The 70,746-nt window shown below is 48.1% G+C and overlaps 2 protein-coding genes, 7 non-coding genes and 7 pseudogenes across 9 annotated transcripts; all 16 read right to left on the reverse strand.

Moving 5' to 3' along the window:
- Positions 1 to 33,755: 33,755 nt before the first annotated feature.
- On the reverse strand, positions 33,756 to 33,826 carry TRNAG-GCC (transfer RNA glycine (anticodon GCC)). The gene has a single exon. It is a non-coding gene; the product is annotated as a tRNA-Gly (tRNA).
- A 1,087-nt stretch (positions 33,827 to 34,913) lies between these two features.
- Positions 34,914 to 35,135, reverse strand: LOC123146681 (small nucleolar RNA U3). Its single transcript, XR_006472886.1, has one exon. It is a non-coding gene; the product is annotated as a small nucleolar RNA U3 (small nucleolar RNA).
- A 1,506-nt stretch (positions 35,136 to 36,641) lies between these two features.
- TRNAG-GCC (transfer RNA glycine (anticodon GCC)) lies at positions 36,642 to 36,712 on the reverse strand. The gene has a single exon. It is a non-coding gene; the product is annotated as a tRNA-Gly (tRNA).
- Positions 36,713 to 38,130: 1,418 nt separating this feature from the next.
- Positions 38,131 to 38,350, reverse strand: LOC123146682 (small nucleolar RNA U3). The gene has a single exon (XR_006472887.1). It is a non-coding gene; the product is annotated as a small nucleolar RNA U3 (small nucleolar RNA).
- A 2,322-nt stretch (positions 38,351 to 40,672) lies between these two features.
- Positions 40,673 to 40,865, reverse strand: LOC123146694 (uncharacterized; annotated as a pseudogene).
- A 578-nt stretch (positions 40,866 to 41,443) lies between these two features.
- LOC123146697 (uncharacterized) lies at positions 41,444 to 41,636 on the reverse strand (annotated as a pseudogene).
- A 578-nt stretch (positions 41,637 to 42,214) lies between these two features.
- On the reverse strand, positions 42,215 to 42,407 carry LOC123146698 (uncharacterized; annotated as a pseudogene).
- A 579-nt stretch (positions 42,408 to 42,986) lies between these two features.
- Positions 42,987 to 43,179, reverse strand: LOC123146699 (uncharacterized; annotated as a pseudogene).
- Positions 43,180 to 43,757: 578 nt separating this feature from the next.
- LOC123146700 (uncharacterized) lies at positions 43,758 to 43,950 on the reverse strand (annotated as a pseudogene).
- Positions 43,951 to 44,529: 579 nt separating this feature from the next.
- LOC123146702 (uncharacterized) lies at positions 44,530 to 44,722 on the reverse strand (annotated as a pseudogene).
- A 579-nt stretch (positions 44,723 to 45,301) lies between these two features.
- LOC123146701 (uncharacterized) lies at positions 45,302 to 45,494 on the reverse strand (annotated as a pseudogene).
- A 579-nt stretch (positions 45,495 to 46,073) lies between these two features.
- On the reverse strand, positions 46,074 to 46,297 carry LOC123146687 (small nucleolar RNA U3). The gene has a single exon (XR_006472892.1). It is a non-coding gene; the product is annotated as a small nucleolar RNA U3 (small nucleolar RNA).
- A 2,348-nt stretch (positions 46,298 to 48,645) lies between these two features.
- Positions 48,646 to 50,246, reverse strand: LOC123140865 (putative serpin-Z12). The gene has a single exon (XM_044560133.1). It carries the CDS (start codon positions 50,064 to 50,066, stop codon positions 48,798 to 48,800), a length of 1,269 nt encoding a protein of 422 aa, XP_044416068.1. The 5' UTR covers positions 50,067 to 50,246; the 3' UTR covers positions 48,646 to 48,797.
- A 4,419-nt stretch (positions 50,247 to 54,665) lies between these two features.
- LOC123146686 (small nucleolar RNA U3) lies at positions 54,666 to 54,875 on the reverse strand. The gene has a single exon (XR_006472891.1). It is a non-coding gene; the product is annotated as a small nucleolar RNA U3 (small nucleolar RNA).
- Positions 54,876 to 57,411: 2,536 nt separating this feature from the next.
- LOC123146680 (small nucleolar RNA U3) lies at positions 57,412 to 57,634 on the reverse strand. The gene has a single exon (XR_006472885.1). It is a non-coding gene; the product is annotated as a small nucleolar RNA U3 (small nucleolar RNA).
- Positions 57,635 to 58,787: 1,153 nt separating this feature from the next.
- Positions 58,788 to 60,278, reverse strand: LOC123143191 (putative serpin-Z12). Its single transcript, XM_044562033.1, has one exon. The coding sequence runs from the start codon at positions 60,114 to 60,116 to the stop codon at positions 58,839 to 58,841; it is 1,278 nt and encodes a 425-aa protein (XP_044417968.1). The 5' UTR covers positions 60,117 to 60,278; the 3' UTR covers positions 58,788 to 58,838.
- Positions 60,279 to 70,746: the final 10,468 nt, after the last annotated feature.

Genomic DNA, 70,746 nt, shown 5'->3' on the forward strand with positions numbered 1-70,746 from the left:
CACTCGTCATTCATAGATAAATAAAAGGCAGTCCCCGAGTACTGTTCGGGGGGCCTGTTGGTTTGTACTTAATACAAAAAGGGAGCGTGATACATACTGCTTTTCAGCTGTAAAATCATCTTAGGAGGTTTGCGTTCCATGGTCGCTCCGACTCCTTGCCGGAGTCGTCTCTCTTGCGTGCTCTTGGTTTTTGCGCGTCGATCAAGTAGTAGGAGTCGTTGCCGAGTGCTTTGCTGACGACGAAGGGGCCTTCCCAAGGGGCCGAGAGCTTGTGCCGGTCGGCTGTTCGCTGGATCAGCCGGAGCACAAGGTCGCCCTCTTGGAAGGATCTTGGCTTGACCTTGCGGTTGTAGTAGCGGCGCAGCCCTTGCTGGTAGATGGCGGACCGACTGAGGGCTAACAGTCGGCCTTCTTCCAGTAGGTCGACGCCATCTTCTCTTGCTTCTTTGGCTTCCTCCTCCATGTACATGGTGACCCGAGGCGAGTCGAACTCGATGTCTGTTGGGATGACAGCCTCGGCACCGTACACAAGGAAGAATGGAGTGAAGCCGGTTGATTTGTTGGGTGTAGTGCGCAGACTCCAGAGGACAGCCGGCAGCTCCTCGAGCCAGCAACCGGCCGATCGCTCCAGTGGTACGACGAGTCGAGGCTTGATGCGGGATAGGATGAGTCCATTTGCTCGCTCGACCTGGCCGTTTGACTGCGGGTGGGCAACGGACGCTAAGTCCAGTCGGATGCCCTGCGTCGCGCAGAAACGTGCCAGTGCTCCTTTGGCGAAGTTCGTGCCGTTGTCGGTGATGATGCTGTGCGGCACGCCGTACCGAGTAGTGATGTCGGTGATGAATGTCACGGCAGTCGGCCCGTTCAGCTTCTTAATTGGCTTGGCTTCAATCCACTTTGTGAACTTGTCCACAGCGACGAGTAGATGTGTCAAGCCGCCGCGGGCTGTCTTGAAAGGGCCCACCATGTCCAGTCCCCAGACGGCAAAAGGCCAGGTGAGGGGAATGGTCTTGATGGCAGAAGCCGGCAGGTGTTGTTTGGAACTGAAGACTTGACATCCTCTGCAGCTCTTGACTATTTCTTTAGCATCCTCCAAGGCAGTCGGCCAGAAGAAACCATGGCGGAAAGCCTTGGCCACGAGGGATCTTGAGGCGGCGTGATGGCCGCATTCGCCTTGGTGGATGTCTTTGAGGATTGCCACTCCTTTTTCTGGCTCGACGCAACGCTGGAAGACTCCAGTGACGCTGCACTTCACAAGCTCCCTGTTGATTATTGTGTATGCTGCAGCTCGTCGTTGCACTAGTCTTGCTGCGATCTCATCAGTCGGCAGCTCTCTGCTGACTAGGAACTTGAGGATGGGCTGGGCCCATGAGGGAGCTGTGACTTCTTCTGCTGTTAATGTGGCCACCATGACTCGGGTGGGTGGGTTGGGTGTTGTGTTAGAGTCGGCCACCGCTTCTTGTGTCGTTGCAGTCCCCGGGCCGACTGCTGCAGTCCCCGAGCCGGGTTCTGAAGTCCCCGGGTCGGGTGCGACTACAGCAGTCCCCGGGCCAGTCGTCGAAGTCCCCGTGCCGCCTGCGGGATATCTTGAGCCGGATCCGGCTGTTTCTGGCGTAGGCGGCACGAAGATGGAATCCGACTCTGGAGACGGCTTGATGGACGGCTTGAGGAGGCGCTGGAGGGAGACGCCAGTCGGTATGGCTTGTCGGGTGGAGCCGATTCATGCTAGGGCATCTGCTTGGTCGTTGTCGGCCCTTGGCACGTGAAGGAACTCGCACCCTTCGAAGTATCCGCTTATCTGTTGGATGAGGAAACGATAGCTCGCCATGTTCGCGTCCTTGGCGTCCCAATCGCCAGATGATTGCTGGACTACCAAGTCTGAGTCGCCGTAGCACAGGATCCGGCGTATGCCAAGTTCTTTGGCTAGCCGAAGCCCGTGTACGAGCGCCTCGTACTCGGCCACGTTGTTGGAGGCGGCGAAGTGGATCTGCAGCGTGTACTTGAGCTTGTCGCCTTTGGAAGAGGTGAGGACGATGCCGGCTCCCAAGCCGGTGCGCATCTTGGACCCGTCAAAGTGCATCCGCCAATGGGTAGAGTCGGGAGCCGGCGGTAAGTACTGGGTCTCAGCCCAGTCGACGAGGAAGTCGGCCAATGCTTGCGACTTGATGGCGATGCGGGGTTGATAGAAAATCATGTAGGGCGCCAAGGCAATGGCCCATTTGGCCACCCGGCCGGATGCATCCCGGCTGCCTATGATCTCGGCGAGCGGGGCAGTGCACACGACCGTGATGGGGTGCTCTTGGAAGTAGGGCTTCAATTTCTTGGCAGCGAAGTACACCCCATAGCACATCTTCTTGTAGTGCGGGTAGTTTTGCTTTGAGCTGGACAGTACTTCGCTGAGATAGTAGACCGGCCTCTGGACTAGCTGGGCTCGCCCTTCCTCCGTGCGCTGGACCACAACAACAGTGCTGACGACTCGGCTTGTCGCGGCGATGTAGAGGAGCATGGGCTCCTTCTCAGTCGACGCAGCCAGGACAGGCGGAGTGGTCAACATTTTCTTCAACTCACGGAAGGCTTGGTCGGCTTGATCATTCCACTCAAAGTGAGTGGACTTCTTCATGAGTCGGTACAGAGGGAGGGCCTTCTCTCCTAGTCGGCTGATAAAACGGTTCAGGGAGGCTAAGCAGCCGGTGAACTTCTGCACATCTCGCAGCTTGGTGGGAATCTCCATCCTCTCAATGGCTTTGATCTTGACAGGGTTGCACTCAATGCCGCGTTCGGAGACCAGGAAGCCTAGCAGCTGGCCGGCTGGCACTCCGAACACGCACTTCTCGGGGTTGAGCTTGATCTGGAATCGGCGCAAGTTGGCGAATGTTTCCTTCAAGTCTTCCAGCAAGGTACCGCGCTTCTCTGTCTTCACCACAATATCATCTATGTAGACGTGGGCATTTCTGCCGAGCTGTTTCAAGAGACATTTCTGCATGCAACGCTGAAAGGTGGCACCGGCATTTCTCAAGCCGAATGTCATCGTCAGGTAGCAGAAAGCTCCAAAGGGTGTGATGAAGGCAGTCTTCAGGCGGTCAGCCGGGTCCAACTTGATCTGATGATACCCTGAGTATGCATCCAAAGAACTTAACAGCTCGCATCCGGCTGTAGAGTCTATCACTTGGTCAATCCGTGGCAAGGCAAATGGATCCTTTGGGCAGGCCTTGTTCAAACTCGTGTAGTCTATACACATACGCCACTTGTTATTCTTCTTCAAAACCAAAACTGGATTGGCAAGCCATTCTGGAAAGAACACTTCCATGATGAAGCCGGCGGCAAGGAGCCGGGCTATTTCTTCTCCCACAATTCTTCGCTTCTCTTCTGATAGTCGGCGGAGGGGTTGCTTGACCGGCTTCGCATCAGCTCGGACGTGTAGTTTGTGCTCGGCGAAATCCTTCGGGACACCCGGCATGTCCTTTGGGGACCATGCAAAGATGTCTCGATTCTCACGGAGGAAGTCGACGAGCTCGCCTTCCTATTTACTGTCCAGGTTCGCCCCAATCACGGCGAACCTCTCCGGGTGCTCCGGGTCTAGAGGTATCTTCTTTGTCTCTTTCGCAGGCTGGAAGGAGCCCTGCGCATCACAATCCTTGGGGTTGGGGGACAAGGCCGGCTGCTTGCCGGCCATGGCCACAACCCGCTCCAACATCTTCTTCTCTTCTGCCACCACGAGGGACTCGGCCAGCCGGCTGCTGGCCATGGCACACTCGATGGACTTCTTATAGTCGCCGGCTACCGTGATGATCCCCTTCGAGCTCGGCATCTTCATCTTCAGGTAGGCGTAGTGGGGCACAGCCATGAACTTGGCCAAAGCAGGTCGGCCAAGCAGTGCGTGATAGGGGCTCTCTAAATCCACTACCTCGAACCATATTGCTTCCCGGCGAAAATGATCTTTGTCTCCGAAGAGAACATCCATTTTGATCTTGCCGATTGGAGAGCAAGATAGGCCGGGTACGATACCATGGAAGACGGTGCGGCTCGGCATGAGCTGCTTCGCTTTGATGTTCAGCTTGTCCATGGTATCACGGTACAGTATGTTGATACTGCTTCCGCCGTCTATCAGGACGCGGGAAAATCTGGCAGCTCGCCTCTCCGTCGCAAGGGTGACGTCCAAGACCATAGCGTAGGAGCCAGGCGAAGGCATCACCTCTGGGTGGTCGGCCTGGCTCCAGCTGATGGGCTTTTCCGACCAATGCATGAATTCGGCAGGGCTAGAGGCGACCGCGTTCACTTCTTGGTGCTGCCGGCGTCGGCTGCGCTTGTCGTCAGCTTGACTTGTGAAGACGACGTAGGCGTCGTGCGCTTCGGGGAACTCGTCTTGGACGGCGCCGACTGCCGGCCGAGCCGCCGGCTGCTGAGGGGCTGGAGGCGGCGGGCCGGGAGGAGGAGGAGGCGGCTGCATTCCCTCGCCCTTGGTGATGCGGGTGAGCCAGTGGCACTTCCGGGTTGTGTGGTTGGACGGCTTCGCACCACTATGAAACTTGCAGGGGGCATCAAGAGCCTGCTCGTAGGAGAAGGCCGGCTGCCAAGGCGGCCGGCCACCCTTCTTCTTGGGAGCGGGCCGCTCTTCGGGCTGTTCGTCTTCAACCGTGGCCACCTGCCGGCTAGAGGAAGTCGGCATAGGGCCCTTGCGCTTGCGGTCGTTCTGGTAGGGGCGTCGGTTTGCGTCGCCAGCCGGCGTCTTGGGAGACGGAGCGATCAATTTCCCCGAGGCATCCACTCGGAGCTCGGTCTTCATCGACGAGTCGGCGGTGGCGTACTTGTCGGCGATGATCAGCAACTCATCGAGGGTAGCCGGCTAGTCGCAGAGGAGTCGGTGCTTGAGGAGGGTGCCCTCTCGGCACCCGGCGGTGAAGTACTCGATGGCTTGGACCTCATGGACCCCTTCGCAAGAGTTGAGGAGCTCGGCCCATCGCGTGAGGTAGTCGCGAGTCGACTCGTTGGGCCCTTGGACACAGAGGGAGAGCTGGCGAGGCTTGGGAGGCCGCTTGTAGGTGCTGGTGAAGTTGCAGACGAAGACTTCGGTGAAGTCTAGCCAGCTGTTGATGCTATAGGGCTTGAGGCTGTTGAGCCATGTGCGTGCCGTGCCTTGCAGCATGAGGGGGACGTACTTCACGGCGACGCGCCGGTTGCCGTTGGCTATGCTGACGGCCGTGGAGTAGTCGATGAGCCAATCTTCCGGCTTCACCGAGCCGTTGTACTTGGGCGTGTCTCTGGGGAGCGAGAACCCTTTGGGAAAGGGCTCGTCGCGGATGCGGGGGCCAAAGCATGGCAGACCGACATCGTCTTCTTCTTCTAACGCCAAGGACCGAGCTAGGCGGTCAATCCTGTGGCGGGCGTCGTTCTCGCCGACTCCTTCTCGGCGACCGAGTCGGTCACCAAGAGTCGGATGCGTGACCGGCGGCGGAGTAAGGCGTCTTTCTCTTCGAGGCGGGGGAGGAGGCAGATTCCCTTGGTGCTCTACCGCTCGAGGGCGGCCATCCGCGTCACGCTCGATGGTGATGCGAGTCCGGCTACGGCTGGCAGCCGGCTCCTTGTCTTTCTTCTGGCGCGCGCCGCTCGCAGTCGGCGTGCGGGACGTCGCGGCGTGTTCCCGGTGCGGAGGATGGCTATCAGCGCGGGCGCCGGCTTCGTGCCGTTCTGCAGCCGCATCGATCAGCTGCTGGATCCGTCTTGTCATGTAGGGGAGCTCATCGGCTCCCAGCCCATTGAGCTCCTCTGCAGCCGCCTGAGCGGCCCGCAGATTCTCGAGCGGGGTGGCGTAGACGGGGCGATCTGTGCCCAGCATGCTGGCAACGGCTGCGCCGCGCTTCTGGACGAAGCCGGCTCGGCTCGGGCCGCTAGGTGGCGGCGTGCCGAAGGCGGCGCGGTCGACTTCGCGCTGGTGGGCCTCGGTGAGGCGTCTCATCGAGGCTATCTTCTTGCCCTCCGCGATGAGGGCAAGGCGGCGTGCCTCCAGGGTCTCGGCGTCGGCATCGGCCGGGATGGGGACGGAGAGGTCGTGCATCGCCGCTTGCTGAGCATCGCGGGCGTTCTCGCCCAAGTTGGAGACGTGGCTGATGACTAGCACTTCGGTGACAGCGCTGCTGCCGCTGTCAGCTCGAGGGAGGGGGTCGTCAAAGACCACCACATCGGAGGGGTAGGCGTCGAGCGACGCGGTGTCGGAGTCGATGAGCATCGGGTCGGTGGAGCCGACAGACTCCATGTCCGCAGCGGGCTCGCTGGAGACGTGAAGTTGGTCGAGGAGGCTGACGAGGCGGCTCTCGGGGTAGTCGGTGCCTGCGTCGGACGCAGGCTCGTCGGAGATGCGAGTCTTGCCGAGCAGATCGGCGAGGCAGCTCGCTGCGCAGGCGTCGTCGACGCCTTGCAGCGCGTCGAGGCAAACGCCATCGGGCGCAGCAGGCTGGCTGCGCTCGCGGGGGAGGAAGAGGGTTCCCGTCCAGAACAGGTCTCCGGACGACGGTGCACCTGGCCCCACGGTGGGCGCCAAATGTCGGGTGGTTGGTGCGACATATGCCAAGGGATGGCTTATCATTGTGGGAGCCAATAAAACGTCGCCGGTGCCTGGAAACGGGATGAGGCGTAGACATGCACGCCGGCGAATCTTACCCAGGTTCGGGGCTCTCCGAGGAGATAACACCCCTAGTCCTGCTCTGCGGGGTCTCCGCATGATCACTAGATCGATAAAAGGTAGCTACAATCGCTCCTAGAGCTGTTGAGATCAAGGGAGAAGAAGAACAAGGCTAGCTCTTGCTTCTCTCTATCTATGGTGTGTGTGCTATGCTCAGATGGCAACTCTATGCTCAGAAGCCAACTATGCTTGGGTCCGAACCCTTTGCATGGGTGCTCCGGGGGGTTTATATAGTCCTACCCCCCGGGGATACAATGGTAATCCGACTGGGATCTGGTCCCAGCCGTCAGTGTCTCCGCTCGCCGGCTTCTCCGCCGGCTGCTGGGTCCCGCCGGCTGCCGGCTACTTGGTCGACAGGCCGGCCCCACCGCCTAGGGTCTTGTCGGCGGCTGCTCACTGTAGCCTCGCCTGTGATGGCGAGGGCTTTGTCGAGGTAAGTGTGGCTACAGTGGACCGCCTCGGGGGCTATCACTGTAGCCTTACCTTGTCTTGTCTCCTTAATGGGGCTCCTGCTTCGAGGAAGGGATCAGCCGGCTTCTGGAGGCCGGCCATGCTCTCGGCCGACTGGGAAAGGCCGGGCCGCCTTCACGCCTCTCTCTGGCTGAAGGGGCCCGCAGTCCTTGGGCCGTACAGGAGGGGGTCGTGGATGATGTCGAGGTCAGCATGGCTACAGTGCCGAGCCGCACGGGAGACGTCCGTCCCGTACGGCCTCCTGTAGCCACGCCCGCCTCGGGCTTCGGGGGTAGTGGGCCGCACTGTGGCCACACCCCATCGCGTCGCCATTATGTAGGAGTGGTTGCGGTCTTGGCCGGCTTCTCGGAGTCGGCCACCCCGTAGTCGTCTTGGGGAGGAGTCGGTGAGGCTGGGTCGCCTCCCGGGAGTCGGCTTTAGTGGTAGCCGGCCGGGGAAGGCGGCCCAAATGCTTGGAGTGCCTGAAGGCCCAAAGGCCTGATAAATTTTCTGGAGAGCCATGGGTAGTCGATTAGGCTACCCGTGGCCATTTACTCCGACACCTCTTAACCCGTCTGATTCAAATTATCAGGGTACTTCTCACTCATCCTCTCGCGAGTCTTCGGCCACACAGCTTCCACCTCTCAAAACAGTTCCTGGGTGAGTTATGCGCATGTCTTTATTCTTGATATGTTATCTTTTCATACTATACTGATCCTTATGTCTTATCTTTTCACAGTGCCAAGCCAAGACCCAGCAAGAAAGCTCGGTTGAACAAACCGGCTGATGAAAATGTAGCTGCTGAACCGGAAACAACTCCAGATCTGGAAGAAACTGATGCTGACGCCATGCTTCACGATCCGCCGCTTCAAGACCATGATTTCCTTGATGAACAAGTGCAAGTTGATACTACAAGTCATGCAGACCGGCCAACCAGCCCTGTCCGAACTGGTGACAAACCGGTCAGTCCAACGAAGGACACTGATAAACCGCCAACTCCGGCAAGAGCTGAGGATGAACAAGATGATGATGTTATGATTACCAGCACTGGCCACTCCGCTCCAGGCAATCCTGTAGCTTTGTAAAAGCATACTGCCAAGGATGATCTCTCTGCTATCGGCAAAGGCAAATGGAATGCCGATTTATCAAGCTTCGCCAACCTCAATGTTGAAGATATTCACTCTGGCTTCTTAAACAGTCTGTATACCAGCCGTGACTATGAAGCTAGTTTGGTAAACTTGATGAAGGAGTGATATGAGGTAATTACTGTTTTTCTCCTTTGTCCAATTGCAGTACATCGACTCGTAGTAGCTCCCAAGTGACGGTTTATGATACCAATCTAAACCGGGACTTTTGTCATAACTTAACCTTGCCTATTTAGCCTCCAGGGATCGGATTACCTTGTTAAGATGAACCGGTTCCTTATAATTTGCCATACTTCTCTTTCGCCGGTATAGTCCCCAAGGGCCGGTTTAACTTTATAAAGATGAGCCAGGACTGTAGAAGAATTCCATATCAACAGCTTTTTGAGCAAACACACATTAGCCCCCAAGTGCCAAGCTTAATACTTGTATTGTGTTGGGGACTTGTAAAAATTTCTGAGTAAACGCAAATATGCATTAGCCCCCAAGTACTAAGGGCATAACTTGTTATGTGCTTGGTACTTCAAATATGTGCTGTCAACTCATTATGTATCTGTCTCATTACAGGCGGAGCTGAGCAAGAAGGAACGCCAAACCGCTGATCTGCAGGAGAACATCAAAACCCAGCAAGGTGAAGCTTCCAAAGCGAAGGAAGAGTTGACCCGCGCTCTAGGCGCTATGGAAAAACTGAAAGAGGGCTTCAACAAAGAGCGGGCGGATTGGGAGACTGAAAAAGCCGCTTTGATAAAAAGAGCTGAAAACGCAGAAGCCGCTCTTAAACCGGTGGTTGACGAGCTGACTGGTGTAAAGCGCCAAGTGCATGCTATGACCTCTGCTGTGTTTGGTAAGCATCCTTCCTTTATGCTTTCAACATATCCTCTCATCGGTTGCCGGTTTACTGATGTTTGTAACGATACAGGAACCCGCATTAGCCATCTGGGCTCAGATGTGCAGAAGAAGTTGAAAGCTGCCTACACGCTGATAGAGCAACTTCATACCGGCGCACAACGGATTATCTGCACCACTTCGCATAATAAGCCACCCCCGACGTTAATCAAGGATACCTTAGACAGGCTATCTATGCTGCCGGCTCGGATAGAAGAGCTGAAGAGGTCTGCTGCAAGGGTTGGCGCTCTGACCGCGCTAACTCGGGCAAAAGCATGGGTGCCTGATCTTGATCCGACAGACGTGGCTAAAGGCTACCCAAGCTTGAAAGAGGACGGATCTGAATTTTGCACTGAAGATCTCCTCGCCATAAACCGGGAAGTACGTCCACTGGCTTGTCAACTTGCTGAAGAAGCTGATCTTTCACATTATCAGGCGAGTTATGATATCAATAACAAGCGGGTTGCTGCACCAGCTCTTGAAACTCAAAGCCTGATCCCTCCAATCCGTAAGCACACTTATGCCCCTGATATTGAACCGTCCACCCTTATAAGCGACGAAGCTGTGTTCCAAGCTTTAACAGGGATCGACTGGACAACTGTTGACTTCCAGCCGCTGGGTAGGTACGAAGAAGAAGAACCGGTGCAAGATGACCCGCAGCCGTCAGGTCAAGCTGCTCCGTGATCATAAACCGATGGCCGGTTTAACCTTCCAAACTTCAATGTTTATTGTGAAACAATTATTCCTTTGAGTACTGAATCGCCTTGTAATAGGCTAGTTAAAACACTTGGTCTATTATGCCTTCATGCATATTTATCTGCAACTGATGCGTGTTAATCCGCCATGCTTTGAGATATGATGTTCATAATCCATAGCTATTTATTCCAATTGTTCCTGCAGATAAAAAGCTTAAAATGCCCTGGCGGTTTACCATCGGGCGGGTCATGATACCCAACTATATATATGACCAAGTTTTATAACCAAGGTTGTAAAAGATAACCAAGTATGGAAATATATGATACCTGCGATCTTTAGGCATAGTGTTGGCTGAGCAACCTTGTAATGAAGGTTGATCCGGAGTAAAAGTATCTCCTGTTATATAATGCCGGTTTACAACAAAATCGTTCCAGGTTGTGATAAACACCGGCTTATTCCATACTGGTGACTATGAGTCAAAACCAGACCGGGCTGATAGTCTCCGGATTATAACTTGGTCATGTACTGACAACTTGTAGCTGACAGCCCAACCGGGTTGATAAACACTTGTTTAAAAACATCACAAATCTTAGCAAAATAAAAAGAAACTTAGCAAAAGGCAAATAAAACCGTTGTAGTCGAGGCTTTTCACGGGCTGCCAGGCCCCAAATTTGATCAAGAGGTGTTGCTATGGTTCGGGTTCGACCAAGCCCCCTAGTGATGCTGTGGCATTACGCTGATCAAAAGGCATTGCTATGGTTCGGGTTCGACCAAGCCCCCAAGTGATTCTGTGGCTTTACACCGATCAAGAGGCGTAGTCATGGTTCGGGTTCGACCATGCTCCCAAGTGATGCTGTGGCATTACGCCGATCAAGAGGCGTGGCTATGGTTCGGATACGACCAAGCCCCCAAGTGATTATGTGGCTTTACGCCGATCAAGAGGTGTAGTCATGGTTCGGGTTCGACCATGCTCCCAAATGATGTTGTGGCATTGCGACGATCAAGAGGTGTAGCTATGGTTCGGATACGACCAAGCCCCCAAGTGATCTGATATCAAGCTTTAAGAAGCTAAATCAAGGGGTAAACCGGACGCCGCTTTGCAAGCTCCATGTAACCACACGTGATGTAAGAAAACAACAGATACCCCGCTTTAGCTGAGGTTCCGGTTTATTATATTGATCATAATATATACAATGTCATAATATGTACATAAGCAGAGCCTGTAGCTCAAGTATAGTAGGGCCGAAGATGAGCAATATTCCACGGCCGGTTGGTCTCCTCCTCCGATTTACGTGAGTCTTTGCGTTCTCGAACATCGATTAGGTAGCATGACCCATTGTGCAAATCCTTGCTGACCACAAAAGGCCCTTCCCAAGGGGGGGATAGCTTGTGCATATCCGTCTGATCCTGGATGAGTCGAAGCACCAGATCTCCTTCTTGAAAGGTTCTGGTTCTAACCCGGCGGCTATGATAACGACGCAGATCTTGCTGGTAAATCGCCGAACAGGCTGCTGCCATGTCACGCTCCTCATCTAACAGGTCAAGGGCTTCCTGCCGCGCCTTCTCGTTGTCCGCTTCAACATATGCCGCTACACGAGGCGAGTCATGACGGATGTCACTAGGAAGAACCGCTTCCGCTCCATAAACCATGAAGAACGGCGTGTAGCCTGTCGATTTGTTGGGTGTGGTATTGATGCTCCATAACACTAAAGGTAACTCCTCAACCCAACAACCCGGCGTCCGTTGCAAAGGAACCATAAGCCGGGGTTTGATGCCTCTCAAGATCTCTTGATTGGCCCTCTCCGCTTGACCATTGGACTAGGGGTGAGCCACTGATGACACGTCAAGACGGATGTGCTCACGTTGACAGAACTCCATCATGGCACCCTTTGACAGATTGGTACCATTATCTGTTATAATGCTATGTGGAAAACCAAACCGGAAGATCACCTTTTTGATGAATTGAACTACCGTGGCTGCATCACACTTACTAACTGGCTCTGCCTCCACCCATTTTGTGAACTTATCAACCGCCACCAAAAGGTGGGTCTTATTGTCCTTGGACCTCTTGAAAGGCCCAACCATATCCAGCCCCCAAGTTGCAAACGGCCAGGTGATTTGAATCATCCTCAATTCTTGAGCTGGTACATGAACATGCCGTGAGAATTTCTGACAGCCATCACATCTTTTAACCAAGTCCTCAGCATCAGCATGAGCTGTCAACCAATAAAAACCGTGACGAAACGCCTTGGCCACCAAAGATTTTGAACCGACGTGGTGTCCACAATCTCCTTCGTGGATCTCACGCAAAATTCACGGCCTTCCTCAGGAGATACACAGCGTCGAAACGCCCCTGTCACACTGCAATGATGCAACTCTCCATTGATAACAGTCATGGACTTGGATCACCGGGTTATCTGCCTGGCCAAAGTTTCATCCTCTGGTAACTCGCCCCAGTTTATATACGCCAGATACGGAACCGTCCAATCCGGGATAACATGTAGAGCTGCCACCAACTGAGCCTCCGGATCAGGAACAGCCAAATCCTCTTCACCAGGGAGCTTGATGGGCGGATTATGCAAAACATCCAGGAAAACATTAGGTGGAACCGGTTTACGTTGGGAACCCAGGCGGCTTAAAGCGTCTGTCGCTTCATTCTTCCGCCGGTCCACATTATCCACCTGATAACCTTTGAAGTGACCTGCAACAATATCCACCTCATGACGATATGCTGCCATTAGTGGGTCCTTGGAATCCCAAGTGCCAGACACTTGTTGAGCCACCAGATCTGAGTCACCGAAGCATTTAACTCGGCTAAGATTCATCTCCTTAGCCATCCGTAGACCATGGAGTAAGGCCTCATATTCAGCTGCATTATTAGTGCAAGGGAACATTAAACGGAGAACATAACAAAACTTATCACCTCGTGGGGAAGTTAACACGACTCCAGCCCTCGAGCCCTCCAATTGCCTGGACCCATCAAAATGAATAGTCCAATAAGTGTGATCCGGCTTCTCTTCTGGCGCTGGTAATTCTATCCAATCATTGATGAAATCCACAAGTGCCTGAGATTTGATCGCCGTTCGGGGTATGTACTTCAACCCGTGAGGCCCGAGCTCGATAGCCCACTTAGCAATCCGACCAGTTGCCTCCCTATTCTGGATTATATCTCCCAAAGGAGGAGAGCTGACCACCGTGATGGGATGACCTTGGAAATACTGCTTAAGCTTCTGGCTTGCCATGAAAACCCCATACACCAATTTTTGCCAATGCGGGTACCTCTGCTTGGATTCAATGAGTACCTCACTAATATAGTAAACCGGCCGCTGAACCGGATATTCCTTTCCTGCTTCCTTGCGCTCCACCACAATAGCCACACTAACAGCCCGAGCGTTAGCTGCCACATATAGCAACAATGGCTCCTTGTCAACCGGAGCAGCGAGAACCGGCGGATTAGCTAGCTGCCGCTTTAAGTCCTCGAACGCTTCATTAGCGGCGTCACTCCAGACGAATTTATCCGTTTTCTTCAGCATCTGATACAAAGGGATGGCCTTCTCACCAAGACGACTGATAAACCGGCTCAACGTGGCAATCCGGCCTGCCAGGCGTTGAACATCATTGATACACTTTGGTTTAGCCAAGGAGGTGATGGCCTTGATCTTTTCCGGATTAGCTTCAATGCCCCTATTAGACACCAAAAAACCCAAGAGCTTGCCTGCAGGTACACCAAAGACGCACTTGGCTGGATTAAGCATCATTTTATAAACCCGCAGGTTATCAAAGGTTTCCTTCAAGTCATCAATCAATGTCTCCTTTTTCCTTGATTTCACCACAATATCATCCACATAGGCGTGAACATTGCGGCCGATCTGTTTATGAAGACAATTCTGCACACACCGTTGATAAGTTGCCTGTGCACTCTTGAGCCCAAAGGGCATGGACACATAGCAGAAGGCTCCAAAGGGAGTTATGAAGGCCGTCTTTGCCTGGTCCTTAACTGCCATCTTGATCTGATGATAACCAGAATATGCATCCAAAAAACTTAACCGCTCACAACCCGCCGTAGCATCAATAATCTGATCAATACGGGGGAGGGCAAAAGGATCTGCTGGACAAGCTTTGTTGAGATCTGTGTAGTCCACACACATACGCCAAGTGCCATTCTTCTTGAGGACCAGCACCGGATTAGCCAACCCCTCAGGATGGAATACTTCAACGATAAATCCAGCCGCCAAGAGCTAGGCTACTTCTTCTCCAATAGCTTTGCGTCTTTCTTCATTGAATCGGCGGAGAAACTGTTTGACCGGTTTATACTTAGGATCAACATTGAGAGTGTGCTCAGCGAGTTCTCTCGGTACACCAGGCATGTCAGAAGGCTTCCATGCAAAGATGTCCCGATTCTCACGGATGAACTCGATGAGCGCGCTTTCCTATTTCGGATCCAAGTTAGCGTTGATGCTAAACTGCTTGGGCGAATCGCCAGGAACGAAGGCAACAAGTTTAGTCTCATCAGCTGATTTAAACTTCAGGGCGGGATCATGCTCCGTAGTTGGTTTCTTCAACGAAGTCATATCTGCCGGGTCAACATTGTCTTTGTAAAACTTCAACTCCTCTGTTGCACAAACTGACTCAGCATAAGCCGCATCACCTTCCTCACATTCCAGGGAAATCTTGCGGCTCCCATGCACGGTTATAGTTCCCTTGTGACCCGGCATCTTGAGCTGTAGATAGATATAACAAGGCCGTGCCATAAACTTGGCATAAGCTGGCCGTCCAAATAGGGCATGATACGGGCTTCTGATTTTCACCACTTCAAAGGTCAAGGTTTCTGATCTCGAGTTATGCTCATCTCCAAAAGCCACCTCCAGAGCTATCTTACCAACAGGATATGCCGACTTACCAGGCACCACACCATGGAACACCATATTGGACGGTTTAAAATTTTTATCTGTTAACCCCATGCGACGGAAAGTTTCATAATAAAGGATATTGATACTACTCCCTCCATCCATGAGTACCTTAGTGAACTTATAACCTCCCACCTGAGGTGCCACCACCAGAGCCAGATGACCCGGATTGGCAACCCGGGGTGGATGATCGTCTCTACTCCACACAATGGGCTGCTCGGACCAGCGCAAATAACGGGGCACCGCCGGTTCAACGGCATTCACCATCCTTTTATGAAGCTTCTGATCGCGCTTGTCCAAGCTAGTGGTGAAGACATGATACTGTCCGCTATTCAACCGCTTCGGGTTGCTCTGGTAACCCGACTACTGATGCTGCTGCTGATTGCCCTAATGATTATAGCCGCCTTGGTTACCTTGATTACTTTGATTGTTATGTCCACCCTGATTGCCATGGAACCCTGAACCAGAATTTCCTCCGCCTGAACCGCCTCCTGATCCATGATCATACTGGAAAGAGTCGGAATTTTTGAACTTTTGCATGATGTAACAATCTTTCCAGAGGTGTGTGGATGGTTCCTCCTTCGTCCCATGCTTTGGACAGGGCTGGTTCAACAGATACGACAAACGGTCCGGATTAGGATTCGACATTCCATTCCGCCGGGGCGGTTTACCCTTACGCCGTTGGCCCTTGTCGTGCGTATTAGTGTTAGCCACAAAGTCTAAACCGTGGTCCGCTTTACGCTTGCCGCTATTTCCATGACCCGTAGGTTTGTGGTGCTGCCCCTTGGCGTTGCCGCTCTTCTTTCCCTTCCCTGTCTTGTCATCGTCAGACTCGGGATCCTTGGTACTATCAGAGTCAGCATACTTCACCAGTGCAGCCATGAGGGTTCCCATGTCATTACAATGACGTTTGAGCCGTCCCAACTTCAACTTCAAGGGCTGAAACCGGCAATTGCCTTCCAATGTTAAAACTGCGGTGTCAGCGTTGATGCGGTCTGATGAATGCAAAATCTCCGAAACCCGGCGCACCCAATGGGTTGTTGACTCTCCTTCCTCTTGGACATAGGCAGCTAAGTCCACAATTGACATGGGCTGCTTGCATGTATCCTTGAAATTCTGAACAAACCGGGCTCTCAACTCAGCCCATGACCTGATAGAATTAGTCGGTAAACTCTTTAGCCAAGTGCGGGCCGTTCCTTCTAGCATCATGGTGAAGTACTTCGCACATGCCGCATCATCCACGTCCAGCATCTCCATGGCCATCTCGTAGCTTTCAACCCATGTTTCAGGGGGCAAATTGGCGGTGTAATTTGGCACCTTGCGTGGGCCCTTGAAATCCTTGGGCAGGCGCACATTGCGCAAAGCTGGGACAAGACATGGCACTCCCAAGGAACTAGAGGTAACTCCTGGTTCCACCGATGTGGTTGGACGAACCGGAGTAAGCTGTCGGGCCTCATACTGCGCCGCTAACTCGGCCTCTCTGCGTGCCCGAGCCCGGTCTACCACATCCTGAGCCTCACCGGCACCACCCACCGGGTTATGGCCACGGGGTGGATCATGGTTCCGCGCATTGCTTGATACTGCCGGTTCATCCATACGCCTGCTGTAACTCCGGCTTGGACGGGGAGTGGAATGAACCCGATCGCGACTGTATGAATAAGCCTCCTGTTGAATCAAGGCTGTCTGAAGAAGCTCCTAAACCCGACGCGTCTCGACCGCTGCTGGAGAATCGCCTTCGATCGGGTGGCCGCCAGCCGTGAAGCGGCAGCGACAATGTTGTCCATTGGGTTAGAGTAATGAACCGGTGGTGTGGGGACATGAGGTACCACAACATTGTTCTGACGAGGCGGATCCACCAAACGTGACTGAACCGGCGCCCCTGCTCCGGGTGCCTCTGCCCGGTTTACCATCGGCGGATTGCTGGTTCCTGCTCCTGGTGTGTTAAAGAGATTTCAAGCTTCATAAACCGGCGGCAGGCGAGATCGGTGCCTCCTCTTCAGGACTTCGTTTGACGCACTCTGATCCAGCATAATCCGGTAGGCTTGTGCATCCAAAGCGGCCCGCTCCGCAGCTATCCTAGTATCCTCAGCTGCTAAGTCGGCTTTTGCCTGGGTGATCTGATCTTTCACTTTCGCGACTTCCGCATTGTGTGCATCCTGGTCCGCCGGGTTAACCTCTGCCATCAGCGTAGCCAACACATCAAACAAATCAGATAGAACCTGAGCTGGCGGTCGCACAGGGCCTCCTGCCCTAGCTGCTGCCGCCGCTACTGATCCGGAAATCATCGCCGCTGCGGTCGAAGAGTGGAGCGCCGGTTGCGTGCCGGCCATGAAAATCGCCACCCGGTTTGGCAGATCAAAGGGGTCCGGAATACTGTCGCCATCGGAACAGCCCCCAATCCGGCCATCTTGTAACTGATATAACGACTCGGTCTCTCCAGTCGATGACTCATCGCCGGAATAAACGACGGTCTCACCACTAGATTCCAATCTATCCTCAGATTCACCTCCATGGATAACTCCCACGAAGGCACGCTTCATGACAGGCTTGACCCGGGCAGATCTCGCATGCTGAGCCGTTTCGACGAAGTCGGCGCAGATGTCCGGCTTAGGGCCCGGTTCACTGATCTTGCGAATGAAAACGTGTATGCCACCAAAGGGGACCCGGTACCCGTACTCGATTGAGCCGGCCTCGGGGGCCCAGCCTGCATCGTCGATGTAGAGCTTGCCGCGACGACTCTTGGTCATCCGGCCCACAGCGTAACCCTTGAGCCCCACGGTGGTCGCCAACTGTCGTGGTTTTGTCACGGCAGATGTCCTAGAGAAAGGACTTAGTCGTGGAGCCATCGCTACGGGTTAGCTCGAAGGGGTTAAAGCGAACAAGAGACGCAAGAGAGTTTTATACTAGTTCGGCCCCTTCGATGAAGGTAAAAGCCTACGTCTAGTTGTGATGGAATTGATGGGGTTTCGATGACCAGGGAGCGAATACGCTTTGCCTGAGTCTCGAGTTGTTGTTTGTTGTCCTTGAACCGCCGCCGGGTCGTCCCCTTATATACATGGGTTGATGCCCGTCGGTTTACAGACTCCGAGGCCGGCTCATAATCGTGTCCGGCTCGGTCTCTGCTACGCATATCTTACAACACAAGTTTACATCTCAATGCCGATTTGTGTCTACATGCCTTAAACCGGCTTTGGGCCCTGGGCCTCCATGAAGCGTCACCGTCTGTCTTCATGGGCTTCAGATGAACTACTTATGAAGTTAACCTGGCCTCTCCTGGCCGGTTTACGCCCAGTGGTAATATCCCCAGCAGATGGGGTTGCACGAGCTTCATCAGATCCCATTTGTACTTCAGTAGCAACAGGGGACTGAGGAATTTGCTGTAAAGGTGTGAAAAGTGGAGAGTTGGGGTGGTGACTTTCCCAAAAGTCATCATTCATCACTGGTGTGGTACGGCCAATGTCCACGTCTTCATCTTCCATTTCTTCAATGCCGGCCTCTTCAGCAGTAAACTAAGGCATAGGCAAGGAAACAGCTGGAGTTGAAGGGATTTCATCCACTTCAATTTCCTCATCCATCTGCTCTGACGAAGCAGCAGAAGGATTTTCTTCGTCAGATCCGCTACGGATCACATATTCTTCATCAAAAGGAACAAGCTCCTTTGATGGCATGGTTGAGATCGGAACAGCATCAATGGGGTTTGCAACTGAGCTGGTCAATTTCTTCATCTTCTTCGGAGCTGAAGAATCTGAAGAAGCTGATGCTTTCCTTTTCTTCACTGCTGCACGCTCTGCAGCCTTGGTCTTCTTCACACTGATGCAGATGGACAGATTGGAGTTGGAGTAGGCGCAAGAGGAGCAGAGGGATGTGGTTGATTTTCTTCAAGCACAACTGATGCAGTTGCCCTGACCTCTTCATTTTCTTTAGGCGCACCACTAGTGGATGCCCTGGCAATTTCATCAGTGGCTGGAATGCAGTCATCAGCCCTGGAACTCACATTTTCTTCAGCAGCCTGAATGTCATCAGCGGTGCTGGCATGTTCTTCAGTTGGCTGAGGAGATGCTTCGGCCTGAGGAATTTCTTGTTGCAATGGGGCTGCAACATTGGAGGTGAACTTCTCAGTCAGTTTAACAAACCTGACCTTGGCTCCTTTCCAATCAGCATAGTAAGCATTGAAATAATCGCTGAGGACTTTGATTTCAGACTGGATCTTCACAAGTTCATCAGTTGTCATAGAGACAACGTTGTTCTTCAGGAATTTCTCCTTCCCGTACTGCGCTTTCTTGAGCTGCCTGGCCTTCTCAAATTTCCATTTCTCTTCTTGGATGAAGGCAGTCAGCATATGACTTTGGCCAGGAGTCAGCTTGAAGTCAGGCATAGGAGTGTTTGGGTCCTTGTGCCAGAGATCAATGTAATCGAGGATCAACTTTGGATCCAAAATCAGAGGCACATTTGTGCCCTTGGCTCTAGCGGCCCTGACTTGCCTATCTCTGATGATTTCAGCAAGTTCTTCATCATCAGCTTCGTCTTCTTCATACGGCACTTGGAAGGTGACCTGCTTCTTCCGAGGACTTGGGCGAGAGCCTCGTCCAGCAGTGGTCTTTGTCTTCAGCAGAGAGGGTCCTGTTGAAGAATTTGGTGCAGCTGAGGAACTAGCTGAAGCTCCTGAGGCAATAGAGATGCATGTAGTCCTTTGGCACGTGGCAAGATGGACAGGTGCTGAGGATTTGGTCGGAGCAGGAGCAGCGTGAGGAATTGACCGTGAGGGATTTGAGGATTCTGGCCGTGAGGGCATTGTTGAGGAACTTGGCCTTAAGGGCATTGAAGGTGAAGCACTTGGCTTACGCGCAGGCTTCTTTGCCATGGATTTCTTCGGCTTGACAGAGACCTCAGCGGCAGCAGCAGCAGAGTCTTCATTGAATTTCTTGGCCTGGCGCTTGGCCCATTCATCAGGATAATCCTCACCACGCTTGAGGCTAGTGGGATTAGCTTCTTGGCCAGGTGGCAACGGAGGTCTTGAGCATGGAGGATTGAGTGCGAATTTCTTCATGTACTTGGGAGTCACATACCTGTACTCCCTCCACTCTCTTGCCCATCTCCTCTCTATCTTCTGAATGCGCACCTTGCGCTGATTTTTATCTTCCTCAGGGGGTGTGCAGTACCCAGCATAGATGTCCTCAGGGATTTCAAATGCAGTGTTGACCTCAGGCCTCTTTCCTCCTTTCTGTGGCTTCTTTCCATCAGCCATTTTCTTCAGATGAGGAATTTGAACAATTGAATTCTCTGAAGAAGTATGCAACTTTTCTTCGAGGAACGCTGCAAATGAGTTAAGTTGATGAGAACCTAGAGATTCAGCAGCGGACATGAGTACCTGTGAACAGAGTATAGTTGCGAGGAATTTGGAGAGGTCATATGCGTTCTCAGAAGGTTTTTCAAAAAGAACAAGTTTGAGGAATTTGACCAGATGAGTCTTGAAGAATTTCATTAAGCATTCTTTGTCTTAGGTTCCAGAGTTGTATAGATCGAAGATCCACACAATTGAGGAATCTTGAAGAAAAATTATTGCTTAGAGAAACGAATCAAGAACAGATGACATGTGAGGTGTTTAGTGTGTGAAGAATTTGAAGAATAAACACCTTTGAAGATTTTGTAGAAATCATTTGAATCAAAGAGGGCAGTAAAAGTAACTTTTAATTACCCTGAACGAAGAACACGACGAACTGGGATGTGGAGATGTGAAGTTCGTCAGTGCAGATCTTCCACGCCCTAACTTGGCGGAGGAAGACAGCTACGGCGGCGGCGGAGTGAAGAAATCCGTGGCCGGCGCAAGTACGGCGACGACGAGGTCGAGGCAGTGAAGCTCTTCCTCGCCGGCGACGATGAAGTAGCGGCGGCGCTAGGGTTTGAGAAGCTCGAGCTGGAGAGAGGTCGAGCGGAGTAAAGGAAGTGAGGAAGGGGAGAGGGGGTATTTATAGCCACGGTGAAAAACTGTTCGCCCAAAGATTTTGGACGAACGTGCCCCTGACCCTTCTCATTTGCTTGACATGTGTCACCCACGTACTGAGAAGTGGAGATCGTGTTAGATCGTGGGTGAATAGATAAGTATTTCGTGGGATGCGGAACGGTTTGAGCGGCAAAGCCGAAAATTTGGATAAGATAAGTTAAAAGTTCCGTTCGCAAATTCTTCAGCTGACAAGGACACAATGAAGATTTTGAATGAGTTTCAAATAGAACGCACATGAAGAATTTGTGAAAAGATTGGGTTGAGTTTAGCATAGAGGGGGAAGGGTCCGATCACATTCACTTAGCAGAAAAAGCAACTTGAAGAATTAGCCATAAGTGAATGTTGTAGAGGACATAAACTCATATACATATATATATATAGCCCATGAAGAAAAACGACGGAGAAGGTGAAGACAATGCAAAGTTGAAGAACATGAACAACTGAGGAATTTCAAAAACTGAGGAAAAACTCAAATTGAAGATTTTCAACTTTTGTGGTGGCGTGACCCACCGTATAAGAATGATGATTTCAGACACCGCGTGCAATTGTCGTAGGGCTCTGAGAATCAAATTATTCATTAATTTCTTCACACTTAGAGTGTTATTCTTCATTGATTGAAGAAAAATGATTCTTTATGTGTTGCACATCTAAGTCATCAATTTTGCATAAGTGTTAGGATGAGTGTCCTTTTCAAAGAACATTCGAAGATTCTAGGATATTTAGCTCACACGCAACTTGCTAAATCTCTTCTCATCCAAGGGCTTTGTGAAGATATCGGCTAGCTGTTCTTCAGTCTTCACATGCTCAATAGAAATGTCGCCCTTCAACACATGATCGCGAAGAAAATGATGACGAATCTGAATGTGCTTTGTCTTCGAGTGCTGAACTGGGTTGTGAGCAATCTTGATGGCACTCTCATTGTCACAGAAGAGAGGCACATTCTTCACGTTGACGCCGTAGTCCTTGAGAGTTTGCTTCATCCACAGCAATTGAGCACAGCAAGAACCAGCAGCAATGTACTCAGCTTCAGAAGTAGACAGTGATACACAGTTCTGTTTCTTCGAGGACCAACAGACCAAAGATCGTCCGAGGAAATGACATGTACCAGATGTTGACTTGCGGTCCACACGATCACCAGCATAGTCAGAGTCAGAATATCCAATGAGATCAAAAGCCGAGCCCTTGGGGTACCATAATCCAAGTGTTGGTGTGTGAGCTAGATATCGAAGAATATGCTTCATAGCCTTATGGTGTGATTCCTTCGGTGTAGCTTGAAATTGGGCACACATGCAATCACTAAGCATAATATCTGGCCTAGATGCACATAAATACAATAAAGAACCAATGATGGAGCGGTATACCTTTTGATCGAAGTCAATACCATTTTCATCAGTGCACAGATGGCCATTTGTGGGCATCGGAATTTTGACGCCTTCGCAATCTTGCATGCCGAATTTCCTCAGTACATCCTTGAGGTATTTCTCCTGAGATATGAATAAGCCATTGCGTTGTTGACGAATTTGAAGACCTAAGAAGAATTTCAATTCTCCCATCATAGACATTTGATATTCTTCACTCATCATATAGCCAAATTCATCACTATAACGTAGGTCAGTACAGCCAAAGATAATATCATCAACATATATTTGGCACACAAACAATTCACCATCATAAGATTTAGTGAAAAGAGTAGGGTCGAGTGAACCGGGTTTGAAGCCTTTCTTCATGAGGAATTCCTTCAAAGTATCATACCATGCCCGAGGGGCCTGCTTGAGGCCATAGAGGGCCTTATTGAGTCTGAAGACTTTGTCAGGATGCTTTGGATCTTCAAAACCTAGGGGTTGAGCAACATATACTTCTTCCTCAAGCTTACCATTGAGGAATGCACTTTTCACATCCATTTGATATAAAGTGATATCATGATGGTTAGCATAAGCAAGTAATATGCGAATAGCTTCAAGTCTAGCAACAGGTGCAAAAGTTTCATCGAAATCAATTCCTTCAACCTGTGTGTAGCCTTGAGCTACAAGCCGTGCCTTATTCCTCACCACAAGGCCATTTTCATCTTGCTTGTTGCGGTAGATCCACTTTGTGCCAATGATATTGTGCTTGGGAGGATCTGGACGTTTGACCAGTTCCCAGACATTGTTGAGCTCGAACTGATGTAATTCTTCTTGCATGGCCTGAATCCACTCAGGCTCCAGAAATGCTTCATCTACCTTAGTGGGCTCTGTGATAGAGACAAAAGCATAGTGCCCACAAAAGTTAGATAAATGTGAAGCTTTTGAGCGTGTGAGAGGACCTGGTGCTTCAATGTCATCGATGATCTTTTCAACTTGCACTTCTTTTGCAACGCGAGGATGAGTTGGTTGTCGTCGAGGAATTTGATCAGCATTTTCTTCAGCACCATTTTCTTCAGCATTTTCTTCAGGTGCATTAGCTCGACGTTCTTCATGTTCTGGAATGAATTCTTCAGCAGATTCTTTGGTAGGAATGACATCCTCAGTAGCCTTGAACTTGATAGTTTCCTCAGGTGCTGGTTCATCTATCACAGAGGGTAGGTGCTCTCTTTGCGAGCCATTAGCTTCATCGAACCGCACATCTACAGTTTCAACAACCTTGTGAAGAACATTGTTGAAGACTCTGTAGGTGTGCGAGTCCTTTCCGTAACCAAGCATAAAACCTTCATGTGCTTTCGGTGCAAATTTAGCATTGTGATGAGGATCTCTAATCCAACATTTAGCCCCGAAGACTTTGAAATAACTCACATTGGGTTTCTTGTCAGTAAGGAGTTCATAGGCAGTCTTCTTGAAGAATTTGTGAAGATATACCATGTTGATGATGTGGCACGCAGTATAAATTGCCTCAATCCAGAAGTGACGAGGCGTCTTGTACTCATCAAGCATAGTGCGAGCCATCTCAACAAGAGTTCTGTTATTGCACTCCACGACGTCATTCTGCTGAGGAGTGTAAGGAGCAGATAACTCATGAGTAATACCAAGTTCATCAAGATAGTCATCAAGCCCAGAATTCTTGAACTCAGTTCCATTGTCACTTCTGATGTGCTTGATTTTCACACCGAAGTTGGTTGAAGCCCTTGAGGAAAATCGTTTGAAGACTTCCTGCACTTCATGTTTGTAAGTGACAATATGTACCCAAGTGTAACGAGAGTAATCATCAACAATAACAAAGCCATAGAGAGATGCATCATTTGTGACAGCTGAGTAATGATTAGGACCAAAGAGGTCCATGTGAAGCAATTCGAATGGTCGAGTAGTGGTCATGATAGTCTTCGCTGGATGCTTAGCCTTGGTCATCTTTCCAGCTTCACAGGCTCCGCATAAGTGATCCTTGAGGAATTTGACATTCTCAATGCCAATGACGTGCTTCTTCTTCGCAAGCGTGTGCAAATTCCTCATGCCTGCATGACCAAGTCGTCGATGCCATAGCCAGCCTTCTGAAGCTTTTGCAAGTAGGCACACGGCTGGTTGTGGTCCTGTAGAGAAATCAACAATGTACAAGTCTCCTCTCCTAAAGCCTTCGAAGACTTTGGAATTGTCAGCTTCCATAACCACAACACAACGATACTTGCCAAAGACAACAACCATATCAAGATCACAAAGCATTGAGACAGACATGAGGTTGTATCCTAAGGACTCGACAAGCATGACTTTATCCATGTGTCGATCCTTACCTAGACCCAATACCTGACTTTTGCCTTTGTCAGCAAAGATGGTATGCTTCAGATGCGATGGTGATAAGGGAGCATCCATTAATAGATTCTTGTCACCAGTCATGTGATTTGTACATCCACTATCGAGGACCCACTCAGTGGCTTTGGGTTGATCATCCTGCAGAGGAATTAGTGCAGCTTACGAACTTCATATACTTCATCAGTGAAGAATATGACATCACAATTCATCAGACCAATTTCATCAAGCAATCCAACAGTTAAAACAATATGAGGACGTGAGAAATGAAAGTTCATTTCTTCATGATTAGCTTGCGTCCTTTCAGGCACTTTTCAGGTCTCCAGCAAATTCTTCAGACGTTCATGCACGTCTGGAGACCTGACCCTGCATAAGAGATTAGTCATTTTTCTTCACCACCCACATCTGAAGGGGTGGCAAAGAGTTCATCACTCTACGAGCTCCATACGAGAAAGGTGGCATAGAAGCCAATCCATTTCATTTCACATAAGAGGAGTTAGGGTAAGCATATGAATAAGCAGAGAAATTCTTCGAGGACTTATGAACATAATGATTAGAAGAATAATGCTCATATTCATAGCTCTTAGCTCTTCCCTGCGAAACAGAGTTGTTAGCACGATGATGTTCATATGAGGACTTTGATCCTTTTGAGGAATATGATCCACGTGAGGAATTTGATCCATATGAAGAATTTGATCTGGGGTTCCTATTCTTCACAGGTGGTGTCATGAGGACATAGACCTGAAGACTCTCAAGGCACCTTTTGGGAACCCAGATTTTCTTCATAGGAGAACCGTTCCTGCAGTTAGTGCCAACATATCTAGCAAATACTTCACCATTCTGATTTTTAAACAGTTTATAGTTGGAGTCAAATGACTCATCAGAAGAATGAGAAGATTCACATGTAAAACCAGATAAATTAGATGGATCAACTGGAGGTCCCTTTGCAGCAACCCATGAGGTTTTGGGGTACTGCTCAGGCTTCCAATATGTACCATCAGCATTGAGTTTCCTCTCAAAGACAATACCCTCTTTCCTAAGGTTCCTGTTGAGGATCTGCTTTTTAAGCACATCACAAAGAGTTTGATGCCCTTTGAGGCTTTTGTACATGCCTGTCATGTACAATTCCTTCAACCCTGCATCGTCAGTGATACTAGCAATGTCCTCAGATGAGGAATTAGTGATAGCAGAGACAGTTGAAGAATTTGTAGCATTTGAAGCATTTGAACATTCAGGTGAAGAATTAGCAGATTCACGTTCAATGCATTTCAAACATGGAGGAACAAATTCTTCCTGAGCAGCGCTGATTTGTTGAAGTAATGAATCGCGCTCCTTCTGAAGATCTTCATAACTCACTCTTAGCTTTTCAAGATCTTGCTTTCTCTGAAGAAATTCATAAGAAAGCTTCTCATGATCAGATAAGAGAGTGTTATGATGACCTTGAAGGTTGTCAAATCTAGACTGAAGTCTCTGAAGATTTTCAGTCAAGGTTTTAATGCGATCCATTTCTTCACCCAACATATCATCACTTTTATCTAGCATGTTTTGAACCTTTTCCAAGGCCTTTTTTGTTTAGTGGCAATACAAACAAGCTTGGTATAGCTAGGTCCAAAATCATCATCAGATTCATCATCACTAGACTCGGATGAGGAACATTCGGTTACCTTGGCACCTTTTTCCATGAGGCATGGTGCAGAAGATGATGGTTCAGGTTTGAAAGTCATCGTTTTGAGTGATTCCTTGAAATCCTCAAACCAGGGATCATGACAAGTTCGATGACCTTCATAGACATCAGAGATTCGGTCCCAGATAAGCTTCGCATTGCAAAGATGCATAATGCGCATGAATTCATCTCTGGATAGGCAGGAACAGATGATATCCTTCGCCATGATGTCAAGTCGAGTGTACTTGCGAATATCATCAGTGTCCGCCATCTTGCATAGATCGATAAGACCAATCTCAGTGATGGTCCACAGCTCGCTGTTCAGTGCCATGAGGCGCTTCCTCATCATGGCCTTCCACTTGGGATAATCATGACCGTCAAAGATGGGGCATGTCACTTTCTTCATACCTGCGGTCGACATAACTAAAACTCCAGGCGGTTAAACCAAAATCACACAAAACAAGGGAGTACCTTGCTCTGATACCAATTGAAAGTGCGTTATATCGACTAGAGGGGGTGAATAGGCGATTTTATTAATTCTTCACTGAGGAATTTGCCCGTGAGGAAACTCCTTAGCGAAGAACTACTTGCAGCGGAATAAGTACTCAAAAGTAAGCATAACAGAATACAAGCATGGTCATCATGATGAAATGAAGACAAACACATAGTACAGAAAGCGTAAACACAGGATAACACAAGATGAAGACAAACAGACTGAAGAAATTGAACTGAGGAAATTGAGAAAGTCTTCAGTCAAAGTCTTCAAACACAGATATGAACAAGTGCACAACACAGTTATGAGGAAATGAAAGAGTTGAGGAAATAGAACCAGTTGGCTTGGTGAAGACAATGATTTGGTAGACCAGTTCCAACTGCTGTCTCAGTTGTACGTCTGGTTAGGGCGGCTAGGTATTTAAACCTGAGGACACACAGTCCCGGACACCCAGTCCTGAACACACAGTCCAGGACACTTAGTCCTCACCGAATTCCCCTTGAGCTAAGGTCACACAGACCTCGCCCAATCACTCGTGGTAAGTCTTCAGGTGACTTCCGAACCTTCACAAACTCGGTCACTCGGCGATCCACAATTTCCTCTTGGATGCTCTAGACCATGACGCCTAACCGTCCGGAAGAAGCACAGTCTTCAAATTAAGGTAACAAGCGTCGGATGCACGCAGGATCAATCTCTTCAGTGATGCTCAATCACGTTGGGTTTGTAGGTGTTTGGGTTTGGGTTTTCCTCACTTGATGATTTTCGCTCAAAGACCTCGGAGGATGGGATGCTCTCAAATGACAAATGTTAGTTTCTCTCGGAGCAGCCAACCAGCTAGTGGTTGTAGGGGCGGCTATTTATAGCCTAGGGAGCAACCCGACATGATAAGACATAAATGCCCTTCAATGATATGACCGTTAGGTGGGTAGATATTTTGGGACAGCTGGCGCATAGCATAGCAACGGTCGAAAATTTGAGTATCAAATTCCTCAGGGCTATCATGTTCCTCACTGTGTAGGCAATCCGCACTGGTGAATTCCTAACTCCTCAGTCAGAACAAATTCCTCAGAGACCAGAAGAACTTCATCTCTGTCACTGAAGAATATGACTGAACTGTATGAGATTTCCAATGGCTTCACTCGAAGGGATTGGTAGGTGTAGGATTTTGAGTTGAGCATCACATGGAAATTTTTCCTTAGTATTTCCTCGACCCCCTTTAACAGTACGGTGTTTCCTATGACTCAAGAAAGAGAAAATGAAACTACGAAAACAAAAGTCTTCACGCTTCATGTTCCTCAAATGAATATCAAGTCTTCAAGGTCACACCAATTTCTTCACTTTCAAAGTCTTCAGAAATCCAAAGTCTTCAGTCGAAGAACTTCATTTTTAGGGGTCGACTTTCTCTGTAAATATCAAACTCCTCATAGACTTATAGACCTGTGTACACTCATAAACACATTAGTCCCTTAACCTATAAGTCTTCAATACACCAAAATCACTAAGGGCACTAGATGCACTTACAATCTCCCCCTTTTTGGTGATTGATGACAATATAGGTTAAGTTTTCAACGGGGATAAACATATGAAGTGTAAATACTGATATTGAGGAATTTGATTGCAAGATATAGAAGAACTCCCCCTGAAGATGTGCATAGTGAGGAATTTGCTTTTGAAGCAATTCACACTTGAAGAGTTGAATCATGGAGATCTCTCCCTATATCTTGTAATTCATACACGCATTTGACATAATATATGAAGAATTGAAATGCATGATGAAATATGTCAGCATGTGTGCAATAACATTAACGAGGAATAAGCCTGCAGAAGAAACAGCAAGAGTATCAGGCCACCATAGAGTTTTAAGTTTACAACTCGATCCAACAAAGTCATCAGAAGAACGAGAGTTGTAACTTAGAAAAAACGTCCATAAAAGATAGACCCGCTTGAAGACTAACTCAAATTTCTCCCCCTTTGTCATCGAATGATCAAAAGGTTCGAAAATGAGGACTAACGCCCCTGAAGAATATCAAGTTGATGAAGGAGCGCCAGCGTTGTTGGGGTCGTTTGTTGATGTAGGGCCTGCTGCAGTGTCGTCCAAGTCTTCATGCTCATCAGTTTCGCGCGATGAAGAATAGGAGCTGGCCACCAAGGAAGGAACCTTGACCTTCTTGTATTTCTTCGGTGGAGGTGCAGATCAGTCAAAGTCTTCCTTGAGACCCATTTTCTTCAGATCTTCTGCGCTATAAATGTGAGACAACAGCCCAGGTACGGTTGAAGGTTTCATGGAGGTAGTAATGGTTTTTCTTCACTGCATTGTGGGTAGCAGTCATGTTGTGAAGAATTGAACCAAACTGACGCTTGACCCATTTGTGATTGCGATCAACCTTCTGGTGAAGACTGAGGAGAAGCTCACGGTCAGTCATCACCCTGGGAGCTGTGCCTTGAGGATTTGGCTTGGTTGCGTTGGCGGCAGAGTCATGAGTGGCAGAGTCATCATTGGTGGAATAAGATGCAGCCTTGCGAAATTGACCATCCAATGGACGAATGCCTTCATCAATAACAGCAGTAGCCTTGCCCTTTTCATCAGCTGGGGAAAATGTCCGTTTGAGGACTTCAATCAGGGGCAAGTAGCTGCAATGATTCAGTGTATCAGCTTTGTAGTTGAGTGAAGACCTTGTTCTGATGAATCTCATAATCCACGGAGCATAAGGCTTCAACTCAAACGGTGACATTGCGACATTGGCCAGAGTCCTCATGAAGAAATCATGGAAGTTGACGGGAACACCATGAATGATATTGAAAAGCAGATTCTTCATGATGCCAACGACTTCTTCTTCATTCGAGTCGTGGCCCTTGATAGGACTCAATGTCTTCGTCAGAATGCGATAGACAGTCCGAGGCACATATAACAATTCCTTCACAAGGAATTTAGTTCTTGAGGCCTGACCTGGCTTCAATGGCTTCATCAGCACTTGCATATAGTGATCTGTAAGCTCAGGTTCACCGTAGACGCAACGAGCAGCTTCAAGGGGAGGACTGAGAGGCAAAGCACGAAGCAATTCAGTAGCTGGTGCCTTGTAGTGAGCATTTTCAGACATCCAGTCCAGCACCCGTGATTTCACATCTTCAGAGTCTCCGGTGATGTGCAGAGTTGCATAAAATTGAAGAATGAGCTCTTCATTCCAATCACATATATAGGACTTTGCCTCCTTATTGGTAAAGGATGCAGCGGTACGAGCCTATAGAACAGATCATGTTCAAGTAAGGTCGTGCTACCTTCAGCAGCGCCTCGCCTTATAAACCACTCCAGCGTCCCTTAAACTGGCGAGGCGGGACTAATTGAGTATTGCAGGCACATGCAGCAGCGCCTCCTAGGCAGAGCTTGGAAGGCAGGAGGTTAGTGGCCCATGTACAAGGGCATGAGAATGAGCAAAGCCCAGCCCATCAGAGAAATGTTGAGCTGTGGAGATTTTGAACTAGTGTAAGTAATATGGCAAATGCTGCATAGCCTCTACTTTCCATGCCTAGTATTGAACAATGCTTATTGTAAAATTCTTTCAAGACAGCTAGTCTTTTGTTTTCTTTAGCTTTTATATATATATATATATATATATATATATATATATATATATATATATATATATATATATATATATATATATGCCAAATTAAATTACAGTCGACCATTACCAAAGTAGCAGACACGCTGCAAGGTTTGAAAGAAGAGAGGGGGAAATGTGATCGATAGGAACAAAACTAGAGAGAAAAATGAGCGTGGTGTAAAGCTCCAGAACATCGCAGACAGAACATACACTTTTCTGAAGTGTCATTTTGTTTTGTTTTGTTGAGTGAGCTGTTCAAATAGCCTCTGAGCACTCTGCTGAAGTGGGAACGCTGCTTGCTGCAACTCTGCTGGATCCAGTAGCCTCTGAGCACCATCCTTCCTCCGTGGGGAGCATCCTTGGTGGCACCCTCGATCACGCCAGAGGGAGGGGTGCAGACACGACCGGCGATTGGCGATGACGCGGCGGGCCGCAGCTTATGCCCTAGTGCGCAGCAGCTGAGTTGCCAGATATCTCTACTCCTATAAAAATCTAAGTTGGTGATGATGATGTGCCTGCCATCTATAATTTTCGACCGTCAGATCTATATCCGACACACGGGAGGCAGCCCCACTTCACAATTGCAAAAGAACCCTTGTCCTTTATGTCCTGCTCCATGGATCCCCACCTCATCCAACCAGGAACTAGAGGCATCCGATCCTTCCCGAAGAGGGGAGAACACGATGGAACCGAACTAGCCAATTGCCGCTGTCGCTCACACGCCGCCAGCGCCGGCCGCTCCCAATTCCTCTTCCGCAGCATCCCCACCACTCACTGCCACCTCCACCTCCTCCTTCCCCCTCCCGCCTGTTATCTCCTCTCCCCCTACCCTGTCTCCTTCGATGCCGATGTCGACATGTACGCCGCCGGCGCCGTCTGTCCCCGAGGTCCGTGACACCTCTTCTGTCTCCTTTGATGCAGAAGCCCCTCCGCCCGCCATCTCCCTCTATCGCATCTAATCTGCGTCGACATCGGCAAGTACGTCGGCATCGTCCGCCCCCTGATTCAGCAACGGCTCTCATGCAGCAGCCCCGGCGCCCACCAGCTTCACCTCCTTCCCATCGACGCGCTCCACGTCTGTCCAATTCGAGTATGAGCTGCTCCTCAGGACCTCTGTCGTTTGCAACTGGAGCACTACCCACGAGCTCCACAGTCCAGACCCGCATCATCCTCCTTCCGTCTTGGAGATGGCAAGTCAAAAATTTCCGTTACTCAAAAGTTCAAATCCACACGCCTATCTCGAACTGTCTAGAAACCACTCATGTCATGTAGCCGCGCTGCTCAAACTACATCCCCAATAAGCCACATAATCTTTAGCTCGAACGGAGTGTGAGGAGGCGTGAGTCACTGTTATTCTCCATCTAATCTACTTTTTCAAGGACCATGGTTTGGGTGTGGAAGAATAGTAGAATCTTCTCTACTTCTCATGAACCCCTTGCTTCATCTCTATTATACAATCTTTTTCTGGCAGAAATCTGGTTGATGTTAAATAAGAAAGTGACAAGAGGTCCAGTACAATTTTTATGTGCGTGTATGTACATTCTGTTTCTTTGCTTGGTACAAAATATATTGCAAGGGATGTTCCTTTTTGCTTCGTTTAAATATACTACATACCCTCTACAGACTCGGCTTATTTTCCTTTGTCTGAATATAACACAGACGAATTGTATGCAGTAGTTGTTGGAATTCAGTAATGTTCAGGCTTGTTCGAGTGTTAGTTTTCTTCAGAATTTCAGTGTTCCTTTTCTGAAGAAAGTTACAAAGGAACTTCTTGTGAATTTTGGTTGTTACTCGTTGAGATTGTATCCTCTATTTTCGTTTGCCTAGGTATATCTTCTGCGATTGTTCTGATGGAACGCCTCGCCTCTCAACATGATCCTCTGTTCACTTTTTTGGTATGGCTTTGGTTGTTTGAATAGCTTTGCTTTCAACTGTACGTGCTACATAAGGACTCAAATATGTCCTAATATTTTGGCCAACGAATTGAGCTTGATAGCTTTAAAACTTGCTGGCCAAGAGATAAGATCTTCTTGTTCAGGATGAGTCTATATATACAGCCATGTATGGCAGGTCCTCTGCATCAATCTCATCTGGTGTTCCTCCACATACATCTGAAGCTTGGCATAGAGAGAGCTACGTTGGTGAGAACCTGTTGGTTCATCTCCTCTTGAGTGCACAACAGGAGATACGAGATCATTGTATCTTGGAGGAGAGCCGCCGTTTAACTCATGCACCATGGCGAGGGCGTGAATCTTCTTGAAGACGGCGCCTACCGGTGTGCCTTGATCCAGTCGAGCTGCTGCACCATGATCTGCTGCGACCACATCTTCACCAACATACGACACCGACGACGTCAACAATAGTGGTTGTTTAATGTGTTTTTAGGCGAGCAGATTAATGAAGAGAAAACCCCATAACTAAAATTGTTGGCATATATGTTTGAGCAAGCAGGGTATACTATGCTTGACAAATGATTTTATGGCCTGATATAGATGACTAATGTATATAACTAATTAAGTTGAACTAGCTGAGTGAGTTATCTCTAGAATATTTCTTTTCTTCGTCGTAGCGCTGTAGGCAGATTCATTTTTCTTGTGCATATTTAGCAAATCATTTTGTTAAACACTTCTACTTCATTCTTGTTTTTCCTGGAACCATTCATAATTGTGTGTTCGAACTATAGTATGTACGTTATTAGATATATTAGTTTCTGCCATTTATCTTCACAACTAGCCGAGATCAAGGTTTTTACCCGGATCTACTCAAAGAATCTCCATCAAAAACCGTGTGCACGGGCCACCACCAATCATTGTCGGGGCTTGATGGTGCGGATCCAGCCGGCCGCCGCCTGGCCCGCTGCCGACACCACCACGGTGCCTAGCAGCCGGCGTCGTCAGGCCCACCGTGCTTGCCTGTAGTCGCGACCCTGAACCGCCAGCCCACCCAAGCCCATCTGGATCATGCGAGACCCAAGCTCCCGGCCACCACAACAGGGGCGCCTCCGCCGCAGGGAGGCTGTGCCTCCACTGTCACCACTGGCTCGCGCTCGCCACAGGGAAGCTGTGCCTCCGTCGGTCCACGCGTTGCCAACTGTCACGTGAGGGAGAAGGCCCTGCCGCCGCCGTCATCTCCCGGGCTTCGCCCGACGAGACCTCTGGCAGCGATAGGAGGGAGGGGGCGAGGGGTGGACGGGCCGGAGGCAGGCGGTGTGGTCGCCCTCCGTGTCGTCTAGGGTTGTGCTCGATGTGTGTCTATTAGAAATTTAACATCACTTTGATCAATGTTGTCTCGGTACATTTTTATTATTCATAAGAACATACAAGTTCTAACTATGTCTTAGTATATATACTTCTTTATTACCATAGCAACATAGAGGTTCATGACCATGTCTCGGTATGTAGTCTTTTTTATGTACGGCATCTTACTAGTATGTATGAATGCATATCAGGGACTAAAAAACTGAAACCCACTTTGGAGCATGGTTTCAACAGATAAGTGAGGATGAACAGAGCAGTACCCAAAAACAAAGCTGCACCAGCCGGGAATCGAACCCGGGTCTGTACCGTGGCAGGGTACTATTCTACCACTAGACCACTGGTGCCTTTGATTGGTTTTAACTCGAGGAAGCTCAACTAATTATTATTAATTCGACTGCCTCTTTGGTTGTAAGCTCAGCACAGCGATACAGTGCCGTGCAGCTCTTGCATCTTTGCTGACTGTCGTTTGCTCCATACTTACTTCCATTCTTTGTCCCTCTTCCCAATGAAATAGACAACTGTCAGACGGCCATACACATGAACATGCGCACGGCAGCATGATGGCATGCACCTCCACAGAACAGCAAAGATTGCTGCACCATCAATATGTTGCTGCAGACAAGTGTTCACATACTGAACGTGACTTTCCTCCGTTGATTCAGGCAACCTAGCAAAAAAAATCCTACATGCCCTGAATAATCTCCTGCTCGTTTCAAAATCATGTCCAAGATTAATGCCAGAGCAGTGCTAGGAGTACGTACTTACCAACTTCATGTAACGCGGATGTATGTAAAATAATTTGTGTCTGAAGAAATAGGTAGTCAGGCTATATGCGTGGACGAGTTCTTCAGAAAGCAGTGTCTGTTCCCATTTTCCTTCCTGAACATACTTGTTTAGTCACTAGTTCCGTGCCATCTTGGTCAATTTTCTCTCCCAGTTCAGTGGTGAAACATCTCATTGCTACTGTCAATCTCAGTGGTGGCAATTTTCAGATGATCCATCCACTGAACTTGTAGTAAGGGAATTGCTAGCTGATTCTTGATTACTCCCTCTGTAAACTAATATAAGAGCGTTTAGATCACTATTTTAGTAGTCTAAATGCTCTTATATTAGTTTACGGAGGGAGTACTTTGCACACGTGGATGCAGTGTGGCACGTCGTGTCAGATGAAGGCAGCAAATCGGCCTCGACGACAACCAAGCTAAGCATGTGATCCATGGACCGGTAAACTGTTGTATAAAGATTAAACCGTGAAGCAAAATCTTTTCAGCGATCGAGCTCTCAGAACAGGTGTAGATATATGTACGCACGTGGTCAGTTGGCTTCTGTTACCTTCGGTTTTCTTTGCAGTGACCTGTACTAGTGCAGCTAAAAATAAGGTGCCAATCATACATAGTTTCAGATTTGTGATTAAGTAGAGAGATTTTGTGTAGTCTGTCAGACAACCTCTGAGCCACCCTGCGCTGGTGTGAAACCAGGCAGGAACGATCCTCTACAGCCGTCGGATGGCACCCATCAGGTGAATCCAGGCCGTTAATCACGCTCTGGCCTAGAGGTTAGAATGCATCAACCAGACTGAAGTGCTTGCCTCCTTATTGGTAAAGGATGCAGCGGTACGAGCCTATAGAACAGATCCTGTTCAAGTAAGGTCGTGTCTCAACCAGCAGCACCTCGCCTTATAAAGTGGTTTAGGGTCGCCTAAACTGGCCAGGTGGGACTAATTAGGGAGCAGGCATGCAGTGCTGCGCTTCCTGGGGCAGAGAGCATGGAAGAAGGGTCCGTGGCCCATGTAGCTGGGCACGAGAATGAGCAAAGCCCGGCCCATCAGAGAAACGTTCAGCTGTGGAGATTTTGATAGTTTTTTGTTTTCTTTAGCTTTTAGGCCGAATGAAATTTCAGTGGGCCATTACAAAAGTAGCAGACACATTGCCAGGTTAGAGAGAAGAGGAAAAGAAAAATGCAAGAACAAAACTGAGAGAAAAACAGGCGTGTTGTATAACTTTGAAACATGACAGACAGAACATACACTAGTCTGTTGAAGTACATTTGTTCCATTTACATCCTTTGCTGGCCCAGCTGTTCAAAAGTACTACAGCAGGAAAACTACTTGATGCAACTTACATTCGGCGACGCTCACGTCGTCCCCTACATGGAGCACGGCGATCCTAGGCACCCGGGCCGGCAAGCCGAAACAAGATCTCTCTGAAACAGGATCAGTTCATCGCGCCTGGGCAGGCTGGCAGAGCATTCTCGTGAAGGAAGCTTGCAGTAGCACCTTCAGCTCACCTGGTTGGCTGGTTCATCGGGCACACCGACGACCTGATCGAGAGCAGAATGTCATCAGGGCCATGCCTAATAATGAACACAAAGCAAGTTTGTGCGTCTGTATTTAATGGTGGCTCCCAAACACCACTAATACAACAGGCGTCGATCTATCAACATTCTTTTCTTCTTCTTTTTCTACAAGGAGTCAATCCTCTCGGTGGCTAACTGGGTACATAATTACTCTATAAAATGTGGAATCCTTTGGTTGTCGAATGAAATGTGGAACCAGGAAGCAGCTAACCACTCAGAATCTGAACCAGTAGCTAAAAGGTTTGTTTGGTTCAGCCTTCTGGACCAGATTCATGTACAGACAACCTTGAAGCAGAGCACTCCTAATTATGGCCTGGCATTAAACTTGGATATGATTTTTCTTAGTAGTATAATGTTTCAAACTCTTAAGCAAGCAATTAATAAGCCTTGTTTTTTCGGAGAGCGGCACTTATTCTTGTCACCTGGATCACTAGGTTTTTACCATGCCACCTGTGGTAGGCAAACCGCCGACTGTTTACTCAAAGGTGCAGAGTTCCCATCAAAAAAATTATCTGGCGCCACCCTCGATCGCGCGAGAGGGAGGCGCGCACACATGACCGCCGGCGATTGGCGACAGCGCGGCATGACGCAGCTTATGCTTGATGCGCAGCAACTGAATTGCTATGGATGAATGCATAAGAGGGACCAAAAAGACTGAAACCCACTTTGGAGCATGGTTTCAACCCATAAGCGAGGATGAGCAGAGGCAGTACCAAAAACAGGATCAGCAGTAAGGAATAATTGATTTGCAAGTATGTGTATGCTAGTTATAACTAGCAACCTCGAAAACTAAAAAAGAAAAGATGCACCAGCCGGGAATCGAACCCGGGTCTGTACCGTGGCAGGGTACTATTCTACCACTAGACCACTGGTGCCTTTGATTTGTTTTTCCTCCAGGGGTCTATACTAACCGTGACTTTATTCGACTGACTCTTTGGTTGTAAGCTTGGCACAGCGATACGGCACCATGTGTCCCGCTCCGGGTGTTGCCATTCATGTAATACTACTCTGCTGGGACTATCTATACACAATTTTCTTCTTCAACATACTACTTCGGTAGGCAAACCACCTGATGTTTTCTCAAAGACCATGGTGCAGAGTTCCTGTCAAATTTATTTATCTGACTACTACTACTAATTAACAGACAGACTGAATATACATATGAAACAACTCCTTTCTCCCATCTTACTCATGTGTCATGTGTGGTCCTCAGACAGTAGAAGCAAGGGATCACCTCTGTTTCAGCTGACAGTTTGCTAAGTGCTCCTAGTACTGCTCTGGCATTAATCCGGGACATGATTCTGTGGATAATGTTTCAGACTCTTCTTCAAAGGATTAATCTGCAGATGCAGGAAAGTGTTGAAAGGTGAGCTCTACCTAGTCTTCCATAGAGCATTTGGCTTACCAACGTGATGTAACACAGATGTATGTAAAATGATTTGTGTCTGAAGCAATAGGTATTCAACTCCTATATACAAAGACGAGTTCTGCAGAAATCAGTCTCCGTACCCATTTTCCTCCCTGAACATACTTGTTCAGCCACTAGTTCCTTGCTACCTTGGTCAGTTTTCTGACTTTCTCTCCCTGTTCAGTAGTGAAACATCTCATTGCTACTCTCACTCTCAGCAGTGGCAAATTTCAGATGATCATCCACTGGACTTGTAGTAAGAGAATCGCTAGCTGAATCTTGATTACTTTGCACGCGTGTGGGATGCAGTGTGGCACGTCGTGTCGGATGAAGGCGCCGAATCGCAAATCGGCCTCGATGACAAAACAAGCCAAGCATGTGATGTATGGACCGGTAGGTGTTGTATAAAAGCTTGAGCCGTAAAGCAAAATCTTTCAGTGATCGAGCTCCTGGAACAGGTGTAGGTATGTGTATGGATCATGCATGTGGACAGTGGGCTTGTGTTACCTTCAAATATTTTTGCAGTGACTACTGACTAGTACTAGTGCAGCTGAAAATAAAGTGGTTCCATCTTATCTTACTGCCACTACTAATAGTCTAATACTATACTGTGAACTGAACCATACATAGTTTCAGATGTGTGATTAAGGAGGGGGGTTTGTTGGTTAAACAAGTTCAAAAGAGATGAAAATGTACTGTGATTAAGGAGGGAGATTTGTTGGTTAAACAAGTTTCAAAAGAGATGAAAATGTACCTGCATGTTTCAAAAGAGATGAAAATGTACCTGCATTCCAGATCCATTGTAGAACTGAATCATGCATAGCTTTCAAGAGGATCGGTTGCCACAAGGTAAAAAGTGTTGCAAAAAACTAAAAAGTTTTGGGTAGTCTGTCAGACAACCTCTGAGCCACCCTGCACCGATGTTAACTGGACAGGAACGATCCTCTACAGCCGTCGGATGGCACCCATCAGGTGATCCTGGCCGTTAATCACGCTCTGGCCCAGAGGTCAGATTGCATCAACCAGACATGAGTGCTTGCCTCCTTATTGGTAAAGGATGCAGCGGTACGAGCCTATAGAACAGATCCTGTTCAAGTAAGGTCGTGCTACACATAGCTGTGCCTCGCCTTATAAACTGGTTTAGGGTCGCCTAAACTAGCGAGGTGGGACTAATTGAAGCGGCATCCAGTAGCGCCTACTCACTCCTCAGCGAGAGGCTGAGCGTGCGAGCCTGGAACTGGAGGCACACAAGGGTCATGGCCCAGTAGTAGTTGGGCAAGAGAATGGTCAGAGCCCAGCCCATCTGAGGAATGTATTTCTTGCCCTTTTCTTTCATTGCCTTTTCATTCTGGTTACGTCAGCTGTGCCGATTTAATATGTACAATTATTCTGAACAATGCTGAATTCTAACTTGTTCTCATTCATGGCAGCTGTTTTTTTCCCTTATCTTTTCCTAAATTAAATTACAGCCGGTCATTACAGAAGTAGCAAGCACACTGCTTGGAGAGGAGATTTTTTTTCCTTTTTTTGCAACAGGTAAGAACGAAACCGGAGAGAAAAATGGGTGTGGTTTAAGTACTTTGCAGAACATCACAGAACATATATATGGATTTTTTTTGTAACAATATTGTTCTTCTCCATGAGTTGAGTAACAGAATAGATTTTGCACTGATTGGTTTTCCAGTACATGATCGATCATGGACATATGCATGAAGATATATATGGACGAATGCATATATGGGTTGGGCTCCGGGTCCATCTAGACATGCAAAAACTGCCAGCCTGAAACTTAGTCTTATTATACAAACTGAAGTAGAACGGGTTAATTATCTTGATTTCTCGGCATATATCTATCTAGAAAAAAGGAATTGATCTCACACTCTGACAGCTAGCATCAGTCAGTCGCTACAATCACATCAGCGCAGGCAACAGAGCGCTCTCCTGAAGGAAGTTATAGCACCTTGAGCTTGCATGGTTCATCGGGCAATGACAAACGTCAACTTTAATGGTTCAGCTTGAATGTGAAGCAAGTGTGTGCATCTGTACAGGTGGCTCCCAAACACCGCTGACACAACATGCGTCGATCGGTCCGTCGACAAGGGACCCGGCTCTATTCTTCTTCTGCAGAGTGTGTGTGCGTGCTTCAAGTTATACCTGAAAAGCAGAATACAAAAGACAGTGAAAAATGGTACAGACAATCAGGCTCAGCCCTAGAACAACACACTGAGGAATCACAATTGTTGCATGTTTTGGCTAGAACAAGATTTATTTTATTTAATCACATCATCATCCTTTTGGTTGCCCGGACTGTTCTCCTTTTGTGTGGGATCCTCTTTTATCGATGTTACCGCATTTTATAGCTGTTAATTAATGGAGATACTGTTGTATTAACAAGCCTTCTTTTGGTGTATGATGTGTTGATGTTTGATAAAATATTCATAGACTCTTTCTTTCTCCCAATCAGCGGAGACATTCTATATATGGAGAAAAGTAAGCAATTAGAATTACCATGCTTTCAAAATATTTCTGGACTCTGCATAATGCTGATGCTGCTGTCCATACGCACCGCACAGCAGGGGGAACAAGGGGTTCCACCGGATCACGCACAGCAGGTACGAGCCCGGGATGCCGGCCTGAACTCGTGCATTTGCTGCAACAAGCTTGGAAGAATACACGCCGTCATGTCCATAGTGGCCTTATTCGTTCCCGGCAGTGGCCTGAGTTGTTCCTCTTTGTTCTATAGAATCCTCATTTATCTACAAAGATAGTACTCACTCTGGGCAGTGGAGATCTCTCGGATATTATTTCCAATTGCCTCTGTCGGAGCAGCGAGCAGGCCTACTCCCAGTTCATTGATCTCCAGCTCTTCGCTAATTCAGTAATTCTGTACTACTGATGATGACAGAGCACGATCTGTGGACATATCAACTGAATTTTATTCACCTGGATACTTTCCTACCTCGCAGGCATATGAAATTCTGTACTCTTGCAGTCATGAAATCCCTCCTGTTAGATGAAAAAAAAGCAAATCTTGCTGTCAAAGGAAGCATCATTTTCAGTGGCCACCACTAAGAGACTGACTGAATACAAGAGCAATCTTACTCATGTGCCATTTGTGGTCTTCAGACAGTTGAAACAAGGGTTCACCTCTGTTTCAATTGGCAGTTTGCAAAGTCATCCTAGTAAGTGAAACAAGGGTTCACCTCTGTGTCTGATATCATCCATTCATGGATTTCACTCTGTACTTGAAGCTGCCTAGGGTAATTAGCACTAACTGAATCTACTTTGCAGATGATGTACAGATCACATTGCCAAAAGGAGTTCGGAAGAAAGGAAAAAATGGTAACTAACACTAACTTAATCTATTTTTGTAGCTGATGCCATATTGCCAAAAGGAGCTGGGAGAAAATGCAAAAAGGAATGTTTTTGTCTGTCAGACAACCTCTCTAGGCCATCCTGTAGAGGCAGAAGCCTATCCAGGAACGATCCTCCACAGCCATCGGATAACACCCATCAGGAGAATCCTAGCCGTTAATCACGCTCTGGCCTAGAGGTTAGAATGCATCAACCAGACTGAAGTGCTTGCCTCTGTCGGAGCAGCGAGCAGGCCTACTCCCAGTTCATTGATCTCCAGCTCTTCGCTAATTCAGTAATTCTGTACTACTGATGATGACAGAGCACGATCTGTGGACATATCAACTGAATTTTATTCACCTGGATACTTTCCTACCTCGCAGGCATATGAAATTCTGTACTCTTGCAGTCATGAAATCCCTCCTGTTAAATGAAAAAAAAGCAAATCTTGCTGTCAAAGGAAGCATCATTTTCAGTGGCCACCACTAAGAGACTGACTGAATACAAGAGCAATCTTACTCATGTGCCATTTGTGGTCTTCAGACAGTTGAAACAAGGGTTCACCTCTGTTTCAATTGGCAGTTTGCAAAGTCATCCTAGTAAGTGAAACAAGGGTTCACCTCTGTGTCTGATATCATCCATTCATGGATTTCACTCTGTACTTGAAGCTACCTAGGGTAATTAGCACTAACTGAATCTACTTTGCAGATGATGTACAGGTCACATTGCCAAAAGGAGTTCGGAAGAAAGGAAAAAATGGTAACTAACACTAACTTAATCTATTTTTGTAGCTGATGCCATATTGCCAAAAGGAGCTGGGAGAAAATGCAAAAAGGAATGTTTTTGTCTGTCAGACAACCTCTCTAGGCCATCCTGTAGAGGCAGAAGCCTATCCAGGAACGATCCTCCACAGCCATCGGATAACACCCATCAGGAGAATCCTAGCCGTTAATCACGCTCTGGCCTAGAGGTTAGAATGCATCAACCAGACTGAAGTGCTTGCCTCTGTCGGAGCAGCGAGCAGGCCTACTCCCAGTTCATTGATCTCCAGCTCTTCGCTAATTCAGTAATTCTGTACTACTGATGATGACAGAGCACGATCTGTGGACATATCAACTGAATTTTATTCACCTGGATACTTTCCTACCTCGCAGGCATATGAAATTCTGTACTCTTGCAGTCATGAAATCCCTCCTGTTAAATGAAAAAAAAGCAAATCTTGCTGTCAAAGGAAGCATCATTTTCAGTGGCCACCACTAAGAGATTGACTGAATACAAGAGCAATCTTACTCATGTGCCATTTGTGGTCTTCAGACAGTTGAAACAAGGGTTCACCTCTGTTTCAATTGGCAGTTTGCAAAGTCATCCTAGTAAGTGAAACAAGGGTTCACCTCTGTGTCTGATATCATCCATTCATGGATTTCACTCTGTACTTGAAGCTGCCTAGGGTAATTAGCACTAACTGAATCTACTTTGCAGATGATGTACAGATCACATTGCCAAAAGGAGTTCGGAAGAAAGGAAAAAATGGTAACTAACACTAACTTAATCTATTTTTGTAGCTGATGCCATATTGCCAAAAGGAGCTGGGAGAAAATGCAAAAAGGAATGTTTTTGTCTGTCAGACAACCTCTCTAGGCCATCCTGTAGAGGCAGAAGCCTATCCAGGAACGATCCTCCACAGCCATCGGATAACACCCATCAGGAGAATCCTAGCCGTTAATCACGCTCTGGCCTAGAGGTTAGAATGCATCAACCAGACTGAAGTGCTTGCCTCTGTCGGAGCAGCGAGCAGGCCTACTCCCAGTTCATTGATCTCCAGCTCTTCGCTAATTCAGTAATTCTGTACTACTGATGATGACAGAGCACGATCTGTGGACATATCAACTGAATTTTATTCACCTGGATACTTTCCTACCTCGCAGGCATATGAAATTCTGTACTCTTGCAGTCATGAAATCCCTCCTGTTAAATGAAAAAAAAAGCAAATCTTGCTGTCAAAGGAAGCATCATTTTCAGTGGCCACCACTAAGAGACTGACTGAATACAAGAGCAATCTTACTCATGTGCCATTTGTGGTCTTCAGACAGTTGAAACAAGGGTTCACCTCTGTTTCAATTGGCAGTTTGCAAAGTCATCCTAGTAAGTGAAACAAGGGTTCACCTCTGTGTCTGATATCATCCATTCATGGATTTCACTCTGTACTTGAAGCTGCCTAGGGTAATTAGCACTAACTGAATCTACTTTGCAGATGATGTACAGATCACATTGCCAAAAGGAGTTCGGAAGAAAGGAAAAAATGGTAACTAACACTAACTTAATCTATTTTTGTAGCTGATGCCATATTGCCAAAAGGAGCTGGGAGAAAATGCAAAAAGGAATGTTTTTGTCTGTCAGACAACCTCTCTAGGCCATCCTGTAGAGGCAGAAGCCTATCCAGGAACGATCCTCCACAGCCATCGGATAACACCCATCAGGAGAATCCTAGCCGTTAATCACGCTCTGGCCTAGAGGTTAGAATGCATCAACCAGACTGAAGTGCTTGCCTCTGTCGGAGCAGCGAGCAGGCCTACTCCCAGTTCATTGATCTCCAGCTCTTCGCTAATTCAGTAATTCTGTACTACTGATGATGACAGAGCACGATCTGTGGACATATCAACTGAATTTTATTCACCTGGATACTTTCCTACCTCGCAGGCATATGAAATTCTGTACTCTTGCAGTCATGAAATCCCTCCTGTTAAATGAAAAAAAAGCAAATCTTGCTGTCAAAGGAAGCATCATTTTCAGTGGCCACCACTAAGAGACTGACTGAATACAAGAGCAATCTTACTCATGTGCCATTTGTGGTCTTCAGACAGTTGAAACAAGGGTTCACCTCTGTTTCAATTGGCAGTTTGCAAAGTCATCCTAGTAAGTGAAACAAGGGTTCACCTCTGTGTCTGATATCATCCATTCATGGATTTCACTCTGTACTTGAAGCTGCCTAGGGTAATTAGCACTAACTGAATCTACTTTGCAGATGATGTACAGATCACATTGCCAAAAGGAGTTCGGAAGAAAGGAAAAAATGGTAACTAACACTAACTTAATCTATTTTTGTAGCTGATGCCATATTGCCAAAAGGAGCTGGGAGAAAATGCAAAAAGGAATGTTTTTGTCTGTCAGACAACCTCTCTAGGCCATCCTGTAGAGGCAGAAGCCTATCCAGGAACGATCCTCCACAGCCATCGGATAACACCCATCAGGAGAATCCTAGCCGTTAATCACGCTCTGGCCTAGAGGTTAGAATGCATCAACCAGACTGAAGTGCTTGCCTCTGTCGGAGCAGCGAGCAGGCCTACTCCCAGTTCATTGATCTCCAGCTCTTCGCTAATTCAGTAATTCTGTACTACTGATGATGACAGAGCACGATCTGTGGACATATCAACTGAATTTTATTCACCTGAATACTTTCCTACCTCGCAGGCATATGAAATTCTGTACTCTTGCAGTCATGAAATCCCTCCTGTTAAATGAAAAAAAAAGCAAATCTTGCTGTCAAAGGAAGCATCATTTTCAGTGGCCACCACTAAGAGACTGACTGAATACAAGAGCAATCTTACTCATGTGCCATTTGTGGTCTTCAGACAGTTGAAACAAGGGTTCACCTCTGTTTCAATTGGCAGTTTGCAAAGTCATCCTAGTAAGTGAAACAAGGGTTCACCTCTGTGTCTGATATCATCCATTCATGGATTTCACTCTGTACTTGAAGCTGCCTAGGGTAATTAGCACTAACTGAATCTACTTTGCAGATGATGTACAGATCACATTGCCAAAAGGAGTTCGGAAGAAAGGAAAAAATGGTAACTAACACTAACTTAATCTATTTTTGTAGCTGATGCCATATTGCCAAAAGGAGCTGGGAGAAAATGCAAAAAGGAATGTTTTTGTCTGTCAGACAACCTCTCTAGGCCATACTGTAGAGGCAGAAGCCTATCCAGGAACGATCCTCCACAGCCATCGGATAACACCCATCAGGAGAATCCTAGCCGTTAATCACGCTCTGGCCTAGAGGTTAGAATGCATCAACCAGACTGAAGTGCTTGCCTCTGTCGGAGCAGCGAGCAGGCCTACTCCCAGTTCATTGATCTCCAGCTCTTCGCTAATTCAGTAATTCTGTACTACTGATGATGACAGAGCACGATCTGTGGACATATCAACTGAATTTTATTCACCTGGATACTTTCCTACCTCGCAGGCATATGAAATTCTGTACTCTTGCAGTCATGAAATCCCTCCTGTTAAATGAAAAAAAAAGCAAATCTTGCTGTCAAAGGAAGCATCATTTTCAGTGGCCACCACTAAGAGACTGACTGAATACAAGAGCAATCTTACTCATGTGCCATTTGTGGTCTTCAGACAGTTGAAACAAGGGTTCACCTCTGTTTCAATTGGCAGTTTGCAAAGTCATCCTAGTAAGTGAAACAAGGGTTCACCTCTGTGTCTGATATCATCCATTCATGGATTTCACTCTGTACTTGAAGCTGCCTAGGGTAATTAGCACTAACTGAATCTACTTTGCAGATGATGTACAGATCACATTGCCAAAAGGAGTTCGAAAGAAAGGAAAAAATGGTAACTAACACTAACTTAATCTATTTTTGTAGCTGATGCCATATTGCCAAAAGGAGCTGGGAGAAAATGCAAAAAGGAATGTTTTTGTCTGTCAGACAACCTCTCTAGGCCATCCTGTAGAGGCAGAAGCCTATCCAGGAACGATCCTCCACAGCCATCGGATAACACCCATCAGGAGAATCCTAGCCGTTAATCACGCTCTGGCCTAGAGGTTAGAATGCATCAACCAGACTGAAGTGCTTGCCTCTGTCGGAGCAGCGAGCAGGCCTACTCCCAGTTCATTGATCTCCAGCTCTTCGCTAATTCAGTAATTCTGTACTACTGATGATGACAGAGCACGATCTGTGGACATATCAACTGAATTTTATTCACCTGGATACTTTCCTACCTCGCAGGCATATGAAATTCTGTACTCTTGCAGTCATGAAATCCCTCCTGTTAAATGAAAAAAAAAGCAAATCTTGCTGTCAAAGGAAGCATCATTTTCAGTGGCCACCACTAAGAGACTGACTGAATACAAGAGCAATCTTACTCATGTGCCATTTGTGGTCTTCAGACAGTTGAAACAAGGGTTCACCTCTGTTTCAATTGGCAGTTTGCAAAGTCATCCTAGTAAGTGAAACAAGGGTTCACCTCTGTGTCTGATATCATCCATTCATGGATTTCACTCTGTACTTGAAGCTGCCTAGGGTAATTAGCACTAACTGAATCTACTTTGCAGATGATGTACAGATCACATTGCCAAAAGGAGTTCGAAAGAAAGGAAAAAATGGTAACTAACACTAACTTAATCTATTTTTGTAGCTGATGCCATATTGCCAAAAGGAGCTGGGAGAAAATGCAAAAAGGAATGTTTTTGTCTGTCAGACAACCTCTCTAGGCCATCCTGTAGAGGCAAAAGCCTATCCAGGAACAATCCTCCACAGCCATCGGATAACACCCATCAGGAGAATCCTAGCCGTTAATCACGCTCTGGCCTAGAGGTTAGAATGCGTCAACCAGACTGAAGTGCTTGCCTCCTTATTGGAAAAGGATGCAGCGGTACGAGCCTATAGAACAGATCCTGTTCAAGTAAGGTCGTGCTACAACCAGCAGCTCCTCGCCTTATAAACTGGTTTAGCGTCGCGTAAACTAGCGAGGTGGGACTAATTGAGTAGAGCAGCCACATGCAGCAGCGCCTCCTCAGGCAGAGCATGAAAGAAGGGTTAGTGGCCCATGTAGCAGTTTGGCCTGAGAAAGAACAGAGCCCAGCCCATCCCACCCGAGTGATGCTTTTGTTTCGTTTTTTTCTTCTCCTTGTTGAGTTAGCTGTGGAGATTTTGAACCAGTTTAAATATGCAGCAAATGCTGCATGCCCAACAATTTCAATATGTAATTTTTAGCAATGACCACTATTTTTAAATTAAAGCAGCAAGCACTGCTGACTTCGAAAGAAGAGAGAAAAAATGCGACAGACAAGAACAAAACTGGAGAGAAAAATGGGCGTGGTGTAACTCCGGAACATCACACACAGAGCATACACTTGTCTGCTGAGGTACTTCGGTTGCATTTACAGTATCTTTTAGTTTTGTTCAGTCAGCTGTTCAAAAGTTTTCCAGAGGAAACATTAGTTGCTCCAACTTTACTAACAAGTCAAGGAAGGTATAGCACGGCAATGTATCTTAATTTCTGGAAGAAGAAAAAAGACATTGATCTAGCACTCTCACCACCAGCATCAGTCGGTCGCTACAGAGGACATGTGTTGAAGGAAGCTGGCACCTTCAGCTCGCCTGGTTCCTCGGGCAATGACGAACGTCAACAACCTGAAAGACAACAGAATGCTGCTCGTCAAAAGCCTTGCCTAATGGATGTGAAGCAAGTGCGTGCATCTGTGCAGGTGGCTCTCAAACACCGCTGACACAACAGGCGTCGATCGGTCGGTCTGAGAGCGGGGTTCTAATTATTATACCTGAAAACAGAATACATTTTTTTTAGAAAAGGAGGATGACCCCCGGCCTCTGCATCTGGGAGATGCATGCGGCCACTTTATAGATTATTCTCGAGGACCTTATAATGTATTACATCAATATGCCTGAATCCGCCATCTAAGCCTATCATCAAAAGCCAGACGCCCCAGCCGAGCCACATACCGGGTCTGAGGCATGAACTGGTCTGACGCACTCACATGTGTCGTCGCCGCCATCTTCCGCTGGTCCGTCTTCAGAGCAGATATTGAGGCTTCTACCTTGTCAGGCCACTCGGCCATCGACGCCACAATGACGTCAGACAGCAACCCCCTCTGCGCGAGTCCAGCACCACGCATCGGGCACCGAGTCTCCACTGCACCACGCCGTCGAGATCCGCCGTCATCAATGTGCAGGATGAAGCACCGCTCCACCAAAAAACAAAAACCGCCCACTGGTCCCTCGAACCGTGTACGCCTCCAAGAATGACGCCCCCAAGGAGGAAACGACACCAACGCGCCGCCGTCATCTGATCTACTGATCTAGGGTTTCCCCCGGAGGTAGCAGATAGAGGTCTGGAGCTTCTCCACGGCGAGGCCTTCAAGAAGGTAATGACACAAAAGAGTGCCGCCAACGCCGGTCTTGGCAACAAGCCGAGAACTAGGTTTTCACCCGGATCCGCTGAAGGAACCTCCATCAAGCATCATGTGCACGGGTCGCCGCCGATCTGGGCCGCCGCACATTGAGGTCGCACCGGCCAGATCAGATCTGTCCGGAGGGCAAACCACTCATGGCGCCGACCCAACCAACAGGCCCTTCATGCCGCCAGAAGCGTCGGGGCCTCCAGCACGCGCAGCCGCCCTGCCACCCAAGCGGCCCAGGACGGCCAGCACCGCCGCATCCCGCCGACGGTGCGCGCCCACTAGATCCGGGCAAAAACGCCCCGATCCGCCGCCAAAACGGTCAGTCGCCGCTCCTCCACCGCGAGGAAGAGAGGATGGGGCCGCCGCCCCAGCATCCAGCGCCACCACGCCGTAGAAGAGGCCGGAGGGCCAGATCCACGCCGGCGAGCAGCTCCGCGACGCACAGCACGTCGTCCAGGGCTGGCCTCCATGCGTGACGGGAGAGAGAAGGCCCGCCGCCGCCGGCAGCCGCACGGGCTTTGCCTGGCGGGGACGCCCGACGGCGGCGAGGGGGAGGGAGCAGGAGGGGGTGGCGGGGTTAGGTCACCCGAGCCGCCCCCCTGGAGAGCGACGCGGGTGCGGGGTTCAGATTGAATCCAGGCAACAGTGAAGCTACATATGAGAAAGAAAAATGGTACAGACAAACAATCAGGCCAAGTTCTGTAGAACAACACATTGGGGAATCACAATTGTTGCATGTTTCAGCTAGAACAAAATTTAGTTTATTTAGTCAGCATCATCCTTTTGGTTGCGTGGACTGTTATCGTTTGTGTTGGATCCCCATTGATCTACAATGAGCTTTCTTTTTCAGTTGCCAGTTTGCAGAGTCATACTTATGCCCTCGCATTGATCTGGGACATGATTTGCTGGATAATGTATCAAGCTCTTTTTAATGGAGATCAGCACTCACTCCTGCTCGTACTGCATTTAACAACCACATGGTTCCACAATTTACTCAGTTAGCGAGAGGATTAACCACATGACCAAGGAACAGCGTTGTGCCCGTCCTCTCCTCAACCACGGCAAACAAGAATGGCCGATCCGCCACAAAATCGACAAAGTGCGGCGGCTCGCTTGGAAGCGCGCTACCAGCCATGTCTATGGCCGTGGCAGCAGCGGCCACGGTACCTTGCTCGTCCACCTCGATGGTGGCCTTGTGGTGCACCCCGCCGATGGAGAGCCGCCCATCCCCGCCGCTCACCATGCCTGAGAAGTCGCCGCCTGCGAAAGCCCTTGTGACACCAAGCTTCCTCATGTCGGACGACGCTTCGAACTCGGTCGTGAACTTGAACCTGGGGACCATGAACCGCCGTACTTCAACCTCCTCTTCTGGCGTGTGCTTCCTGATGAACTCCGGCGATGACACCACCTTGTCGTAGAGATCGGGGAGGCTGAGAGCGCCGCTGTCCGGGAGAAGGATAAGCATGTAGAATGCAGCACGGTGGTCGCCGTCGTTCCTGTAGGGAAGCTTGAGGGCCCTGAAGCCCGGGTAGAGCGCGATGTACTGTGACCGGCCTGTCGTCATGGACGGCACGCGCACGGTGGCGCCGCCTGGGATGTGGAACGGCGCGGTGAAGACGTAGAACGGCTCAGGCCACGCTCCTTTGAAGTAGAGCGCGTTGGCGAGGATGACGGCCGTGGACGAGTCGACGGAGCCGGGAGGGAGGATGTGACGGATGCGCTGCTTCGTCTTGTCCGCCACGAAGCCGTTCACTCGCCGCCTCGCCTGCTCGGCCCCCGACACGAAGTCCACGGACTCCGCCGTGGCGGCGTACCGCGATGCGCCGGTGGCCGTGAACTCCGGCCTGAGCGCCCTCCTCCGGTCGACCCACACGCCGCAGGCGAAGGACGTCTGCTTTAGCCCGTTGAGCCTGCCGACAAGCTTGATCGCCGGAGCTCTGTGAAGCTCGTCGAGCGACGCTGACCCGAGGAGCCCCAGGAGCTCCCTGCGCGTCTCGCCCCGCGCGCCGGCGGCCACCATCGCGAGCGCCGCGTGGATGGACAGCGGCGAGACGACGAAGTTGCGGCCCATGCCGGCCGCCGCCCGGACGCCGGCCTCCCTGGCGAGACTCAGGCCCGACGCGTTCCCGGCCGCGTCGCTGACTACAGCTTTCTCCTCCGCAGAGTGGCCACCAGGAGGCGCGCCGGCGAACAGGGTCGAGCAGAGGTGCCATCCGGCGAACAGGGCCAAGCAGAGGAGGACGGTCTTCCCGAAGCGCGACATCGGAATGGCCGTGGGTTTGTGGTAAGACGCAGACAGGATCACCGGCGATCCGACGACGAAGACAGCCGGCCGGCGGCGGGCAGGTGGAGTCCCTCCGTGGGAGCTGACGCGTGGGTTAGGTAGGTTAGGTGCACAATGGGCTGATGGACTTCGACCTTCGAGTCCAGTTCCGGATGGGAGAGAGACTGGTGGACAGGTCGTTCTTGAACTGGGATGGAGTACTAGTATAATATATTTCATTTTCTCAAACAAAAATATTTTTCAAATAAGAAACCACTACAGTGGCAGGAGTATATTAATTGCACACATATAAGTATTAGGTAGGATATATTTTGTGTATTAATTATGTGATCAGCGGTGCTGATATTTGGTGCAATCTAGGTCCTTGCATTGATTTAGTCTGATGGGCGAGATTACTTGGACTTGCCCCTTTGAATTTTTATATTGATATATTAATTATTTCTTTATTCTATCTCAAGTACTTCGCCTGCTTTTGTCATCATTGAGTTATCTATATGACGATCTGTGAATTCGTTCACCCCTCCATGCACCCTGCATGTGTGCTTTGGCATGATGTTGCTGGCTCAGAAATAGGTACTGGGCAATGTCTGCATCTTCATCAGGGGCTGGGGGAGGGGGGGATATGTGAAAGGTAGCAGGAAGGGTAAGGAGAAGGCAGACCTGCAGGCACTGTTTGCTACAGTCAACCAAGTGTTGACTCTCTACGCCCCCAGGCCAGCCCGGGGTCTGCCTACACCCCTGCTTTCAAGGGCACGATGAAAATCGCATGGAGACTTGCTTGTGTTCTTCCTTGGCGAACGAAACAGGGTTCTCCTTATTGAAGACTATGACGGTAGAGTTAGGCCTTTATCGAATCCATGCGTGGACACACATACAGAGCATCCTAGAGCTATGTCTAGTCATTGCAAACCAGCTATCGAGGTCCAGAGCATTGAGATGAATAAAAATATTTCAAATTTTAAAACAGGTTCTAAAATGTATAATAAAGTTCAAAAAGAAAAAATAAATTAACAAAAAATGAAACAATAGAATAGAAGAAATACGCTCAGGCCTTGCCTAACCGGGCGACGGCATCGCTTCCGTCGGGCCGCCCAAACATTTGCCAATCTGAAAAAAGTTCTTCAATTTTGGAAAAGAATGTTTATGGATTAAGAAAATATACGGGCTTTAAAAGTTGAAAAGAGTTCCTGGATATGGAAAAAGTTCATGAATTTGAATTTTTTTTGCCAATTTAAGAAAATGTTCACGAATTGAAATAGAAAAAAATTCATGTTGGGCAGAAGGTTCTCAGAGTACCTTTTTCCAACATCGTTCAAATGGGCCAAATTTTTTCTAGGGCCTTGTATCACCATTCCAAGGCACCATGCCAAGTTTTTCAAAATTTATTTGGAATTTATAAAATAATCCCATATACGAAGTTTCTCTACACAAACAAAAAAATGTTCACGGAAATTCAAAATAATTTGGTTCCAAATTTTTGTTCATATTTTCTGTTTTTTGCTTGATATTTCAAATTTCGTAGTGTTTTTCAAAAAATGGACGTGTTCAAAATTTTGTTCGCTCTTTTAAAATATGTTCATGTTATGACATTCTGAGCAATTTTGAAAGACACGAACAATTTTCTGACTTACCTGTACAAATTTTTAAAAATGCGAATATTTGTACTTTACGTACAAATTTTTTCATTTTTTTTAAAAAATGAACAAAATATTATAAGCATGAGCATTTTCAAAATGAAAAGGAAACAAATAAAGGAAAAAAAATAGTGATAAAAGGACCGATTCAACAATGGCCTAGCCCAGCCGAAAGCAAAAAAAGAAGAAGTAAATACACCCAAGCATTAGGATGTCCTAGTTGGTTAGTATGGTCCTCCTTGAACCAAGAGGTCTTGAGCACACATTTAACTGAGGACTTTATTGCCTGGCACAAGACTCGGTCGTTCTCATTTTCAGTCCGGTCTGCATACTATACGGAGTGGGAACACCAGTTTGGAGCGCGTATAAGAAGATGTGATGATGGACCATCTGCTTTAAACCCAATTTGGGAGATTCTTTGGAAGATACAAGTGCCAAGCAAAATTAAAATCTTTGGCTGGAAGGTGTTGCATGGAACTATTCCGGGTATGTCAGTTCTCGCAAACCGGCACATTCCAGTTTCTGGACTCTGTCCGATCTGTAAAAGGGGTGCAGAAGACCTGAAGCACCTCATGTTTACTTGTGATCGTGCAAAAGAAGTTTGGCTATCCTTGGGCCTTCGGGAGACGATTGCACATGCTGATGCATTAGACCGGTCTGGATGTGTCATCCTTGAGAGTTTACTTCGAGATAAAAGGCGAAAGTCTGCTATATTGGAACATATTGGCTTCCAAGAGATCATATTGGTTGGTGCCTGGTACATACGGTGGCAACGAAGGGAATCCGTGAAGGGGGAAGTGGTGGCGAGTCCTCCTGAATCGGCATTGGCTATACATGCAATAACAACAAATTATGCGGGGGCTTCGAGTGCTGGCCAAATTACTGAAGGGAAGTGGTCTAAACCTTGTCACAGCATGTATAAGATGAATGTGGACACATGCTTTATGGAGGATGGATGCGGGGCTACTGCGGGCGTTTTTGGCTGGTTCATCGTCCCTGGTTAGTCACGTTCTCGATGCCCCTTCCGCCGAGGCGATGGCATTGAAAAATGGTATGATGCTTGCAGACCAACTTGGATGTTCCAATATCACTTTTGAATCAGACTGCCTCGAAATTATCTTAGCATGCAAGGGGGAAGTGGACATTCTGAGTCCTTATTCGGCGATTTTAAGTGACTGCTTTATATTAGCTCAAAGAATTGGGTCAGTATCTTATGCTTACTGTCCAAGAGGGGCAAACCAAGTGGCACACAAGTTAGCTAGATGTTATTACGATTCTAATTCTGTAATCTCGTGGGATAATGATCCTCCACAGTTTATTCTATCTGAACTTGTTTCTGATGTATCCCTTATTTGAGTTGAATAAAGTGTGCCACAAGTTCAAAAAAAAGGTCTTGAGTTCGATTCACATTAATTGCGCGCTCTTTATTTTTATTTAAAGAAAGTGAAAAACAGGTGAGGGCGCCACGAGGAAAAAATGGGCGCTGAGAAAAGGAAGATGCCGCGTATCGGCACGGATAAAAAGACCATACTACCCTTTATTATGAAGGAGCATAGAGATATCTCAACCATCAATGTGTTTACTGGGGGGGGTATACCGAAGCAAAAAGTGAGTGTGAAGTTGGTCTAAGTGAAACTGAAGAGTCGAATACTGAACAACTGCAGAGTAATAACAGTTTTAGTGCAGGATTTGATGTCCATCCCATCCTTTCTTTTATCAACAGAGTACATATATCTATTTTACCATGCAGATGTAAGATTTTGGGATGTCAAGGATGAAGAGTAACACTTTCATTTCCTCCAAGTCCACAGCTGGAACAGTAATATTTTTGTATCTTTTCATGCATTTGTATCGCTGTGTTTGGCTCTTGTGTGATGCAACACTCCATCCATCTAGAATCATTTTTCTTGATTTACCGGTTGGCCTACAGCCGGAGCGGATGGCACCAGAGGTCCTGCGTAATGAGCCGACTAATGAGATGTTATACCCCCATGCTTTTGCGACGTCTACAGTTTTGGTGCGATCCTATGGGAATTAATTGGCAACGCTACAGTTTTGGAGCGGGCTGCATCCAATGCAAGTCGTCGGAGTAGTTGGGTGCCAGAACAAACGGCTAGACATTCCCAAAGAGGTCGACCCACTGGTGGCTAGCATATAATATCTTCTAATCATTTCTCAAAATAATATGCTGCTTTTCTCAATTATTATTTTCTCCTTTTTCTGCCACCTACCTCGACGATCTTTGGTGCAGCCATCCAAGCCAACGACCGCTGAAGCAATTAGAGCGGTCACTTATTGTAGAAAGCCTCTGACAATATATATGTGAGACAAGTATCTGGATAAAACGCAAAAAGGAAGAAAAATACAAGTATTTTTTGCTACTGAGTGAACAAAGTTGTTCATGTTGAAGCCCGTGGGAGATCCATTCAAGATCTCTGCAGCATGGATCTGTATGGACCAAGGTTCTGCACATGAGCACATGCTTCACCTCTGATTCAGTTAGCAGTTTGCAAATTCCTCCTAATTGTGCCCTAATCCAGGACATGCTCTTTTAGATAATGCTTCAAACTCTTAAGCAAGAAATCGATAATCTTTTTTGATGGAGTTAACAAGACACGAGTTACCACATCACCAAAGGATTACTTAAAAATGTTGGATTGTTCTAAAAAAAAATGTTGGAAATTGTCGAAAGATGAGCTGAACTTTGCTTTCCATAGAGCTCTCTTTCTGATTTGTCAGAGATCATTTGGGTTAAAAAGCATAGTCTCTTTCTGAATTGCCAGCCTCATGCAAACCTATATGGAAAGTCTCTTTCTGAATTGCCAGCCTCATGCCAACCTATATGGAAAGTCTCTTTCTGAATTGGCAGCAATCATAATATTTTTTAGGTAACGTACAGATCATACTGCCAAAAAAAGCAAGGCAAAAAAAAAAGTTGTTTGAAAGTCTGTCAGACAACCTCTAGGCCACCCTGCAGGCGGGAACAATCCTCTACAGCCGTCATCAGATGGCACCCATCAGGCGATCCTGGCCGTTAATCACGCTCTGGCCCAGAGGTCAGAAAGCATCAACCAGACTGAAGTGCTTGCCTCCTTATTGGTAAAGGATGCAACGGTACGAGCCTATAGAACAGATCCTGTTCAAGTAAGGTCGTGCTACGTTCAGCTGAACCTCGCCTTATAAACCACTCCAGTGTCTTCTAAACTAGCGAGGTGGGACTAATTGAGTAGAGCAGACACATGCAGCAGCGCTTCTCAGGTTTAGCGAGGTGGGACTAATTGGAAGAAGGTTTAGTGGCCCATGTAGCTGAGCACGAGAATGAGCAAAGCCCAGCCCCATCGGAGAGACGTTCAGCTGTGCAGATTTTGAACTAGTTTAAATATCTGGCAAATGCTCCACAGCCTGTACTTTTAATACTCCCTCCAATCCGAATTAATTGACGGAACCTCTATACAAAGTAAAATGGACATTGTATCGAGATTGCATCAGTTTAATTGCTCGCAGGGAGTATATATAATTTCGAACAATGCTTATTCTAACTTTCTTTTTCATGACACCTAGTTTTTTTCGTTTTCTTTAGCTTTTATGCCAAATTAAATTACAGTAGCAGACACATTGCTATAGGTTGGAAAGAAGAGAAAAAAGAATGCGACCGATAAGAAAAAAACCGGAGTGAAAATGAGTGTGGTGTGTAACTCCGGAGCATCCGAGACAGAACATACACTTGTTTTGTGGGCTCACCTGTTCAAAAGTAGTCCAGTTGGGAGCAATGCTTGCTGCAACTTCCCATTTAGATTTCCTGCAAGCCAAGGTATATCACGGCCTCTAACCCTCATACTCTGTTGGGAGGACAGCGCTGTCATCGTGCCGTCCTCGATCACGTCAGAGGGGGGGTGTGCACACAGCTGACGCGGCACGGGTGTCATCCTTGGCACCGTCCTCGGTCGCGTTAGAGGGAGGCGCGGCGCAGCCCCAGATATATGGATGAATGCATATATGGGTTCCAGCCGATCATATACATATGCAAAAACTGCTAGCCTGAACATCTTCATATGATAGACTGAAACCCATTTTTGCAACCAATAAGGATGAACCCAGGATGAGCAGAGACAGAACCAAAGACAGGATGATCAGAAAGGGTCAATGCATCTTAATTTCTCAGCGTCTCTCTCGAAAACCGTATTGATCTCACACTCTCTCAACACTAGCATCAGTCAGTCGCTACAAAGCACATCTCGCGAAGGAAGCTGGTACCTTCAGCTCGCCTGGTTTGTGAAGGCAGGGCAATGACGAACATCTATAACCTGATCAACAACAGAATGCTGCTAAGCAAAGCCTTGCCTAATGGATGCGAAGCAAGATGTGCATCTGTACAGGTGGCTCCCAAGCACCACTGACAGTCGGTCGACAAGAGTGCACGTGCTTCTAGTTATACCTGAAAAACAGAATACACGTGACAGCGAAAAATGGGGCAGACAATCAAGTTCAGTAACCTTGAACAAACACATTGGGGAATCACTTACTGGCTAGAACAAGATTTAGTTTCTTTAATCAGCATCCTTTTTGTTGCCCGAACTGTTCCCCTTCGTGTTGGATCCTCATTGATCTACAATGATAGTGCTGAGTGAGATCTCAGAGATTTGTTTGGATTGCGGATCACAGAGCAAGATCTCTGTACATATCATATCACTGGTTAGTTCACCTGGACTCCGCCTCGCCGCCTTGTCGAATCCTGTTTGAGAGTCATGTAACTAGACCCTCCTGAATTTAAATGGGACAGGAATCATGTAGCTAGACCCTCCTGAATTTAAATGGGACAAGAAATTTTGTTGTCAATTTATTTTTCTGGTTACAGGAATCATATCAATTTTGTACTGATCTTTTTATGTATTAATTCCAATTGCCTGTGTCTGAGCAGTGAGCAGGCCTGCTCCCAGTTCAATGATCTCCACCTTGGCTAATTTTGTACTGATCTTTTTATATATTAATTCTGTACTAATGACAAAGCAAGATCTGTGGACATATAAACTGAATTTTGTTCACCTGGATACTCTTCTACCTCACACGTCGGTCATGAAACCCTCCTTCTTCTAAATGAAACAAGGAAATCTTGCTGCAAAGGAAGCATCGTTTTTTTACCGGCCACTGCTAAGTGACTGGCTGAATACAGTCGAAACAATGCTTCACCTCTGATTCAGTTAGCAGTTTGCAAATTCCTCCTAATTGTGCCCTGGCACTAATCCAGGACATGCTCTTTTGGATAATGTTTCAAACTCTTAAGCAAGCAATCGATAATCTCTTTTTATGGAGATCGTTTGGGTTAACAGGAAACAAGTGACCACATCATCAAAGAATTACTTCAAAATTGTTGGAAATTGTCGAAAGATGAGCTGAACTTAGCTTCCATAGAGCTATCTTTCTGAATTGTCAAAGATCATTTGGGTTAAAAGATAGTCTCTTTCTGAATTCCCAGCCTCATGTAAAACCTATATGGAATTCTCTGTACATACTTTATTTGTCAAATATCATCCATTTCCTGGATTCGATTGACTGAATATAGTTTGCAGAAGATGTACAGATCATATTGCCAAAAAGAGAAAGTCAAAAATGTTGTTTACAGTCTGAATCTAATTTGCAGATGATGTACAGATCATATTGTCAAAAAGAGCAAGGCAAAAAATGTTTTTTGTTGTCTGTCAGACAACCTCTGAGCCACCCTGCACCAGTGTGAACTGGAACAGGAACGATCCTCTACAGCCATCGGATGGCACCCATCAGGTGAATTCCAGGCCGTTAATCACGCTCTGGCCCAGAGGTTAGAATGCATCAACCAGACTGAAGTGCTTGCCTCCTTATTGGTAAAGGATGCAGCGGTACGAGCCTATAGAACAGATCCTGTTCAAGTAAGGTCATGCTACAACAAGCCGCTCCTCACCTTATAAACTGGTTTAGCGTCGCCTAAACTAGCGAGGTGGGACTAATTAGAGAGCAACCAGTGCAGTGCTGCGCTTCCTGGGGCAGAGCATGGAAGAAGGGTTTGTGGCCCATGTAGCGGGGCACTAGAATGAGCAAGGCCCAGCCCCATCAGAGAAACGTTCAGCTGTGCAGATTTTGAGCTAGTTTAAATATCTGGCAAATGCTGCATAGCCTGTACTTTTAATACTCCCTCCAATCGGAATTGTATAGAAGTCGCGTCAATTTATTCGGATCGGAGGGAGTACATATAATTTCAAACAATGCTTATTCCAACTTTCTTTTCATGACACCTAGTTCTTTTTTTGTTTTCTTTAGCTTTTATGCCAAATGAAAGTACAGTCGGCCATTACCAAAGTAGCAGACACAGTGCTAGGTTAGAAAGAAGAGAAAAAAAAATGCAACAGACAAGAACAAAACCGGAGAGAAAATGAATGTGGTGTAACTCCGGAGCATCCGAGACAGAACACAAACGTGTCGTTGAAGTACTTTTGTGGCATTTACAATATCTATTTGTTTTTGTCGACTCACCTGTTCAAAAGTACTCCAGTTCACTGGCTAGAACAAGATTTAGTCAGCAACCTTCTTGTTGCCCGAACTGTTCCACGTTCGTGTTGGATCATCATTGATCTACAATGGTGTTCCAATTGCGGATCACAGGGCAAGAAGATCTCTGTACATATCATACTAATGGTGAATTCACCTGGATACTCCGCCTAGCTGCCTTGCCAAATCCTGTCTGAGAATCATGTGAGTAGACCCTCCTGAATTTAAATGGGACCGGAATCATGTAGCGCTACCCTCCTGAATTTTAAATGGGACAAGAAATTTTGCTGTCAATTTATTTTTTCTGGCTACTAACCAAGAGACAGACTGAATACATACAAGAGCCTCTTTTTTCAGTTGCCAGTTTGCAAAGTCATACTTATGCCCCGGCTTTGATCTGGGACACGATTTGTTCGATCTTGTTTCAAGCTCTTAAGCAAAGCAAGCAATAATCTTAGCTTTTTTAATGGAGATCAGCACTTACTCCTGCCTCCTCGAATTAGGACATTTCTGTTACCAGGACAGGAGTGACCAAATTTTCCAAGGATGACCAATGTTCAAATATACTATTCAACAGCCAAAAGATTCCACATTTTACTCAGTTAGCAAGAGGATTAACCACATGACCAAGGAACAACGTTGTGCCCGTCCTCTCCTCAACCACGGCAAATAAGAACGGCCGATCCGCCACAAAATCCACCAGATGCGGTGGTTCCCTGCGAAGCGCGCTACCATACATGGCTATGGCCGTGGCAGCAGCGGCCATGGTGCCTTGCTCGTCCACCTCGATGGTGGCCTTATGGAGCACCCCGCCGATGGAGAGCCGCCCATCCCCACCGCTCACCATGCCTGAGAAGTCGCCCCCTTTGAAAGCCGTGGTGACACCAAGCTTCTGCATGTCTGACGACGCCTCATACTCAGAGGTGAACTTGAACTTGGGCACCATGAACTGCCCCACTGGAACTTCCTCTTCCGGCGTGTGCTTCCTTATGAACTCTGGCATCGACACCGCCATGCCGTAGAGATCCGTGAGGCTGAGAGTGGCGTTGTCCGGGAGAAGGATAAGCATGTAGAATGCAGCAGCTTGCCGATCGCCGTCGGTCCTGTAGGGCAGTTTGAGGGCCCTGAAGCCCGGGTAGAGAGCGATGTACTGTGACCGGCCTGTTGTCATGGATGGCACGCGCACGGTGGTGCCGCCTGGGATGTGGAACGGCGCGGTGAAGACGTCGAACGGTCGACGCCACGCTCCTTTGAAGTAGAGCGCGTTGGCGAGGACGACCGCCGTGGACGAGTGGACGGAGCCGGGAGGGAGTATGTCATGGATGCGCTGGTTCGTCGCGTCCGCCACAAAGGCGTTCACGCGCCGCCTCGCCAGCTCGGCCCCCGACACAAAGTCCACAGATTCTGCCGTGGCGACGTACCGCGACGCGCCGGTGGCCGTGAACTCTGGCCTGAGCGCCCGCCTCTGGTCGACCCACACGCCGCAGGCGAAGGACGTCTGCGTCAGGCCGTTGAGCCTGCCCACAAGCTGGATCGCCGGCGAGCGGTGCAGCTCGTCGAGCGACGCTGACCCGAGGAAACCCAGGAGCTCCCTGCGCGTGTCGCCTCGCGCGCCGGCGGTCACCATCGCGAGCGCCGCGTGGATGGACAGCGGCGAGATGACGAAGTTGCGCCCCGCTCCGGCCGCCTCCCGGACGCCGGCCTCCCTGGCGAGAGGCAGGCCGGACGCTTTCCCGGCCGCGTCGCTCGCTACCGGCGCCTCCTCCGCAGGGTCGCCACCAGGACGAGGAGGCACGTCGGCGAACAGGGGCGAGCAGAAGTGCCATGCGGCGAACAGGGCCAAGCAGAGGAGGACGGCCTTCCCGAAGCGGGACATCGTCGGAATCGCCGTGGCTTCGTGGTAAGATTCGGATAGGATCACACTGGTTGAGCGCCGGAGATGGTGCCGGCGGCGGAGCTGAGCCCCTGCCCTGGAACTGGAAGCTCTCGCGTGTGCGTTAGGGTTAGGTGAACAATGTACTGGGCTTCCAGCCCAGCCAGCCTGCAAAGCTGGCTAAACGGGTCGGGAGAGCTGGGCTGGCACGGCATGACACGGGCTAAACGGCTGTGCGAGGCACGCGGCATGCCAGGGCCGTGCCTGGGCCTGAAGGCTGGGCACGCGGGCTGGCACGACGCGAGCCTCCAGCCCATTTATTTTTTTGAGAAGTTTTTATTTATATATATATATGGCCTAAAGAATAACCCAATAGGACAAATATGGCTAAAATCAACCTAGCAGGCCATTAGCCTAGGATATGGCATGCCTGGCATGCTGTCGTGCTGGCCCGTATAGCGGTTGAGTCGTGCTTGGGCTGAAGGGTGCAGCACACCGGTCGGCACGGCACGGCCCATTTAGTAAACATGCCCCCATGAGCCATCTTTTTGTGCTCAGTAGTTCATAGATTCTTAAAGAGGTTTAGCCCCTGACCGAATCACAAAAGGGGGTCTACTTAATCCCTGATATGGAGGGTTTTCCCGTCAACATTTGGCATGCCAGGTAGGCGACTAAGGCTCCAAGTTTTCTTCGGCTTCATCAAAATATTTATCAACCATGTCGAGAGAGCATTCTCCACAAGTCTCGGAGCACTCCCATGTCGGGAGAGCATTCTCCACAAATCTCGGAGCACTTCCATGATACGTCTTCAACGTATCTATAATTTTTATTGTTCCATGCTATTATAGTATCAATATTGGATGTTTATATGCAATTATATATCGTTTTTTGGGACAAATCTATTAACTTAGTGCCAAGTGCCAGTTGTTGTTTTTTTGCTTGTTTTTTGCTTTCCAGGAATTCAATAGTAAATGAAGTCCAGAAATGCGTGCCCAAGTACCTCGTGGACCTCTCGTTCATCCTTTTGACCTAATTCCGACTCTATAAATTCTCTAAAATCGGGAAACCAAAAGAGGGCCACCCAAATTACTTTTTCCGCCACCGCAAGTTCCTGTTCTCGCGTGATCCCATCTGGAGGCCTTTTCCGGCACCTTGCCGGAGGGGGGATCAATCACGGAGGGCTTCTACATCAACCTTGTTGCCCTTCGATGATGTGTGAATAGTTTACCAAAGACCTACGGGTCCATAACTAATAGCTAGACGACTTCTTCTCTCTTTTTGATCTTCAATACAATGTTCTCCTCGATGTTCTTGGATATCTATTCAATGTAATCCTTTTTTGCGGTGTGTTTGTTGGTATCCAATGAATTGTAGGTTTATGATCATATTATCTATGAATATTATTTGAGTCTTCTCTGAACTCTTTTATGCATGATTATTATAGCTTTGTATTTATCTCCGATCTATCCGTTTGATTTGGCCAACTAGATTGATTTATCTCGCAATGGGAGAGGTGCTTTGTGATGAATTCGATCTTGTGGTGCTCAAACCCATTGACACAAAGGAACATGACACGTATTTGTATCGTTGCCATTAAGGATAAAACAATGAGGTTTATTCATATTGTTTGGATTTACTTTGTCTACATCATGTCATCTTGCTTAAGGCGTTACTCCGTTCTTTATAAATTTAATACTCTAGATGCATGCTGGATAGCGGTCGATGTGTCAAGTAATAGTAGTAGATGCATCTAGAAGTCCGTCAACCTGTCTCGGATGTGATGCCTATATACATGAACATTGCCTTGGATATTGTCATAATTATTCGCTTTTCTATCAATTGTCCAACAGTAATTTTATTACCCACCATATACTTTATGTTCAAATGAGAAGCCTCTAGTGAAAACTATGGGCCCGGGGTCTATCTTTATGATATATTAAAATCCAAAAATACCTTGCTGTAATTTATTTATTTTATTTTATTTTGTATTTTTATTTATCTATCTATCACTACGAGATTCGACCCTTACAATTAACCGTCAAGGGATTGACAATGTAGGCTCCTCTGGCCCCATGGCCCCACTATGGTGGAGGAGCAGTCTCCTTTGGCCCCATGGCTCAAGGAGGTTGCTAACCGCTGTCTTTACGGTGTTCTCTATTATCTATTCTTGTTATGGGCTAATCCTTGTCTTTACTGTGTGCAAATCACAAAGTGCATTGTTTGTTCTTTTCAGTTTACAATAGCAGTCTATGTTCTTTACAAAGTGTAGTGTAGTCTAATGAACATCGAAGTAGCAAAGGTCCGGCGAGGCGTCACTGCAGTGCAGAGGACGATCGTGTTGAAGGCAGAGGAGGGAAGTGGGGTGTGGTGGGTAGCATGAGCTACAGGTGGCGCCAGCGTCAGTGTGGATGCAGGGCTGTGGCCATGGAACACTAGAGAGCGCTGGGGAACGGGAAGAGGAGCGTGTGGCTGGGTTGAGCGGGTATACTCATGGGTTGAACCCATGGTGTCGTCTAACCCAATTTTCTCATTCATCCTCAATCCGCACCGCCCCAATCCAACTCGTTTTCTGCTACACCCACACCGCCCCAGCCCAGTTAGCCTTTTTTGCCCATTATAGCCCAACCAAAGGAAACCAATCAACAATCGACACGAAAATTCCCAATTAAAACCGCCCCATTCCTAGGTTAACACACGTGCGAATATGCAAAACCGTGTGCGTAGTCGGTGGTACTAAATGCAGTTAATTATATCCAAATTCTGACCACCCTCTAATGCGCCTATATAATAAGTCAATCATCGATTCAATTGTCATTCCTTCCTTCTTCATCCCAGCGTTCTCACACACTCTCTCTTGCGGTCTCTCCCATCGCAGCCATGGCCTCTCCGAAAGGGCCATGGAACCAGTACTCCTCCAGTGACGACGACATCCACAGTCCTGATGTAAGTGAGGATTCATTGGGACCGCAATCCACGCCACCCTCTAGCCTCTACAGCTCCGACGACCTCGAATATATTGAGTTCATGGAAGGGCCAAAGGAGCCATCAGAGACCGACTCGGAGGAGGAGCACCCGGAGAACCATGAAGAAGAAGATGAGGAGGAGGAGGACGAAGAGGATGTCTATGACAGTGATGGCGACGATGACGACTTTGATGATAGTGATAATGACGACGACGACGATGCTAAGCCGACAGTAAGCGGCAAAAAGTATCCTCGCCAAGACAAGGGCGCGAAAGTGGCATCCAAGAAGAAGAAGGAGTAGACTAGTATATCTTTGTTGTTGAGTTTTCTTATATATATACTCCATATATGTTTTTACTTTCCTCCCTAGCTATTAGTTGATGTAATTAATGGAGTCTTATTAATGGTTATCCAGAGTTGTTTATACTTTTGTTTACCTTCTTGGTATGTGCATATGGCAGGTTTACTCTTCTGGCTCTAGGTTTCGTCGATTTTATATCTTCAGATAGCTCTAGATCTCACACAATCCATATGATAAAATTGTGAGCGATGGTTCTCACTATCACACATAGTTTCATTAATTCAATTGTGTGCCTAGTAGAGCACACAATTCTCACCACACAATTGTATGCGCTCTGACGAATTATCACACACGAGTTACCTTGAGAAACCATATCATGTGATGCTCCATGTCATCACACACAATTCATTTTAAGTGTTTGCTAGGAAGCGCACAAGATTATGAAATTTCAATCTTGTGCATTATCACGACTTATCACACATGCTTCTTGGGGTGTTTGCCGTTCCCGGCCGGGGGCTGGTGGCCAAGTTGGGTTTGCTCGGGCCTAGACCTTCACCCAGCCATAGGGCTAGGGGACCTTCATTTGTGGCACCCACATGCTGGTGGCACCTTGAGGGGTGTGAGAAGCTTCCAGGTAGGCGACGACCGTCAATTTGGTGACCACTCCGGCTTGCAGTGGAGGCCTTGCTGAGTATTGCGGTGGCCATCGGAAGGTCTTCTTTAGATTTCGCGGATGCTTTTGGCAGTGATATGCAATCTACAGATGACGGTTTTAGCTGGTCTGGTTGTCTAGCAATGGCGGTCCATTTTCTAGCCAAAGCATGTACCTTGACAACACATGATTGCCTTTGACAAACTCTCGGATGAGAGCCTTGGTCTGGCCTAAGTTTGTAATACCTGGCAATGGTGATGTTTTTGTGCCGTTACCTTGTTGAAGGCATTGCTCAGATATGCTCAGACTGGTTGCTCAAGGTAAAAGCTTAGGACATGGCCTTTGGTGGTCAAATCCAGTGATGCCGGTGCTTGAGTGGCTCTTCCTTTCTGAAGGCGATGTTGTTGAAAAACCTCCTTTTCCTTGTGGTGTCATAAGATGCCGATACTTCCTTTTTGTGATCTGGAAATGGAACAGAAAGTACCCACACCTATTTCCCCAGAGGTGACCCTGGGTTATCGAACCCACGAGAGGAAGGTCCCCTTGAAGCTAGGGTCTCTAGCAAGCTTTCGTTAAAGAAACAATTCTAGCTTTTGACTGAAGCAAAATCAACAACCTTGAGTTGAACACTTATAATAAAAGTAGGTACGGGTCAGTGGTCTTAATGCTTACAACCATGTATTTGTGTTGGGACCAGATATGATCTTAATTTGTGCGCTAGAAGTCACCCATCGAGATGTGCTTTATTCAGGGTTTCATTTTATCAGAAGAACACGGATAGGACCACGACCAACATGAAATGAGCCACTCGCTCAGGATCACCAGTCATAACTGGGGTCATTCCGGCAAGATAAGGAGGGAGAGAGAGAGAGAGTGAGAGAGAGAGAGAGAAGAGTGGATGCACCTTGACTACGTACTAGAAGACGTAGTTGTCAAGTGAGTTGAGGAGGAGTGCCTCGTCAGTGGTGATGACGCATCAGAGCTGCTTGGGGTTGATGGTGATGGTCACTTGCTGCCGAGGATTGTTCAGGGGACAGGAAGAGCAGGTCAAAGAGGCGGATGTCATGCGCGGGCAGCTCGTCATTGCACGTCATGGTGGCCTTGTAGGCCTCTACCATCTACACAAAGGTTGTGGCCTCCTCTAGACCGGTCCGACTGTGCATGTTTCCACTGCGCGTCTTGGGGTTTGGGATGTCAACGCCTCCTCATGGATCTGCTGCTGCATTTCTTGAGATAGGGGACGTGAAGGATGCCACGAGCCACAACTGGACCAATCAAGCAGGATTGGGTTGGGGCAGGGAGCTAGTCATGGAATCGCAATCGGTAGTAGAGCGCTCAGGGACTCAACCCCGCTGAGGGAGTCCTGGACTAAGGGGTCCTTGGGCGTCCGGCCTGTTATCCATTGGGCCAGACTGATGGGTTGTGAAGGCATGAAGGCCGAAGACTATACCCGTGTCTGGATTGGACTCTACTTGGCGTGGAAGGCAAGCTAGGCGACCAACTATGAAGATTCCTTCTTATGTAACCGACTCCATATAACCCTAGATCTCTCCGGTGTCTATATAAACCGGAGAGCATAGTCCGGATAGACAGATACACATTACCATAGTTATACAGGCTAGGCTTCTAGGGTTTAGCATTACGATCTCGTGGTAGATCAACTCTTGTAATACTCATATTCATCAAGATCAATCAAGCAGGAGTAGGGTATTACCTCCATAGAGAGGGCCCGAACCTGGGTAAACATTGTGTCCCCCGTCTCCTGTTACCATCGATCCTAGACGCACAGTTCGGGACCCCCTACCCGAGATCCGCCGGTTTTGACACCGACATTGGTGCTTTCATTGAGAGTTCCACCGTGTCGTCGCCAAGAGGGTTGATGGCTCGCCTTGTTGTCAAGGATAATATCATCTCCGAAGGAGCCTTGGCCCCAGGCCAAACCCTCCGGCTGGGTGGCTTCGTCATGACCGCCAGTTCGGCCCTTAAGCCAACGATGACCTCTCAAGTCATCAAAAATCGCCTCCGCGTTGATCCCGAATACTCCGCCCGGATGGATCCGACGGAGTTGTCGTCGTTGAACGAACTCCTGGATCGCATGGCCGCCTTGGGGGTCGCCACAGACTACGATCGGGTTGGGCTTAAACCCGACCAGAGAGAAATTAAGACTCCGCCGATCACTCACCAGATAGCGGTAGTCGAGGAGCGGGACAACTCTTCCGCTATATTGAAGACGAACTATGTTCGGATCTCCGATCTCGAAGGGCGGATATTCTCCGGCAAAAAGGCATATCTTGTCCTCCGAACATAGAGTCGGACGACGAGCCTAAAAAATCAGTCGATATCCCGGGCCGAACTGTCAGGTCTGGTAGATCTTCAAACTCCGGACCCAAAATCGGGTCAGGGTTCAGATTTAATTCCACCCACCCGCCCGGACATAGACGCTCTCATGAGCATCCAACAACAGTCTCAGGAAACAGTCCGCCACTTCTGGGCCAGATTCCTCCTTGTCAAAGATAAGGTAAAGGATTGCCGCGACGAAGACGCGATAGCAACATTTTGCAACAACTGCGCGGACGAAGGTATCCTCAACGCCATCAATCGCCGCCGCATACTAAAGTTTGCTGACTTAGCAACGATTGTACAAAAGTACAGCGCGATGGAAAGCGCCTGGAAAACTCAGGCAGCTTGCTGGGAACCGTCGGTCCCAACTCAACTCCTAAATAAAAGCGAAGAGGACGCAGCCCCGTGGCACGCCCAGCCCAACAGTCAAAAAACATAAACCCATTACGCTGCACGACACCGTTCTGGAGGGATGGCTCAATGGCCCATGCAAAATACACACAACGCCAGACACCGTGGCAACCCACAGCCTTAGAGCATGTTGGATACTTCGGCAGGTAGCCAAGAGCGGCGAGGACATCCTTATCAAGGACACCCAAGAACAGCACCCTCCAGAAAACGACGACACAAGAGTATTGACAGTCTTCGAGACATTTGCTTCAAACAATAAGCGTAAAAGGGCACTACGCGATCTCGCCGAAGTCTGCCATGTCGCCGCAATTGACCCCTGGAACGACACGGCCATAACCTTTAACGCCAGTGACGAACCTAAATACAGAACAGTCCGAGCGCCAGCCGCGTTAGTCCTCAGTCCCATCGTGGACGGTTTCCGACTTACAAAAGTCCTCATGGACGGCGGCAGCGGACTAAACCTCATTTATGAAGACACGCTCCACAAGATGGAAATAGACAGGAGCCGCATCGAGAGAAGCAGCACAACCTTTCGAGGTATCATTCCCAGTCGGGAAGCATGATGTGCGGGAAAAAATACACTTGATGTGGTATTGGGCACGCCGGAGAACTATCGGTCCGAAGAAATAACTTTTCAGGTGGCCCCTTTCAATAGTGGATACCATGCCCTGTTAGGGCGAGAGGCCTTCATGCGCTTTCAAGCCATACCTCATTATGGGTATATGAAGCTAAAAATGCCCGGGCCTAATGGAATAATCACCCTCGTCAGCGATCCGGATATAGCACTCCGCACCGAGAACAGAACCGCATCCTTGGCCCTCGAGGCATTATCTGAGGCCCTTGCGGCCGAAGAACTAACCGCACTACGCTCCACTATGGTTAGGGACGATGTGATCCTGGACAAACGACCCAAATCTACTTCCTTCAAGCCAGCAGAAGAAACAGTCAAATTTCAGGTCCATCCAACAGACCCGAAGAAGACATCATCTATCGGAGCGCAACTCAGCCCCACAGTCGACGCCGCACAACGAGACTTCTTGCGCGAAAACTGGGATATATTCGCCTGGCACCCCTCAGATATGCCAGGAATCCCGCGCGAGTTGGCCGAACACAGCCTCAACATACTGAAGGGACACAAACCGGTCAAACAAACACTGCGACACTTTTCCGAGCCCAAACGACAAGCTATGGGGGAAGAGCTAGCCAAACTCATCGAGGCCGGATTCATCAGAGATATCAAACATCCGGACTGGCTGGCAAACTTGGTAATGGTACCAAAGAAGGATAAATCCTGGCGCCTGTGCGTCGATTTCAAAGACCTTAACAAGGCTTGCCCTAAGGATCCCTTCCCCCTCCCTCGCGTTGATCAAATCATCGACGCTACCGCAGGACACGACTCGCTGTGCTTTCTTGATGCATAATCCGGATACCATCAAATCAAAATGAAGGAGTCCGATCAAGCCGCAACTGCATTCATCACACCATACGGGCCGTTTTGCTTCAACACCATGCCTTTCGGACTCAAGAACGCCGGTGCCACCTACCAGCGCATGATCCAAACATGCCTCGAGAAACAGATCGGCAAGACAGTGGAGGCCTACGTGGACGACGTCGTCATCAAAACTAGACACGTCGAAACACTAATAGACGATTTGCATCTCACATTCGACAACCTCCGCACATATGACATCAAGCTTAACCTGAAAAAGTGCGTCTTCGGCGTCCCCGCCGGAAAACTACTGGGCTTCATCATTTCCAACAGAGGGATTGAAGCAAATCCAGCCAAAATCCGAGATCTATCACAATTGGCTATGCCAACCGAACTTAAACATGTCCAAAAACTTGCTGGGTGCGTGGCAGCTTTAAGCCGCTTTATCTCCAGGTTGGGGGAAAAGGCGCTGCCACTTTATCGCCTTCTACAGCACACCGATAACTTCGAGTGGACAGACGCGGCGGCGGCCGGACTGGAAGAAATAAAAGCCCTTCTGGCAAGCAACCCAATCCTGGCCGTGCCAAACGTCGGCGAACCAATGCTCCTATATATATCGGCAACACACCAGGTGGTGAGCGCCGTACTCGTCGTCGAGCGAGAACAGGACGGACACAAATTTCTGCTCCAAAAGCCGGTATACTACGTATCGACCGTCCTCACACCATGCAAATCCCGGTACCCTCACTATCAAAAGATAGCATATGCAGTCTTCATGGCATCTTGAAAGTTACGACACTACTTTCAGGAGTGTTCGATCACGGTGGCTTCTGAAGTGCCCCTCAATGATATAATAAGCAATCAGGATGCCACGGGTCGGATTGCCAAATGGGCCATTGAGCTCCTTCCATTCGACATCACGTAGAAACCATGTCGAGCCATCAAATCCCAAGTACTGGCTGACTTCGTCACCGAATGGATAGAGGCCGAACTCCCTAAAGAGGACGGCGCGTATTCCAACTGGGTTATGCATTTTGACGGCTCCAAAATGTTGGCGGGGCTAGGAGCGGGCGTCGTATTAACGTCCCCACCAGGAGATATCGTCCAGTACGTACTCCAAATATTATACACAGACTCCAACAACGCAGCCGAATACGAGGCCTTGCTACATGGCCTTCGGATGGCCGTATCAATGGGCATACAACGCCTGCAGGTGCGCGGGGACTCAAACCTCGCAATATCCCAAATTAATGGAGACTTTGATGCCAAAGATCCAAAGATGGCAGCTTATCGCAACGCCGTCTTAAAGATGTCGGCTCGAATTTCATCACGTCGCCCGCGAAAGTAATCAGGCGGCAGACGTCCTTGCTCGCATCGGTGATGACCCACAAGTATAGGGGATCTATCGTAGTCCTTTCGATAAGTAAGAGTGTCGAACCCAGCGAGGAGCAGAAGGAAATGATAAGCGGTTTTCAGCAAGGTATTCTCTGCAAGCACTGAAATAATAGGTAACGAATAGTTTTGTGATAGGATAATTTGTAACGAGCAACAAGTAACAAAAGTAAATAAAGTGCAGCAAGGTGGCCCAATCCTTTTTGTAGCAAAGGACAAGCCTGGACAAACTCTTATATAGAGAAAAGCGCTCCCGAGGACACATGGGAATTATCGTCAAGCTAGTTTTCATCACGTTCATATGATTCACGTTCGGTACTTTGATAATTTGATATGTGGGTGGACCGGTGCTTGGGTGCTGTCCTTACTTGGACAAGCATCCCACTTATGATTAACCTCTATTGCAAGCATCCGCAACTACAACAAAAGTATTAAGGTAAACCTAACCATAGCATGAAACATATGGATCCAAATCAGCCCCTTACGAAGCAACGCATAAACTAGGGTTTAAGCTTCTGTCACTCTAGCAACCCATCATCTACTTATTACTTCCCAATGCCTTCCTCTAGGCCCAAATAATGGTGAAGTGTCATGTAGTCGACGTTCACATAACACCACTAGAGGATAGACAACATACATCTCATCAAAATATCGAACGAATACCAAATTCACATGACTACTAATAGCAAGACTTCTCCCATGTCCTCAGGAACAAACGTAACTACTCACAAAGCATATTCATGTTCATAATCAGAGGGGTATTAATATGCATATAGGATCTGAACATATGATCTTCCACCAAATAAACCAACTAGCATCAACTACAAGGAGTAATCAACACTACTAGCAACCTACAGGTACCAATCCCAGACTTGGAGACAAGAATTGGATACAAGAGATGAACTAGGGTTTGAGAGGAGATGGTGCTGGTGAAGATGTTGATGGAGATTGCCCTCTCCCGATGAGAGGAGCGTTGGTGATGACGATGGCGATGATTTCCCCCTCCCGGAGGGAAGTGTCCCCGGCAGAACAGCTCTGCCGGAGCCCTAGATTGGTTCCGCCAAGGTTCCGCCTCGTGGCGGCGGAGTCTCGTCCTGAAAGCTTGCTTATGATTTTTCTTCGGACGAAAGACTTCATATAGCAGA

This window comes from Triticum aestivum, chromosome 6D (genome assembly GCF_018294505.1).
Source record: "Triticum aestivum cultivar Chinese Spring chromosome 6D, IWGSC CS RefSeq v2.1, whole genome shotgun sequence".
Classification (NCBI taxonomy): Eukaryota; Viridiplantae; Streptophyta; class Magnoliopsida; order Poales; family Poaceae; genus Triticum; species Triticum aestivum.

Excerpts from the sequence above, each read along its gene's own strand:
- LOC123140865 (XM_044560133.1), bottom strand. The coding sequence starts at position 50,066 with ATGTCGCGCTTCGGGAAGACCGTCCTCCTCTGCTTGGCCCTGTTCGCC.
- LOC123143191 (XM_044562033.1), bottom strand. The coding sequence starts at position 60,116 with ATGTCCCGCTTCGGGAAGGCCGTCCTCCTCTGCTTGGCCCTGTTCGCC.